Source organism: Zingiber officinale, chromosome 7A (genome assembly GCF_018446385.1).
Source record: "Zingiber officinale cultivar Zhangliang chromosome 7A, Zo_v1.1, whole genome shotgun sequence".
Lineage (NCBI taxonomy): Eukaryota > Viridiplantae > Streptophyta > Magnoliopsida > Zingiberales > Zingiberaceae > Zingiber > Zingiber officinale.
In genome coordinates, this window is record NC_055998.1 from 128,430,535 (window position 1) to 128,501,613 (window position 71,079).

Sequence of the window (71,079 nt, forward strand, 5' to 3'; positions counted from 1 at the left end):
CTTTTTTTCCTTCATAGGGGTTTCTCCAGAAGATTCTTGAAGAACCGCTCTTCGTCCTCCCTATTCAATGGGTGTTCGAAAGTAAGCTTTAGGACGACGAGTGGGAGAAAGAGGAATAGAGGACAAATGAGCCGGATTTCCTCCTTTGATTTCCCTTTCCCGGTTGTGGGAAGTCACTGACATTACCGGAGGTGGCACCACAGGTAGTGTGCCACCAGTATTCCCCTGTTGCTGCTGTTGTTGCAGTATTTTTTGTATCGTGGCATTGATGAGCAACTCCAGATCATCTTATGATATAGTGATGGCGTTAGGTTTACCAACTTCCTCCATCTTCGTAGTCTCAGATCCAAGTGAATAGTTTCCACAGACGACACCAAATTTGATCCTGTCTAAGATCTACAGAGATGAGCGCCGGTTCTGATGGATGGCGATGACCTCCGATGAAGATGAAATTCGATGATCTGAATGAACTCCTCATCGCTCCTGCGCACAATGAGATGAGCCAACAAAGCGTTAGTGACCCAAGACCGGAGTGGAGATTCCTGGCTAGGCCCTCCGATGCTCAAGTCAGTTCCTCTTAAAGATGGAAGAAGAAGAGTAGTGATTGAAATGAAAAACAGAGTTCTAATACTAGAACTTGCGTACCTGACCAACGGAGAAGATCCTCCTTTTTATATCACCTCACGTGACCTCCGTAATAGTGAAGTGGTCTCCGGTTCGATAGAGTTTGTTAAGAGATGAAGTCATCCTCTATACTTCGTGCAATAAACCTTTAAGGAATCTTGTTTGTACCCCAGATGTACCCGTTTTGTCGTTTATAACACGTCATCATGATTAAAGAAGCTTCTAGAAAATATTTTCCACCAAATATTCTGTTAATCATATTTCGGCTGATCATTCGAGCCGACCGTGTATACTATTAGGAATGCCCCTTATTGAATACGTCTTGGTCGATCGTTCGAGCCGGCCGTATATACTGTTCAGAATACCTTTTGTGAAATATGTCTCAGCCGGCCGTTCCAATCGGTCATATATACTGTTAAGAATAACTCATGCAAAATATATCCCGCTGGTCGTTCAAGCTGGTCGTATATACTGTTAAGAATGCTTCTTGCTGAGTATAACTCGGTCGGTCATTCAAGCCGTCCATACATGTTGTTAAGAATAGTTCCTGCTGAATATATCTCGGCCGGTCGTTCAAACCGGTCATATATGATGTTAAGAATGCTTCTTGCTGAATATATCTCGGTCGATCATTCAAACCGGTCGTACATGATATTAAGAATACTTCCTGCTGAATATTTCTCGGTCAGTCATTGAAGTTGATCATATATGTCGTTAAGAATGCTTTCTATTAAATATATCTCGATCGGTCATTCAAGTCTGTCGTATATAATATTAAGAATGCTTCCTGTTTAAATATATCTCGGTCGATCACTCAAGTCGGCCGTATATGTTGTTAAGAATACATTTTGTTGATCCTTTCTTTATACTCGGGCGGGCTTAGCTCGACCGAGCATGTACGAGCGCGTGGTCGCTCACTCGGCCTGCAGTCGGCCGGTACGATACTGAGAGAATATTATATAAGGCTAAAGGATCTTTATGCTCGGGTGCGGGCTTTTCCCGGTCAAGCATGTATGAGCGCGGGGGCGCTCACTCGGCCTGCGGTCGGTCGGTAGGATACAGAGAGAATATTATATAAGTCTAAAGGCCTTTATTCTCGGACGGGCTTTGCCCGGCAGAGCATGTATGAGTGCGGGGGTGCTCCCTCGGCCTGCGGTCAGCCGGTACGATACTGAGAGAATATTATATAAGGCTAAAGGCCTTTATGCTTGGACGGGCTTTGCCCGACCGAGCATGTACGAGCGCGGGGGCGCTCACTCGGCTTGCGGTCGATCGGTACGATACTGAGAGAATATTATATAAGGCTAAAGACCTTTATGCTCGGACGGGATTTGCCCGATCGAGCATGTATGAGCGCGGGGGCGCTCACTTGGCCTTCAGTCGCCCGATACGATACTGAGAGAATATTACTCAGACGGGCTTTGCCCGGCCGAGCATGTACAAGTGCAGGAGCGCTCACTCGACCTGCGGTCGGCCGGTACGATGCTGAGAGAATATTATATAAGACTAAAGGTCTTTATGCTCGAACGGGCTTTGTCCGACCGAGCATGTACGAGCACGGGGGCGCTCACTTGACCTGCGGTCAACCGGTACGATACTGAGAGAATATTATATAAGGTTAAAGGCCTTTATGCTCGGGCGGACTTTGCCCGGTCGAGCATACATAGTGGCGATCACTCAGCTTTTGCTCGACCGATGATTATATCTCTCCTATCTTTCTAGACTTGCATTTCTCCTTCACTTGCTTGACTCATCTAACGTAACCCGTATCATATTGTATGTCAAAAACTTGATTTACCATCTATTCATAAAATGGGTAACAATATCCTATACTAAAGTTAATTAGGAGAACCTCATCAGAATCCCAAATTAGATAATACTGTTTGGAGTGAAATAAAATTAATCCAATTTGCAAGAAATTAGATTACAATATTTAAAATATTTTTAATGAATCACATAGATGGTATTGAAGTGACAAAATATAGAGCATTCCAAAGGAATGATTTTAACTTAATGTGCAACTAGAATTTATGAACTGTATAAACATGAACAAATATTGTTCACCTGCTAGTAAACTTCATGTACTTCGTAATTACAAAGATATTGTTAATTTCAAAAATTAGGGAATGAGCTAGGGTATTGATGTTATATCTTTCATTTTATTTTATTTTTTTTGAAAAAAATAACAAAACTGTTACACCTTACATATATGATATAATTATGATAATTATCACAAGTTTTAGTATAGTTAGAAAAGAAAAAATATTTTTCCAAGCATGTTGAGAAATAGTAAGAAAGCCTAAGTTATTAATAATAAATTAGCGCAAATCAAAAGAAAATGATAATTATCACAAGTTTAACTTCGTGCAAATAAAATCTAGGAATAAAAGTTTTAAGTGTCATTGGCTAAATGACTGATTATTGAAGACATAACTGAAGTTTCAAACCATTGGAATTGCTACCATAGCAAGTAAGAAACTATGCATGATTTGGTATTGTAGAACTTACGTAGTAGTAGTGTAATCGAGAACAACAAAACTCTAACATAGGCATAGAGAACAACAATGATATATCAATGAATATAGATGAAGGAAATTAAATGACACGGCCAGCCAGTCGGCTACAGCCAGTCGGCTACAGCCAGTCAGCCGACTACGACCAGCTAGCCGGCTACGGCCAACCAGCTGACTACAGCTAGCTAGCCGGTCGCGGTTGGCCAAAGACACGGTCCTTGGCCGACCGCGCCTAGAGAAGGGGAGAGAGGGGGAGGAAGAAAGGTACTGAGTTGGAGCTGATGTGGTCTACTTCTAGAGGGAACGGAGCTAGAGCTGCTGTCGATCGTCGACAGAGGGAGGGGATGGAGTTTTCTTGCTGTTGGATGCCGTCGATTTCGTGAGGGAATGGAGCCAGAGCTACCGACGACAGTCGACGGAGAGAGTCGAAGGGTTCATTTCGGAAAGGATTTAGACTACATTTGGTAAGAAGTAATCTGCCTTGTAATCTAATCAAGATTGTATTATAATATCGATTATTTTATTTGGTACAGTTTGAAAGTTGTAATGTAATGTAATCAAAAGGTAATAGAGTTTTGTAATCTGGATTACAAGGTAAATACTATGTAATCCGATTACATTATGAGATCATAGTTTCACTAAAATTTAAATATCAAATATACCCCTAGTCGATTTTCGGCATCAATCGGTCACCGACATCGCTTCCATAGTCACTAGCCTTCGTTGTCGGGCTGCCGTCGACCGCAGCCACCTCCGGGCACCATCGGACACTGCCGTCGACCACCAGCCACCGACGCCAATCGCCGCCTCCGGTAGAGGTGCGATGGTCACCGCCATCGACCGTCATCTTCGATAAAGATCTTAAGATATTTTTATTATTTTATAATAATATAATCGATAATTAAAGATTATATGTTTTGTTGGTGCAGCGGGGACCGACAAGAAGGGGATGAATTGCCTGCAAGTAAAAATAACCCTCCTCAAAGCTTCCCAACTCTTAAAATAAAGCAACACTTAATAACTAAACCAAAAAAACAGAAAGGAAATAAAACTCAGAGTTTTAACCTGGTTACAACCAAGAGGGTTGTTAATCCAGGGCGATGAAAAGCGCAATAAGAAAACTCCTTCCCTAAAAGCAGAGAAGCCTTTTACACTTTTGAAGGCACAGAGGTTGCTTAAACAAGAATTGCAGAGTTGCTTTTTCACATCAATTTGTTGTCTTCTAAAGCTACCCGAGACCCACTTTTATATAGGGGTTCTAGAGCTTATCGGATGACCTGATCTTCGGGATCAGGTTTTGACTCGAGAGGGATCGGTCGACCGATCCCCAGGTTCGGTCGACCGATCCCCAGGTTCGGTCGACCGAACCTGCTGTACCTACCCAGTCTTCCGTCCAGGTGCAGTCTCTGTGGATCGAGCTTGGTTCAGTCGACCGATCCTTGTGTTCGGTCGATCGATCGGCCAACGGTCTCCAGCTGAGTTGGCCCGATCAGAGTGCTCGACTTGGTCTCGGATAACCGTTGGTTTGGTCGACCGATCAAGAGGTTCGGTCGATTGATCAATCCCCCAACGGTTGGCTTGCTGACGTGGCTTCTGACGTGTCACCAGCGGTTGGTCTTCTGAGGATCGAGGTTCGGTCGACCGATCATGGGCTTCGATCGACCGAACCGTTGACAAGTCAACTTTCAGTTGACTTGCTCCCGTTCGGCTCCTTGGGTGATTGCGGCCTACCGGAATAGGGCTCACCCGAACCCAATTCCCGGCCTTCTCCTCGAGCAGTCTTCCGTCCCGGCTTTACGTCCCTCAAACACCGCGCATGCTCTTCACGCCCACTGGGTGTACTCTTCCGCAGCTCTCTCGTCCTTCGGATGCACCGAGCCTGTCGGCTCCCTTCCCGTGCTGTCCTTCTCGTTAGCCGCTTCTTCCGCTCGACTTCCTACACTCCTAAGCTCCTGCACACTCAGACACAGGGTTCAGACAAAACGCAGGACCTAATCAACTTGGTTGATCACATCAAAACTACCACGGGGTCCTACAATCTCCCTCTTTTTGATGTGCATCAACCCAAGTTCAAGTTAGGGTTAAAAATAGACAAACGTAATTTTAAGAAAATTACTAAACTAACAATTATAGCATAAATTTGTAATAAATAAATTGCAACACATTTTGGGAAAAAATATTAAAATTTTAAGTTTTAATTTCCTAACTCCCCCTAAACTTGTACTTTTCTCTCCCCCTTTGATCACAGCAAAAACGGGGAAGCAAGTTCTTAAGATAGGAAAAAATTTCTAAGCAAAATAATTTCTTAGAATTTTCAAAAGGAATTTTTAAGTAAAATGAAGAAACATTATTTGAATAATATTTCAAAGCATTATTCAAGTGTTATGATATTTTTTTTAAGTTAAAATATATTTTCTAAGTTAAAAATTTCCAAAAATCCAAAACTTAGTAAAGTCAATCAAAAAAAATTTTGTACACTTTCAAAGCATTTTAATTCTACTTTTAATGTTTTTTCAGAAAGTTAATTAAACATTTTTATTTCAATATTTCAGCTTCCAGGTCGTGGCGAGACACTAGGCCTTCTTGGTTATTAGAGCAACAACCACTTCCTTAGACAAATCATTCATAAAGAAAATGTTTAATTTTCTCTCTATAAAGCTTTTAATTTTAAGAGATTAGTTTAGCACAGATTTTGGAACCCAATAGAGGTTCCTTCATACTGAATTAATCAGGAATTTAGGTGATACATAGTTTTTTGGTATTTTCCTAATTTGACTCTGATGATGTTTAACATACCAGTTTAATTTTCCATATAACTTTATTTTTTATTTTGAAAAAATATTTACTTTTAAACATGCATCGATTTCAGTTCTAGAATTTCATTTTTTAACTTTGCATTTTCTAATTTCAAATTTTTATTTTCCTTTTCAAATTTATCTAACTCTTTAGAAAGTGCTTTAATAAAACGAAAGGACTGAGTAGGGGTAAGATTGCGTATCTGACTTACCTGATTTGGTGAGGCTCCCCCTTCACTGCAGCTTTCCTCTTCTGATGTTCCTCCCCCTTCATCGATGCTTATCCCTGAGCTTGACTCTTCTTCTGGCTGATGGTTAGCTAGTAGAGCTAATCCTGAGAATACTTCGACTTCTGACTCGGAGGATGAAGAGTCGTCCCATGTCGCCTTCAGGTTTTTGTGCTTTGGTCGAGCTGGCCTCTTGCTTATTTCCTTATCTTTCTGTTTGCTCTTCAATTTTAGGCAATCATCCTTGATGTGCCCTTCTTCATTGCAATTGTAGCACCGGACTGTCCTTTCTTTTTGATGATGTTTACTTGACTGCGATCTAAACTTGTTAGATTTAAAAAACTTATTAAAACGTCTTACCATTAACGCAGCTTCGTTTTCGTCGATTGATGCTTCGGAGTCGGGATCGTCCTTTTCAGCTTGTAGGGCAACGTTGATGTTCGACTTTTCTACTGGTTTTTCTACAAGTCGAGACTCGTGAAGTTCGAAAGTTGAAAACAAGTTTTCTAAACTACTTACCTCAAAGTTCTTATAGATGTAGTAAGCATCTACTAAGGACGCCCATTCTGAAGTCCTCGAGAAGGCATTGAGCGCGTATCGGATGGAATCCCGGTTGGTTACTTCTTCTCCAAGGTTCGTTAGTTGCATTATCAGCTCCTTGATTCTCGCTTGGAGTTGCGCTACCTTCTCGCCGTTGTTCATCCGGAGGTTTGTTAGTTGTGTCCGGAGGATGTCGCGCCGCGCCAGCTTCGCTTCAGAGGTACCTTCGTGAAGCTCCAGGAATTTCTCCCAGAGATCTTTCGCTGAGTTGTAGCTTCCGATCCGACTTACCTCCTGAGGTGGCAGAATGCTGAGGAGGTGGAATTCAGTTTTTCCGTGGGCGACGAAATCGGCTTGCTCCTTCTTGCTCCAGGTGTTTTCTTCTTTGTCTTTAGGAGCTGCAAAACCATATTTCATAGTAATTAAAATATCAAAGTCTGTTTTAAAGAATACCTCCATTTTTCACTTCTATGTAGCGAAATCTCCGTCGAACTTCGGGGGATGAATGTTCGAGCCGACCATTGTCTTGATCTTAGTGCTTTAGACGGCGGTTAGTCCTTCTGAGGTAGTCAGGCTCTGATACCACTTGTTGGTGCAGCGGGGACCGGCAAGAGAGAGGTGAATTGCCTGCAAGTAAAAATAACCCTCCTCATAGCTTTCCAACTCTTAAAATAAAGCAACACTTAATAACTAAAGCAAAAAGACAGAAAGGAAATAAAACTCAGAGTTTTAACCTGGTTACAACCAAGAGGGTTGTTAATCCAGGGCGATGAAAAGCGCAATAAGAAAATTCCTTCTCTGAAGGCGGAGAAGTCTTTTACACTTTTGAAGGCACAGAGGTTGTTTAAACAGGAATTGCAAAGTTACTTTTTCGTATCAATTCGTTGTCTTCTAAAGCTGCCCGAGACCCACCTTTATATAGGGGTTCTAGAGCTTATCGGATGACCTAATCTTCAGGATCAGGTTTTGACTCGAGAGGGATTGGTCGATCGATACCCAGGTTCGGTCGACCGAACCTGCTGTACCTGCCCAGTCTTCCGTCCAGGTGCAGTCTCTGTGGATCGAGCTTGGTTCGGTCGACCGATCCTTGTGTTCGGTCGACCGATCGGCCAACGGTCTCCAGCTGAGTTGGCCCGATCAGAGTGCTCGACTTGGTCTCGGATAACCATTGGTTCGGTCGACCGATCAAGAGGTTCGGTCGACCGATCAGTCCCCCAACGGCTGGCTTGCTGACGTGGCTTCTGACGTGTCACTAGCGGTTGGTCTTCTGAGGATCGGGGTTCAGTCGACCGATCATGGGGTTCGGTCGACTGAACCGTTGACAAGTCAACTTTCAGTTGACTTGCTCCGGTTCGACTCCTTGGGTGATTGCGGCCTACCGGAATAGGGCTCATCCGAACCCAATTCCCGACCTTCTCCTCGAGCAGTCTTCCGTCCTGGCTTTACGTCCCTCGAACACCGGGCATGCTTTTTACGCCCACCGGGTATACTCTTCTGCAGCTCTCTCATCCTTCGGACGCACCGAGCCCGTCGGCTCCCCTCCCGTGCTGTCCTTCTCCTACGTCTTCCGCTCGACTTTCTGCGCTTCTAAGCTCCTGTACACTCAGACACAGGGTTCAGATAAAACGCAAGACCTAACCAACTTGATTGATTACATCAAAATTATCACAGGATCCTACATATTTTACATTATCAAACATAATAATATACATTACATTAAAATTTAATTACATTACGTAGCCTTAAGGCACAGAATTACTACTGTTGATATTTGGGAGAGATATGCACGTATTTTGTATATGTCAAACTGTTCATATCTTTATGATTTTCTGAGTGCGAAGTTTTAGAGAGAGGATCCGAAGCGGTTGAGAAGGTATCTAGAATATTCCCTTCCATTTCATATTTAAAAGGGTCTAATAAATTTCCTTAAATAAAAAAAGACGACAATAATTTCAGTGTATCCGCTTTTCCAGCTTGGTCGCTGTCGAGCTCCACGCCTCCAACCAACGCCAATAATTTGTCGACCGAACCTCCTTCGATCCCCTCCGCCGATCCCACTTCTCGTGTGCCCAACGGTGCTGCTCTCTTTGCTGCTCAGCGTATACCCATGGCGGCGTCGGTGGCGCCGCCACGGCGGACGATCGGGGAGGTGGTGATACAGTCCGTGCTCGCTTACCAGGCCCAGCAACAGCAGAGGCGGAAGCAGAAGAGCCTCTCGTGGGGCGGCAACGAGGGAAGTGGCAGCAGTATCGGGGGCGACGACGGAGACGTCGGTTTCTGGGAGGAGGAGGAAGGCACCATGGAGATGGCCCAGATCGGGGCCGATCGGGCCAAGAACGTGCTCATCCTGATGAGCGACACCGGAGGAGGGCACCGAGCTTCCGCCGAAGCCATCCGCGACGCGTTTCGGATTGAATACGGAGATGAGTACAAGGTAGTGTTTCTCCCTCTTTTCTTGATGTCGCTATTCGAAGAAAGCTGCCCCCTTTCTTCGATCTGCTTCTCGGTTTGGTTTCCCCAAACGCCTTGTAGTCAGATCTAACCTACCTCTGTTCCGATTCATTTGTATGACTTCTTTAGTCAATTTTTTTGTGACAAGAAAACGTAATCAAACAATGCGTGAGTCAGCGAGAAACATGTTGCTTTGAGTGTGCAATTGTTCTTCCTTGTGCAGGTCCTCGTGAAGGATTTGTTTATGGAGCACGCCGGATGGCCTCTTAATGACATGGAGAGGTCCTATAAGTTCTTGGTTAAGCACGCCCAGCTCTGGAAGGTAGCCTTTCACAGTACGTCTCCTCGTTGGGTTCATAATCTCTATCTGGCCGCCATTGGATCCTTCTATGCTAAGTAAGCCACTGTTTTCGTTTTCCCCATGACTTATAAATGATCCTGAGTCAACTTTACAGTTTACATACCTAAATGCAATGCAACTCCCATGACTAGTCGTCTACCACTGGATATTCATTGTCAGCGACTCGGTCAAATTAATTCATTTTCTTTGAAAAAAAAGGAATTCAGTCTAGTTAAGTCAACGATTTGAGTCTGGGAACTTCTTTTACAAACCAAAGTACCCCTTTTCATTAGTTCTCTTCTTTGAAGGTTTAAGTTGTATTCATTGAATTCCAAATTTTTTATGCTTCTCCTAGACTTTGAGACTAATATAATTCATGTCTTTGTTATCCAATTTGCTGTTTAAGGGTTTTGCACTTCTTCTGGGTCTTACTTCATTTGATTGTTATTCACCTCAGATATTAATTTCGAATTTTAAGTTTCTGGAAAAGACTCTATATGTTCATAATAATTTCATTAAACAAATGTATCAAACTAATTCTTTTACACTTTTGAGTGAAGGAAGGTGGAAGCTGGTTTGAAGAAGTATAAGCCTGATATAATTATCAGTGTCCATCCCCTCATGCAGCACATCCCTTTGTGGGTGCTGAAATGGCAGAACCTTCAGAAGAAAGTTGTTTTTATTACCGTAATTACAGACCTCAACACTTGCCACCCCACCTGGTGAGTTTTAAGTATCCATGTCAAGGATTCATTTTTCCATTTAGTTCAAATGTCAAACAACCTCTCATCATTACCCTTATTCAAATTGGAGCACCATTACCCTGTTCAGGTTCCATGTTGGTGTCAATAGATGCTATTGCCCTTCTGAGGAAGTTGCAAAGAGGGCTTCTCTGGATGGCCTAGAACCTTGGCAAATCCGGGTATTTGGTTTGCCAATTCGACCTTCCTTTTGTCATGCAGTTCTAGTCAAGGTTTGTCATCAAATCTCTCTACACCTGCCTATTTCTCTTCCTTGTGGAGATTTAGTTGTCTTTGTTTAACGACAGGGTGAATTGAGACAAGAACTTGAGATGAATCCTGAGCTTCCTGCAGTCCTACTCATGGGAGGGGGTGAGGGAATGGGACCAGTTAAGAAGACAGCAAAGGCCCTTGGTGAATCACTATTCAACAAAGAGCATGGTGAACCGATCGGGCAACTAGTTGTCATTTGTGGCCGAAATCAAACTTTAAGAGATGCACTACAAGATATGCAGTGGAAGATACCTGTGAAGGTACCTAAATAATTGGTTACTGAGAGGGATCGACATTAATCTTCATTTAAATTTCTATTTGTTTGATCTAACTTAGGGCTTGATTGCTGATGACAGGTAAATGGATTTGTAACACAAATGGAGAAATGGATGGGAGCTTGTGATTGCATTATAACAAAAGTATTAGCATGTCATCCTCTATTAGCTACCTTTTTTTCTTCTTAATCACTCTGTTTTCATGCTGATCTTTCCAGTTTCTCCATATTGTTAGGCTGGACCTGGTACAATTGCTGAGGCTTTGATAAGGGGTCTTCCTATTATCCTAAATGATTTTATTCCTGGACAGGTTTGTTTCGAATAAGTTGTTCAAATCTCAATTTTCCTATGTATAGATTGACAAACTTTAACAAATCAACAGCATTACATTTTCATCACAACATAATTCTTTGAATTGAAGCCACAAAATTGATTTATTGTTTTGGCCTTGCTTAACCCGACAACACAAAATATTGACTCTCATCAGACATGCATTTGAACAGATTTTTGCATCCATAAATTTTTATGAATTGGAGTTCTAATTCCCTCATTAAATTCAGATGCTAGGCAGTATGATTGTGGTAGTAAATATTAAATAGAACTCACAGCCAATCTTTAAGAGGAGTATCTTTGTCATAACTATTGCGGAAACCATTCTTCATCTTGTAGGAGGTTGGCAATGTCCCTTACGTTGTCGAGAATGGAGCTGGGGTATTCTCCAAAAGCTCAAAGCAAACAGCTACCCTTGTTGCTCGCTGGTTCAGTTCTGAGTCAGAGGAGCTGAAGAAAATGTCAGAAAATGCCCTGAAACTGGCTCAACCTGATGCTGTTTTCGACATCATAAGGGACATCCATGAACTGGCTCAGCAGCAAGGGCCTTTGTCCCAAATCTCGGAATCCCTGACGTCGTCCTTCATACAGCCAGTGTGATGTTCGTTGATTGATACATGCCGACCAACTTGTGTTCTCCAAATTGCTGCTGCTCGACTCTTGTACAGCAACTGTTCAATTTTTGCCTTCAAAGCAGGTTTACTTGCCCTGTGCTGAATCGGCTTTAAGTTCCCTGATTGTTTATCCTTGAGTTGTTTTAGGACAGACTCTCTTCTTCTGACTAATTTGCATGCTATTTATTTCTTAAATTGCATCAACAAAGATGCTCGTGTAAATGTATCATTGGGTTTTATGCTATTTATTTGATTATTTCATTCATGACATGCTGTTAAGTGTACCAAGTCCCCGGTGTTAACGGATTACGATGTATTAACAACAAATCAGCACTCTGAAAACTGAGGCAATCTGTAGATCTTACACTTCCCTAACATACATGAAATCTCATTGCTATTTTGATCATCACCAACAAACTTTACATTGATTGTGAAGAGAATTCAAAGAAACTTTAAGGTCCCTTTTCTAGCGGTTGTGGCAGCCCTGATCGCACCGCTAACTGTTTGTTGTGCTTGCGATGGCGCCTCTCCCTCGCGTAGATCACCCAGAAAATCAAGGACAGCATCACCGCGCCCGAAACCATCACCAGGCCTATGTACACCAGCTTGCTGTTGCTCTCCAGATCAGGGCAATTGTTTCGGTTTATCGCCGTGAAGGTTTCCCGCACAAAAGTGCAGTCTTCTAGCTGGGTGAGGAACGGCACATTGTAGTATAACCCACCACTGACATTTACGGCAGCAGCCATTTGGCGATATATGCTCGGAGTGATGCGGCCAACCGATGTACAAACCTCGGAACCAGATACAATTGTAGTTTGGCAAATGTAGCCTTTCCACACCTGCACCACAAAGAAGTCACTTCTCGCATCATTTTGATTGAGCCAAACAAAATAGTCATGTGTTCAATCGCTTTACCTGCGTCGCATTGTTAAAGTCCACTTCTCCGGGAAAGCATGAGCGGGCACTTAAGTCGGGCATGTTCGGGTTGCAGAGAAGAGGCATCAATGGACCGGACTGATTATAGTATAGCGGTGTCGCTTGAGGAGGAAAGTTCCTATTAGAAACATTGGCAATCACCTGATTGACGACATCAACTAGCTGGAATGTGACTTCCCTGCTTCGATACAAGGATTCATTGGCAGTGGCAACATCAACACAAGGAAGGATATCGTCGAGAGCTGTATGAGCATGCGGATGCTCGACCCACTCATTCATCGCAACACATGTATCAGCCACCACACTAGTAAAAAATTGGAATAGATCACTCAATTCTATACTAAGAACATGAACTTTACATAGACAACTCTTCATACTTTCTTTTCTAGAGTTAAATTCCCATTTAAGTATCTTTAAACGATACTTGTCATACATTTTCGCCTACTAGATACCGAGAAAAGTAGTTTCAAGCATCGTTGCAATTCCAATTTCTGTTTCAGTGTCATAATCCAGTATCTAAAAGATGAAAACAAGTTGCTTGCATATGTATCAAACAAGTATTGTAATGAACTTACTTGTGTAGTATAAGGAAGACACCACACAGAATGAATGTGCCAGTCACTAGGATCCACCCAACCACCACTAAACTGCAATAAACCAACAAAGTTGCAACTTATGAGCACTGAAATAGTATGAGAAGATTCAAAATGGCAACAAGTAGCTGATGGTGAAGTTGTATCACATACATGGAGACAATGTACTGCAATCCAAGTACAGAGAGCACTGCACAGTAAAGTAGCTCGAAATCAATAAACAAGCTAACAGGAAAACTATAGACCCCCTTGCAAAATAAGATACTAACTGAATCCTACAAATGCCAAGAGAAGCATCACTGCAGCAATTATGATCAAATCCAATCTCCTGCAAGGCATGAGTAGAGCTTATTGTTGCTCCTTCGAAGGAAAAGTTTAGCATATCGAACTTGAAGACGACATTTAAATGACCATACACTCTATCTAGCACGCGCCGGATCTTCCTTGAGTTGTCAAGTGTTCGATTGGCAAGTTGGGTTGCAGACGAGTTAACCCTTGCTTCAATGGCATCAATGTCTCCCCGGACGTTGGAGGGAAGGAGCACCTGAGCCACTGTGATCTTCTTCGCATCTGACAAGCTATCGGAGAAGTTACGAAGGTGTTCTACCGTTAAGTTCGCCTGACCGACTACATAGTCCATGGTGCTATAAGTGCTGCTGTGGAACTTCCCCTGTCCTTTGTACAGAACTACACATCCAATTCTGTGCAGATACACCATAGCTCAGCTTGTGAAGTTCTAAATCAGACGAATCTAAACTGAGATCGATTGTTCTTACATTGCAGCACAGGTGAAGAACACGAGCAGGATAAGGGACAGCGCGTACGCGGTGCGAGAATAGGAGTAACTCCGGCGACGGCAACAGACGAACCAGCAACAGATGAGAAGCAAGACAAGCCCAAAGCCGACGAACCACGCCAAAGCGATCGAGAACAGTGGGGCGGCCGTGTATCCGACAGACTTACGAGCATAAACACGGAGATGCGGTGCAGGAATCGATCAAGAGGCGAAAGAAAGAAAACAGGAGGAAACAGAAGGGGGTGAAAGAGCTCACAGCCCAGTAATGGAGTTCGCTGATATTCCAACCACCAGGGTATCGGCTGAACCCATCCAAAGGATCTTTCCTATGCGTTCTCTGAGCGGCCAAGACGAAGGAGTTATTGTCCAGTGTGAGATTGGTCGCCGCCGGCGCCTCGGTGGCGGACCTCCTCTGTATTTGAAACCCTCCACCTATGCGAATCGTCCATAGTTTTAGCAAAACAAAAGCTTTCAGACCATGGAAATCAAGTACACTACACTCAAAAAATACTTTTTTTTTCCCTTTTCTGCCTCAAAGACGCAGAAAAGAGAAAGATTGATACCTGTTAAGGAAGATTGTCGCTCAAAGTAAGGAGCAGTGAAGCAAGCTGAGAAAGGAAGGAAGAACAGAAGAAGAAGAAGAAGAACTGCCGCCATGCTTAACACATGCAGCTCCGCTGGACGATCCAAGACGTCGCCTTTTTGAGCTCAGAGGCAGAAGAGGAGCTTCTCTCGATCCTACGGGCGCGTTGGAGTCGGAGAGGGCGAAGCACGTGGGTTCCTTCGCTTAATCGCTTGGCTTTTGTTGCTTTCCTCTGTTTCGCTGCTTTTTGAAAAGCGAAGGCAGAAAGAGAGAGGGACAGGGCGAAGGTTCTCCTCAATTACGGAAATACTCTTGTGCTTTTCATTTTATGTTTTCACCAGTCGGCCATTGGCGGCTCGATAAATTACCTTTTTGCCACACGAAGAAGCTGTGGTCGGATAGATTAATTCAAAAAAATTATAAAATTAATCAATCAACTGATGATATTATCTCAACTGATATTTAGCTCCGGAGGCTACGGTAGAATGGAAGGATATTTAATTATTACTTAAATATTTACGTTTGAATTTTTAGTTACAATATATTTATAAGAATTTTTTTTCAATGGGATTTGTAATCAAATAATGTTGAATTTCTATAAGTACTTCTCGATTTATCCTAATGGTCAGTGAAAAATTTTCATAAGGTTTGATCGATCGCATCAGGTTCGACGTTACTTAATTTAGTTAATCATTTTTTTCAATTGATATTAGATAATTAAATTAGTCAATTTTATGAGTAAATAACCCTAAATTCCCTGTATACAAATTCGACTTCTTCCATAGTCATGTGTCAAAAAAATTATTCTATTCTATAAACTTTATTTACTTCAACTTCCTACACTGATTTACCTAATTATCCTTATTTCTTAGATATAAATGTAAAGATTGTGATACAAGAATAATAAACTAAAGGATGTATCTACAACATGATTTATCTATCATCAATCTCTAAAGGAATATTGAAATTGAAATAATAGCAAGCGAAGAGCTGACCTAAATCCATCGCAAAGTTATTGCTTCTTACTTATTACCGGATTTCTTACTAGCGCGGCGGAAGTCTTCCACGTGATTGATCCAACAACCCAAGGTCCTTCTCAATGGGGGAGAAGAAGCAAGAGAAAAAGAACAAAATTCAGTATGCCCTAATTGAATCAATCTCTTCTTTTATATACCTGACCCAACCTATATAGACTATCCATCATAAAGTTCATCCCTCATTAACAGTCCATCAATATTAATGAACTGGGTTATTGGATCTACATATTAAATTCATATTCATTTAATCCAAATCCTCTTTATATGCAATTAAGCATTATCTCACTTAATTGGAGTTTAGTTTTTTTAATGTCAATTAATTGTGTGTGTTAATCAAATGTAAGTTCACTTTATGGAAATTAAGTCCATCCATATGGACTTAATTAGATTTAGTCCATCCATGTAGATTTAATCCTATAATAAAATAAATCTAAAATAAGATATAATTCCTCATAAATTTAACATATTCAAAGTAGAATCTAATATATTTTCTATCATGCCCCCAGGGCGTAGCGCAGACGGTGGGCGCATGATATCTCTGGCGTAATGGTCAGGGGTCGATTCTCAGGAACTGACGACTTGGAGTTTACCCCGCCATGCGCCTATGGCCTGTGTACCTGCATGAACCTCCCTCCATATCCGTGGGGCCGGCACTAGGGGGGCCGCTAAGGTAACGGATCTACCTAATATATTTTCTATCAAATTGAGCATTACTCTTTGTCGGTCTGACCAATCGATTGGGAGCTTATATCGTTGGATTCACTTAGGCTCTCAATCAATTCAGCGTAAGTCAATCGAATGATACGACTCTCACTCTATTAGTAGGTAGAAAAAAAGTCATGTTATAGAAAATATACCTAATTTTAGTTAAATAGTGCTAAATTTAAGAAAAATTATATTTCATTTTAAACTTTTGTTACCAATAAAAAAATAATGAGAGCTTATGTTCCCTTACGACCAATCGATTGATTGTCGATTGATTCCCAATATAAAAAATATACTATATTCATGTTAAATAGTGCTGAATTTAAAAAAAATTATATTTCATTTTAAATTTTTTTACCTGAAAGATAGAAGAGTAATTAGGTATATCGATATCGGTATCTATTAGGGAGTTGAAAGAAATTTGAAATATATGTACATTTTTACCTGAAAGATAGAAGGATAACTAGGTATATCGATGTGTATTAGGGAGTTGAAAGAAATTTGAAATACATGCTGGAAGTGAAAAAAAAATTGTTTTTGATTCAGGGACCGAGGAAAAAATTAAGCCTGAATGCAGGAATTTTATGGTAATTTGCTACTATTTTATCCGTCAAAACTTATTGCGCACCCCAAATTTCTAGTTAATGTGAAGTTTAAGTCATCAGGGGTAGCAATGGAATGTCGCTTTTCTTACGCCTCAAATTAAATCGTTTAGGTTGGTATCTGTTAATTAATTACTTGAAAGCGAAGAAAAATAATTAATTAATTCTCTGTTTTGTTAGTGGTTTTGGATTTGCCAGATAAGGAATTAGATTTTTAATGATTGTCTACAAGTGATGCTTTATGTCGGGCATAAAATATTCTTACTTTTCCAATTTTGTTTTAGAAAAAAAAATTAATCTGCTTTCAAATTGTTTCTCATTTATCGAAGGAGGCTATTAATTTTGTTGGTATCACTTTATTTTGGAATTTATTAAAGGATATACTTCTTTTTACAAATATCTTTTGACACTGTTTGAAATCGGAGAAGATGATGGGTTGATTAGGTGACGTTGAGGTTGATTGTGGGAAGATTCGAGCAAGAAAAACCTGGTGCAGCGATCGAGCTTGTGTGTCAAAGAGAAGAACTAGAAGAAAAAAATATTAGTGACCATACCAAGAAGGTGTCTCGGCACAAGTAGGACTATAAACATATCGAGCTGAATCGAGTTTTGGGGTATTCAAACTTATTTGATAAGGTGACCGAGTCATGCCGAGCCGAGCTTAAAATGAACCAAACTTTTGAAATGATTGTTTAAGCTTGTCTTAGTTTTTTTTTTAATGCATTTGAACTTCTTTGAATTTTGACTTGAGCTTGGTTCATTTAGATATTATCGAACTTTCAACTCAAACTTGACTTGAGCTTGGTTTAAAGTTCGTTCATTTAGATGTTATCAAACTCTTAATTCAAGGTTATTTGATTATTTGAAACTTTTACTTATTTGATTAATTATTGAGTTTGATAATTAAAACTTATTTATTTATTTTATTTTATTTTATTTATTTAACATATTAATAAGAGTTTTATTAATAAACATTATTCATGAATATTGTTGACAAATGTTATTCACAAATATTATTTACGAACATTGTTCATAAACATTAACGAGATGAACACATATGTATTTTAAACTTGTTTGTTTAGTTTAACGAGTTGTTCAAAGTTCTTTACTTAATTGATCTTATATATATTGAACGTACATAAACAATCTATTACCAAGCTTGTTCACGAACGTTTGGTTCATTTATAGCCCTACATAGGCACTCCGACGCTCAAGTTAGACAGAGAGTTGAAGAAAAGAGTGAAGAACAATGGCGACGAAGAGTGAATTCTAATAACGTTGCTTACCTGCATCTTGAGGAGACCCCTTATATAATGCTATTTTTCTTTCTGCACGAATATCAATACATTATTAAAATAGGACTAATCATTTTTAACACTTTACCGTCTTTCCTAAATTGGGCTCACCACGCAGTGTAGAAACTTTCACCGTACAAACTACACATGGAATATTCTCTTGATTCTCTTATGATGATTTCACAAGACGCTAAAGAGGGATATTGGGCTTTTGGGATGATAGACCATACTTTAATGATGAGTTGGCTAAATCCCCTTTGTTGTCTGATCGGGCATAGCTCTTGGACGAGTTAAGTCGGTTGCGGAGGACTGACCATCCAAGGGGCTTGGCATTCGATCGGACAAGGGTCCAGTCAGGCCGTATGCCTAGAAGCTCCGATTAGGTTGAAAAGACTTTGTTCCCCATTAAGCCAGGAGAACTCGAGTTTCAATCGAGCCAGGAGAACTTGGAGTTCGATCGGACAAAAGATTTGATCGGCTGAAGTGCCTGACCGACCATACAGCTATGCTATCCTAGTGATGAGTGTTGACCTCTCTTTGACTTTGACAACCATATCAACTAATCATCTTAACTTCAACCCCAATTTCGAGGGCCCTATTTTATTTGTCAACTAATCTTCTTAATTTCAACCCTAATTTCGAGGGTCCATATTATTCATCGTATCATCCATCTATCCTACTTGCCTAATCCATTATTTGCATCAATAACAATCAATTAAATATTATTTTAGTTAAGTAGTTATCATCAAATGATTTTTGTTAAAAGTATTTGATAAACCTATACAACTTAAAATAAAAAAAATTATAATAATGCTTATTTGATAGAAAATTGAAGCCTACAGGGTCATTAAATACTCCGGTCAGAAATATTTGCTAAGACCCAAAAGCTAGAAGAATAATTTGGAAAATTTTTTAAGGAATAATAAAAGTATAATAATAATACCAATTCACGAAGCTAACACTTCTAAAATTATAAAATATCGAAGTATTTAACAACTAAATTTAATGGTAATATTCTACTTTGTTGCTAATTAAAAAATAAATTTATTATTTAATTATTAAATAAATAGTTAGTGATTATTTAATAATCAATAATCAAAATTATTAATTATTTAAAAATAAATTTGATCACTAATTATGATGTAGCCGTGGATCAAAATTAGTAATTACCATTGATATAATAAAGTTATTCCTCTAATCAACTAGATACCGTGGGGATTTAATTAATTTTGAATGTACATTGTGATTATATCTGGCTATTTGAAACAATTAATCAATTAGTAATTATTTAAATAAATTAATTAAATTCTCGAGGGAGCTAATTTATTAATCTAGTGACTTCAATATCGAAGCATTAAATTACTTTCTTAGTGCGGTAGATAATTTGTTAAATAATATAAATTTAAGTATTTAAGGTAATTAGTAGTTAAATAAATAATTTTATTTTTGTAATTAAGTTTAACTAAATAGTAGGTTTCCAGAAATATTTAATAGCTCTATAAATCTCAAATTAATGTTTCTGAGTTTCTCAATAATATTTTTTTATTTAAAATCCTTTATAAGATAATTAAGTTTTTTTTATCAAATTTAATAACTATCAATCAATTAAAATAGCATTTAGTCGACTTTTGAACATCAAACATTTATCCGTAAATGTTCAATAGACTAGAATCAAATGGAATCACTTCGAGTGGAATATCAATGGGTGATAATAGATTAGTAGATTTAAATTTTGGTGAATTAATAGATATATTTTTAACAACTTTTTATCTAATTGTGTATATAAATTTTAAAATTATCAAATCGCATAAGATAATTTTAAAATGATTAAATAATATATTCATTTTTAGTTTTATCCCTAATCAATCAACTAGTGTTAAAAATCAATCGACTCGATTTTTATTTGAAAATCAATCGACTGATTTTTTTTTTTTACAAGTCAAATTGGTTTCTCTATGTGCTCAATTTTTAAATTTTTTTGTAAAGCAGTTGATTGATTTTTTTATTATTCTACTAATTTTCTTTTATATCAACAATATTATTATATCAAAGTTGATTTGAGACAAAATCGATTGATAGAATCAAACGATTTCGAATTGACACAAAACTAGTTTCTATATGTTTGTCTAGTTCTCTTGATTATATTCATGTTATCAACTCAATATATTAAAACCAATAATTTTTTAAACATAAATGTGTTTTAAAAATTTAATTTGTGTTCAAAAAATCATCACTCTTAATATAATCAAATTAATACTTGAGAGTATAAATATAATCAGAAAAACTATAAGAACATTAATCAATTTGTCAAAATTGACTGATGGACCAAATAATCTTATATTGACATGAAACTAACTTCTATATGTTTGTCTAATTCGTTTGATTATATCTGTACCCTAAAACATCAATTTGACTCAATATATTAAAAATAATAATTTTTTGAACACGAATATATTTAAAAAAATTATATTTAAAAAATTATTATACATAATATATTAAATTAAAATAATATTTAAAAATATAAATATAATCAGAAGAATTAATCGAATAGTCTATCTGTCTAAGGGCATCCACTAAATCTCTTAAAGAGGTTTATGCTCTCCCACATCATTGTCACATCAAAAATTAAAAACCTTACTTCTTTTAAAAATCATTCTTTATTATCATAAAATCTCTCTCTTTTAAAAACTCAACTTCTTTTAAAATTCTCTCTATCCTCTCTCCAATATTTTTTTATAAACCTGATTCATTTATAAACAAAATTATAAACCCCATCTATATAATGAAAGAAAGATTTATATTAAAAAATTTATAACATAAATTACATACTATAAATCTTTCACTGCACATGTCTGAAGGAAATATGATACGGACAGTAACAGAGATGGGAGATCAAATTCTCTGTCCCCAAATTTCTCTGTCCCCGTGTCCCTTTACCGATCGGACGGATCAGATTACATCTCAAGGATGCTTTGCACATCACGAGGATACTGCATACATCTTAAAGATATCATGATGTCTTAAGATGTAATCTGGTCCATCCGATCGGTAAGAGACACGGGGACAGAGAAATTTGGGGACAGAAGATTTGATCTGCAGAAATGGATGCATAAGGACACAGACGGTAAAAGTGGAATGTGAGTTAACAAAAACGAATATATTATCCAACTCTGTACAATTATTCCTGAAGTTTAGAAGTTTATATCTTATTTTCTTGAGTCTGAAAAAACATATCTAATTTCTAAAACAATTTATTTTTTTTTCTAATTCGTACGGGCCGTGCCAAAAGGCCCAAATCCCTTTCTATTTCACTCTCCCTATCCATCCACACGAGGAGAGAGGCCACGAACTGATCGGCCTCTCCAGGCTCCAGCTCCAATGGCGCTCGCCTCTACCTCCATCTCCATCCATCACCACCACCATCCTCATCTCATTCTCCCTTCCAAGCCCTCTCTGCTTCAGTCACAACTCTTCGCGCCCTTTTCTCACAAACCGCCGCCCGTCGCCCGATCCAAGCTCGACGTCTCGCTCTCCGTCGCCTTCAACCCTTCCGGCAACTTCGACCTCACCCTCACCGGCGAGGACCAAGGTTCAGCCTCAACCAATCATTCTTATCCTTATACGTCCGATTAATTTGTGGCTTTGCGTGATGCGATTATCTTAGCACTGCACTGACAACGAACAAATAAATTGCGCGCCCCAATTTCTCAAAGTAAGTTAGATCTCATGATACCACTTCCGATGGTCGAAAAATCGGAAATTTAGATCCATATGGATATGAATGTGCTTTGAGCTTAGTGGGACTGTTAGATGCTGTTGCATATCACTTGCTTGAACATTAGCTTCTTTAGCCGGAGAGGAGAAAATAGGACAAAGGGCTTTGTAATGAGTGATAGGAAACGAAAATTTGCTGAAGCATCAAGTATCTGGCCATTACTCTTCGTTTGGGTTGGCATATGAATGGAACAGCTAATTTGTAAGCAGGGGATGCCTTTTCTTGTTAAAAAAGATGAACGAATTTTGATACTTTATGATAAAGATTGGTGTTGGAGAAGGCATAGGGTTATGGTTTTAAGGTTTCAATGGGCATAGTGTTTAGAATGCCTCGGCTTTGGCTCAAGAACTAAGATGCAACATAATCTTCAGTGAAAAGTCAATCAACAAACACTCCTTTAATTTCAGTTACCTCTTTGTGCTCTCAGTGTGCCATGTGGTGCAGAGGACTCATGGAGTGTTCATGCTCACCTATCAAAAGAAGAAGGGGATGAGGCAGATAGGTTAGTTACCCTTCCTAACACTGCACGAGGGGGAACTAGCCGGTTGCGGTGAATGAGACGGAGAGTTATTCCCTTTCCCAAATCCATGTGAAGCCGAGAGGTTCTCATTCCTCAACAATGAGTCGGAGATAGGTGCCCCTTCCTCCCCTGTCCTACTTCTTAGAAAATCTTCTAGGATTTACTTGGAGCGAAGGAACAAGGTAGAGTGGTATGGGACTACTGCATTCATATATCTAAGTCCTTGTGCTTACAATTCATGTTTGAGAAGAAATTTTAAAGGTTGATTATGCTACAAGGTTACTTCAAAGGTACAAAAAGACAGAATTAATGAAACCCAATTTGGTGTTGCATAGTGACATATTGGTTTTACTTAATTTCATCTTCCCAAAGTTCTATTCTACCAGTGACTCTTAAGTTAGTAGTTTCGGCTTTGTGATAAGAGCATCTCTACTTTGTTAAGGATAAGCATCCACTAAAAATTGGCACAATAAGATGGTGGCACTGTGCTTTGCTTTTCATGACTTTTAGGATGTAGTAGTTTTCAATTCAACTCCTCCAACTTGGATACTTTAGCACCAGAATAATTTAAAAGGCAATGAGTGATTTGCCAAACTCTGGAGATGTTTAATAGCTTTAGATTTAAGTGTTTGGTCCATGTAAAGAAAGCGATTGTTTTCATGTAGTAGTTATTTTAATTCCATGGTTTTATTGCCAGACCAGCAAGTCGCACCTCCTTTACCACCAACTAAAGGACGCTTTGACATAGTTATCAACAATGACCTCATACGTCGCTTGGACCTATCGCCTGTTGAAGCAATTGCAGGATCAAGCTCTCCTACAAATGGTATGATAGTTCATCTCACTAACAACGTTATCATATCATAGATTTAAGCTGATTCAATGCCTCCACTAAATATCCAGTTGAATCAAGAAAGCTTTTGGACCAAACTGTTGGTTTCACAATCAATTATGAAAGGGAAGACCCTCATGATCCACGGGAGTTATCAGAGTTCCCCGATATAAGGCTTTGGTTTGTGAGGCTCGATGCATCTTATCCATGGTTCCCTGTGGTTCTTGATTGGCGAGCTGGGGAGCTTGCGCGATACGCAGCAATGCTAGTTCCTCATCAGGTACTATTGGCATTGTTCGAGTCATTCTTGCATTTGAATATAAAAGAAAGAAAGAAACATATATCACTTGTTTGGGCAGATAAGTACGAGATTGGGCATCGTCTTCAACCCTGAGGCTCTTGAGCTGTTTGTTCTAAACAAGGCTTTCCATGTATATTCTTGGCTAAAACAGCAAGAGTTACCGAAACCCCGATTGAAGACACAAGACATGGCAAGAATGCTTGGATTTGGTCTAGACGAGGCATTATTCGACTTGATCGATCAATGCCCACTTCATCCTTCATGAGCTAAGTATAGAACTATCAAGACACTGTAAGTGATTCAAAATACAAATGGAATGAGAATTTCAGTAGTGGGGCTTCAATGGTGCTTAGGGTTGTGTCTCTTTCTCATGAAACGTTGGAAACTCTGTTGGACGTGAGCAGCCTTTCTCGAACAATGGCCACGAGGAGGTAATCCATGCAGAATGCCTCCTTGACTACCACCTTCATATGTCAATGTATCCTTCTGGTATATCAACATTCGATATGATTGTATCAGCAGCTAGAAGAAAGAAATATGAAAGTATTAATTCTGTGGCACAAATTTCTGTATTTATATTTTATTGACATGTAGGGTACATTAGGACCCTCTTTTTGAACAATAATCTGATGCCTGAGTGAGGGAAACAGATTATTTTGTGCAAATCTTGCCAGCACATTAAATCTTATAGAGAAAAAATAAATTTTTAAGTATCTTAATTTATGGTGTCTCATAAATCTTGCCAGCACATTAAATCAACTTGTGGATTATTTTGTGCAATTATAAGCTGTTTTGTAAATAATATATGCGATTAAAATTAAAAGTTATGCCAAATTAAAGTATAAGACAACCCAACTCGACCAACTTAAATTAGGAGCTAAAATAAATCTGATTTTTGTTTGTAAAATATTCAAGTAACTTTGTCTATGTGTGAGCTGTTTAAGTTGGCGATAAAAATTAAAAATCAAGAACAATCTTTGACTTCGTTTGAAGAAAGTGCACGTAAGAAGCGTAACTTCCTATTTAATATTAACTGAAATCTAAATTTTAAAGTACCATAATATAATTTAAATATTATAAATAAATAATAAAATAATGTAGGTAATTTAGATAATTTTAATGTTACAACGCTGAACTTAGCACCCAATCTGGTGTTCATCCAGCCGAATCTAATAGTTTTTATCTTACATTATCTAATCCTCGATCATTAAGAATTAATTTTAAATTACCTTAAACAATCCGCCAGAAACTGTCACTTCTCCTTTTATAGATATATATACCAAAGTCAAATCCCATTTGAATCAATTGACTTTGTCAGCTCTATCTTTATCTCAGACAAGGGGGGAGATAGTGAAACCCTAAATCAAATAGAAAAATAAGAAAATAAACTAACTTATCCAGATAAAAATCAACAAATACAAACTAAATCTAAATCAATAAAACTTAGTTCAGACCACCTAATTAAACAAATAATAAATGATCTAGATTTGAGAGTTCAAACCAGAATAGTTTTTTTTTGTAGGAAGCGTAACTTCCTATTTAATATTAACTGAAATCTAAATTTTAAAGTACCATAATATAATTTAAATATTATAAACAAACAATAAAATAATGTAGGTAATTTAGATAATTTTTATGTTATAACACTGTACTTAGCACCCAACCTGGTGCTCATCCAGTCGAATCTAATAGTTTTTATCTTACATTACCGAATCCTCGATCATTTAGAATTAATTTTAAATTACCTTAAACAATCTGCTATTTCTCCTTATATATATATATATATATATATATATATATATATATATATATATATATATATATATAATCTATTTTTTATTTATATTTTTTTATTGTTTTTTACATTTGTTATTTAAAACTAAGAGAGAGAGTGTCTTTGGTGTTATTTTCATGTTTTGAAAAACATATATTTTTTCTTTTCTTACAACATGACTTTTAGATATTCTTTATTTTCCCATATCTCTTTTTATAAAAAAATAAATATGAAAATTATCAATCAAACAATATTTTCCCTTTTCTAAAAAAAAATTAAAAAAATAATAATAACCAAACCAAATGCTGCCTTAAGTTTCTCTTTTTTTCCTTCCAAAAAAAATAGAGAAAACTCTCCTTTCCTTTCCTATAAGAAAATCAAAACTAAGGAAATTTTCTCTAGCTGTTTCCTTCTGTCCATTTAGATATTGTAAATAGAAGAAGGAAATTGAATCAATCTCATTCTATTCCATCCTACTAAACATGATCAAGTTTCATGGCCTAACAAATGGGGATGTTCTTCCTGACTACTACAAATGTTTCGAGTGTTGAGTACTTCTAACATTGTACATAACTCCCAAGTTTTCATGCACAATGCATATGTTGACCGGAGGATTCATCCTCTCGGAGAGTTTAATGATATCAAACCAATAGATACGTTTAGTTAGATGCATAACATGTATCGAACAAACAATTTTCTACTGATCAAGTAATCATTAATGATTGAATACTATTTTGTTTATTTGACACAAAGAAGCCTACATCATCTCATGGCAGGTAAGCATGCTCAGCAGCTCTATATGAACTAAAACTACGCTATCTATGTTTATATCCACAGTTAGAGTGGGGCATTTAGAACCAAAACAGATAAGGGAATGAAAAATGAAGAGAGAGGAAAAACTAGGACTTACAAGAATGCGAGGGAAGTTGTTGCAGTGGGTCGAACTCATATGTCAAGCAGTGCCGGTTATCAATCGCTCTTGTTGGTCCAATTTTTTTATTTTGAAGATGCCTAAAAGGACTTGCAATCCAAAGAAGGCGAACAGCATGTATGCTATCATAGCCGGCACCTGTACTCAGAACATCTCTCTTTAGAATGATGGATGAAAGAAACAACAAAGCAAAACTTGTAGAGCTGACTGGTTGTTTTCTAGGAGAAAAAAATGATCGATTGAGGTGGTTACCCGGACGGAATTGAAATGCAAAATTGTTGCAAGGTTTACTAGACTTCCCATGGCGATACCCTGTCAATAGTACAATGGGATTCAGCTATTTTGAAAACCGGAGCACAACAAAACAGAAAAGAGTGGAAATGGAACAATACTAATCAAAATAAAATTAAGAGGAGCCATAATCTCCAATGAACATACTATTTAACCTTGTAATCTTGTATATAGCATTATTCTGACAACTACACAAAACCAGATCCAATTTAGGAAATTGAATTGAACAAGAAAACTTACATTTCCAATAGTTTTCTGCACAACAGCAACTCTCTGAAATGCTCTCTCAGATTCAAGAGTTCTCACACGAAGCTTGAGGTCACCTTGCTCCTGTTAGATGTTGGAATGACATAAAACTTTTAGATAGAGAATTAACCTAAAACAACAAGAGAGAGAACATTGCACGGTTGAACATCATTGTTACCAATCTTTGAACTATTTGAGCCAATTTCTCTACTCTATCAGCTTGTCTAAACAAGTTGTAGAATGCTTTTGATTGTCTGTCCCATCTTTTCTTGATGTCCTATAAAAATAAATAAAATAAAATAAAATAAAAAGGGAATTTGCTCAACTGTGAAGTGCATTCCAATGTTTCTGAAGAACCAATATACAACACAGAATTGTACGTATATACTGGAAACACTTGCCTTGAGAATTACTTCAAAGCCAACGTCTTGGAACCTAAGTAATTCCATGGCATATCTAATAATAAAAATGGAAAAATCAGATCAAGATGATGCCAAACTCAATGGACCACATCTAGTAAGGAAGACGAAGATGTCTGGGGAAAAAAACACTACAATCACACTCACGGTTTGGCAATCTCAGTAATGTCAAATCTGGGGTCAAGGCCCTTTCCTATCCCATCAAGTACTGCAGAAATGAGTCACAGTTAAATGAAAGTTTCGCATGCAAGCAACACCATATAAAATCATATTCCATGAATACAACACCTGAAAATGCTCTAACAACGAAAGTGAAAGTGGCTGGAAAACGGAAAGGTTGATCAGCAGCAATCGCTAAAAGATCCTCACCTGATAATTTAAAGTAAATTAATGCTTAAAAATGTTTGTGCACAAGGAAGTATGTAAGAACCCAAACAAATTTTCATTATCGAACAATGTACTCCCTACTATTGGTTACATGGATGCTATCCCTCCATAGAATTCTCGAAAAGGCTATATCGCTATTACTAGTAATATTCAAATCTCTCAAATCTTTAATTAAGTTGACTAGATTTTCTTTGATCTCCACCCATCCTTTACACCTTCAATTAAAATTAATTCTAAGAAGTCAATCATAAATGAAGATTCACATTTTATGGAATATAGATTAAAATAGAAAAAACCAACATTAATGTTACATAAATTGAAAGATCTATTGGGTCACCTATTGCTGCTAGCCTCTGTTTCTTCTTCTCAAATCTTTCTTCTTTGGTCAATTGTTTTTTGAACCCAAGTTCAGTGATGGCCATCTCCCGCTCTTTCCTTTGTGCTGCAAGGCGCTCCTCAAAACTACAGCACCGAAAATATAAAAAGGATGAGCTACATTAGGTTAGAAAGTTTAACTTGCATGATATTTTCTCTTGACTTACCTATTAAGAAAGAACTGAGCTGTTCTCCTGACAGCTGTCATGTCACCTGTGGGAACAAGAACACCCATTTGAATCATTGCTTGAAGCACCTGCTTGCACCACGTTTATATAGTCAGGATAAAGCTACTATTTAATTGGACAATAAATACTGGAAAGAGAGGAGATGGGACTAAAAATTCACACTATCATATAACACAAGCTAATTCACTCTGGTACTTCCATTTCTTACAAAATGAAAAACAAAGGAAGCCATTATGCAGAGATGGAAATCATTTTTTTCAATATGTTCCAAGAAAGGAGAAAAGAAAAACAAAACAACATCGAATCATGATCTGCAAACAGAAATTTTCCATGTCACGAACAAGGATTGATTTCTCAAAATCATTGGAATTCAAGCTGAGAATTGATATCGTACATATGTACTTGTACAATATATTTATAAGAAACTTGTATCCTAAGGAAAATTCTTCTTTCTCTTTAGCATCACTTCTAAGTTCAAGAAATGTTGTGAAAATACTCAATATAGAAGCAAATCCAACTGGATAAATATTGATACATTATCCATAAGAAAACTTGCAATGTTCTTCTTCAAGAGATCTTCATACATCTTCTTAGTTGAGTTAGAAGAAGCCAAAGTCATTTTAAGTATAAATACAAATTACTTTTGGGTTTTAAGATTCAGAAATAGATTAGCAGTAGATGCATAAATAAGATAGAAGTTCATAAATATACTAACCCGGTCTGGATCTTTCTCATAAACTCCATAGAATGTTTCAAGTAGCCCTTCCCTAATATTAGGACTAATGCTGCAATATTTTCAGATTAAGAATATTATTAATTAGATGCAAAAAAAAAAAAGTCATGTGGCGTTTTAAACAAGGAAACAGGACTTAGGCACAACCTTCCCATCATTCCAAAGTCATAAAATATGAGCCTCCCACCATTCACATCATCCACAGCGATATTCCCAGGATGCTGTAATTTGAAAAAAAAAATTGCATAGGCCAACCATAATGGAAATTTGCTAAAATAATACAAAAGTTAAACAGATTCTAGTCGCCGTTAGACTCTTTGGTTATCCCCTGCTCATGTCAACTGGACTCTCATTTTCAAGAGTAAAAAATACAGCAGGTGTACTAAAAGACAAATATCTCATATTTCTAACAATTCCATTTATCATGATTTCCTGCATAAGGCTTTCTCAGATTAGTGCAATAACGAGATATACGAGATTAGTGCAACACTGAGATATTGGAGACATTTAGGATTAACTGCTCTACTAGAAAGAATCACCTAGGTTAATCTGCCCATCCTTCCCTTAAAAATACCATACTGCATACACTTCTAACTAATTCCCTAGTCAATCACTAATATGTGATATTAAACAAAGGACTTGATGTAATTACTCTATCTGGACTAAGTCAGGTTGACTTGATTTAGTTACACTGAGGTAGTGTCGAAGGACTGAGTAGTACCAGTTGGCTCAGAAGAAGGGGAGAATAAGGCAGTGAATAAAGAAGAAAAAAAATTGTTTATAGTGTAGAATTTTGTTTGAACCCTTTTAACTGCAACGAAGAGGTATTGACCTGTTTCAAACATCAAATTGGTGTTCTGCCTGGTAGATGACATCTAAACATATTATCCATAATCTGAAGTAACAAACACTTTATGTGGAAAATGGTGATTTCAGCAAAGCCTACCGGATCAGCATGAAAAAAACCATGGGACAAAATCTGTTCAAGATAAGACTCAACAGCATATCGGCCCAACCTGTAAAAGTAACCAATTTTAAGCAATTGAAAATCATCTCAAAAATACAAGGGTAGGTGTTCTATGCCTCTTTTTAGAAACAAAACTTCAGATTGCAATACCTTTTCCGGTCAACACCCAACTGATCTAATTGCTTTATTCTATTTATCTTTATTCCAGGAACAAATTCCATTGTGAGTACCTGCAACAAATTTTATGTAATTTGATTGACAAAAACCAAGTATAAATATTTCTGACATTTCCAATGGCAACTACAAACAAGTGTATCTAATAACCTGTGGCGTGGTGTACTCCCAGTATATTTTGGGAACTTTAATATAATCCATATCCTTGAAGTTTTCAGAGAACTGTTCAGCATTCTCTGCTTCTTTAGTGTAATCTATTTCCTACAAAAAACACAAGGCTATATTAATGAGCTAGTTGCTAGTTTTATAGAAAGTATGATATAGCACAAGATGCACAATTACAATTAAAAGTAAAGAGTAACTCTTATTTTATAAACGATTCATCATGATTTGCATATCAACTACTCATCAGATGCATCCAAACCCAAGTGCCAGTTTCTTTCTTTTTGCAATTTTTTATTTGTATTATCTGAAAAGAATATGGGCCAAAGGTTGGTTGAGAGTTAGTGCAGGATACACTAATATCATGCTGGTTCATCTTAGATCATGTGGTTCTTATCCAGTTGAACCAATTGGTATAAGTTTGTGTCAAGCATATCTTTCCAAAAATAAATAATGGTGATCTCAGTGCACACAAGGCTACCACAAACCAAGGACTGGAATGAGCCTGGTCATTTGTACATGGAATGACAAGTATAAATAGATCTTTCACTTTACATAGCCTGACCATTTATAGGAAAGAGACTGCTCTTGTTCTTTGTTAACGTATAGTAGATAGAAATCATTATCTAATCGGTCTTGCACAGAATGGAGTCATGTCAGGCAAACCCTAACTTTAGGCCAACCACACTTTAAACTGAAGTGTACCTATGCACACTTCACAACAAAACAAAATGGAAGCTAATTGACAGCCAAATATCAGCAAGGAATAGGTGACAAATATGAACAAAATGATCATAGCAAAGCACATTGAAGGAAAAGAACTGCAATAGAGCTAAAATAATGCTAAGTGCAGTTCATACCACAGTTTATTACTTTTGTGTGTGTAAAATGGCCTCTGAAAATTCAGAATTATCACTTTTTCCTCCCAAAATTTCTAAAATCTTTTCAGTTTTTCTCCCATGTTAGGCTCCATTTGACCAACTATCAAACCCACATAGAAGCCAAGTGGTGGTGAAGTCAAGGCATAGTAGGCAAACTGAATTTTTTGGAGAATATGTTGAAAAGGTAACAGTTTAAAAGTATGAGAGCATTTTAGTATAATTTCGCTTATAATAACTGACAATAATATAAATTTCACAAGAATGAAAATCTATTTTTATACCTTATGTTTGATAATAAATTATAATTTTAAGGTTCTCTCCAATACTTTAACCATTTTTGTATAATTCCGTGTGTGCTTCCGATAAATTTAATAGTGTCCTCAAAGATCTTATGGTGATCACATGATGTTAGTTGAGTGATGATTTGTAGGGCTTTAAGCTAAATCAAAATAGAAACTACTCCAGCATTCTACCTCTCCATGGAACACTGCATTTCTGTTCAGAGTAGAAGAGAGTACATTTTATATTGATTTAAAAGATTCTGCTCATTCATCCTAAAATTGAAAGTGAGAAAGTTCAGGTAAAGAAATTTAGCATTGGCCAACCATTAAAAGAAAATAACACAAGAGTAACCTGGTAAAGGACACTGGCACATTCATCATAGATAGCAACCCAGTCTCTCTTGGCACCATCTGATGCCGGGTCCAACTTCTGAAGATATTCAGCTATGACCTAACAATTGAATTTGCATGTTAACATGAAAAAACAGGGGACATCCATGAACTGACAATCAATGTTAGAAGAAAAGCCTAACAGATACCTAGAGTTGTATGTAACAAGGAGGTAATGGAGAGAAAACAACAAAACCTTTGCGGGGACAAGAAATATGAAATCATATTTGCTAAATCACCACTAGCAAACTTGCAATTTATGGAATAGCATAATCGATAGATGTAAGAGCATATACAAATACAAGAAAACCCATTTCACTATTGGATGTCAGAATCAAGATTCTAAATTGAAATTCATGCTGTCCAACTTGAACAAAGAACCACTTCGAGAGGACAAAAAAGAAGGTTATTGATAACAAGGCCAGAGCCTCATTGAAACTTTTGATTTTGATAAGAACCCCATAAACTAAGTCAACAAAATGAGGCTAAGAGAGTATGGTTAATAACAAGGGATCGAACTATCTAAGTAGGAACATGAGACCATTGGATCTAAGGGGTGTCTGACAGGTGTGTATGTTCACACACATGGATGCACAAACAGAGCATGGCCTTAAAAGAACCAAGAAAAGCAGTACGCCATGATAAATGTAGGTCTACCAGATGCACTGTTGTAAATTGCAACTACATTCTATTTTTTATCTGTGTAGTTCTGAAGCCAGACCAATTAGAAGCCACTTAGAAAAATATACAGTAATGTAGTGAATATATTGACATGTGTAGCTTGGATCTAGGATATTTTACACATCGAAGGGAAAAAAATATAATTCATACAGTTATGAATCAGAAGCAAAGTTGTTTGCAGCTCCACCTACTTCTGGCCACTTAAAATTCAGGGATCCTACCATGGAAGAGGTTGAAAGCACATTTCTAACTAAATTAACCAAATAGTTACTTAAAAATTGTTCATAAAGTAGGAAAAAGCACTTTCAAACTTGAAAACTTAGAAATTACTAACCCTCAGATTCTTCAGATCAATATCAAATAGATCCTTGAGACCTGGCCTTTGTACTTTAATCGCAACTTCTTGGCCCTTCAATTTTGCTCGGTGCACTTGACCTACCAATGCAAATGGAAGAATAGTCAGACCATATTTTTTCAAACTATCTATAAGTATATATATTAAATAGAAACTGATACCAAGACTTGCAGCGGCTATTGGCTCATACTCAAATTGGTCAAATACATCATCCAGAGGAGCTCCAAGTTCCTCTTCAATAATTGAGACAGCAATGTCTGTAGGGAATGGAGGAACTTGGTCCTGTTAAAATGCGTACATGGTATTAAGAATTGAGATTTCTTTAACTTTAACATAGTTTAGTATCTGTTTAAATAATAAAAATATCCAAATTCCTCAGTTGAAGTCACAAAGAAAGCAGTTTAGATATTTTTTCTGAAATCCTTAATTAGGTTCATCTTTCAAGAAGTGTTAGGCTGGTGTATCAAAAAGATACACAATGGCCACAAAACAAAAGCAAATCTATGAAAAGTAAGAAGGCCAGCAGTTGCTGTTCTAGACAACTGAGATATTGCATAATATTGTAAGAAAAATAGAGGGGGGAAAAATTCTATGCTAAGAAATTCACAATTCATCCTTCTTAGATTGTTGTATTAGAGACAAGCTTTAGGTATGTCAAAAGAAAACGTGCATTAAAAACTTCATTGAACAGAAAATCAGAAATATTACCTGAAGTTCAGACAATTGATCAACATACTCTTGTGGAAGAATATCTACCCGTGTAGAAAATTGCTGCCCTATTTTGATGAATGTGGGACCTAATCTCAAAAGACCTTCCTTCAGCCACTTAGCAAGGGCTTTTTGCCTTAGAACCTTTTTTGCCTCTGTCATTCCCCCTGCATATCGTCAACAACTATTTTAACACAAAAATTGATGGCCAAACTAAACAACCTATACGCTGTTGAAATCATATGCTCTCACAATTTTAGGATAATGTTCCATGTTTTTCTGCCTATTTTTCGTAACTACATGGAAGAGTCACTTGCATATTATCTTAACTGGCCTTTAGTTAATCAGGAAAACTGATGTTGTATATCAAAAGTCCATTCCAGAAGATTCATAAACATGATTAAATAAATATATATATATATATATATATATATATATATTGCACATATGGATCACATACAAGCCGTTCTTAATAGTTTAAACTTAGTAAAACTGGAATACAGCCTAAAACTCCAACCTGCATACACATCAACCTTGTTTGGAAAAACCAAGCCCACATATCTATCTGTCTTGTGCATGACTTGAATTTTAAGCAGTTCCACATATAACTAAAATAAAGTCTAACACTCCAAGCTTCAAATACGTCAACATGGTTTAAAAAGAACCAAGCACACAAAAGCATTAAGTGAGACAGGACCATATCACCCTAGGTAGTACCACTTTTAGCAAAAACTTCAAGCCATAATTTATAAGATAATCATAGAATAAGAGGTATCAATTCTACTAGGGATCAAAATATTACATGCAAGTTGCATCAGTAGAGTAATAAGATAAATGAAATCAGCCTCAAATATTTGGAATTGGGACTACCATGGCTTAGTGAAGCTGGTAATCATCTTTTAAATTATTTTCTATAAAAGTTCTGAAGAAGCACACCTCGATAAGAGAATTTCTGGTTGTTAAGCCAATATTTAAAGATAAATGCAAAAACAAAACTCCATATCTCCAAAGTTCTTTGTACTGTAGAATAAGTTTTAAATCTGTTCCAACGGCCTCCAGGAGTGACAGAGACCTACAAGAATGAGAAACTCATCAACAGAGCAGCAAGAATTTTAAAACAATGAAAACTAAAAGATTGATAATGTAGAATATAGTTAAGCACATTTTTTTCTTGGAAGTTAAAAACCAAATAGTACCAAATACGAGAAGCTACAAGCTTGATTTAAGACTTTATAAGGTTCCTGCCAATGCATGAGATTTGTGACTATTCCAATGGAGATAAGAATATACACACAAAACAATTACCATCAGCATGTTAACCTAATTTATAGTGCCACTAGGTCATGATCATTTCAACTCTAGCAATTTCTTTATAAGAATTTCTATGATAAGTCGTCCTATATTCACTTTTATTAATTCAGTTGTAGGCAAATTTTTTGTAAAAAGAAGTTCGCTAACTAACAACAATTGATCATCAAAATTACTTCCCTGATCTAAATTTGATACATTGCTAGATATTTGGCAAATGAGTTAGCATGTTTAGTGTATTTTTCATAGAGTAGTAATTAGACTTTCTCTATAAGACATCCTGCAAATGGGCCATTGGCAACCCAATGATAACATATTGCAGACTGAAAGGAAACACAAGTATCGAATTGGAGAAATGGTAATGAACATTTGCAGAAATACTAAGAGAAGAACTTAAGTAGTGGGTACGGATGAAACTCAAACACAAATAGAGCTGAAAGGCAATGTTTCTATAGAACAACCAACGAACCGGGAAGGCGAGACTTGATCTAGAAGAGCAAAGTGATTCGTACCTGGGGCTTCTCCCCTCCCTTCTTGAACCAAGCATCCTCCTTCCCTATCTCCTCGACTCTCTTTTTCCTCTCCGTCTCCGCAGAACCCTCGTCCACTTCCACCGCCACCGCTCCGTTACCACCACTGTACCTCACCAAATTCCCATTTTTCGCATCATTCACATTCAACATCACCTCAACGCTCCCATTCGTGACCTCCGTGTACTCTAGTCCACCGCCGCGGCCGTTCCCATTTCCCACGTACCGATCCAACTCACCAGAGACGTCAGTGACCGAAACTCTATCTTTATAAGCCGAACTCGGAACGAGGTGAAGACGAGTCCTCCGGAAGCGGAGGCGATGCGATGGGCGGTGGTGCCTGAGGCAGCCGGCGGCAGCGGGCCGGGGGAAGAGGATTTCCGTCTGAAGAAGAGATGAGAAGAAAACGGAGGACATGGTTAGGGCTTGGAGATCGTCAGATCGATCGATGAGTCGTTTGCTAGGGTTTCGGTGGATATCCGCCGGCGGCGATGGAAGATTGGAGGAGTGAAGCAGCGGGGGAGGGGAGATAGAGCGAGGAGAGAGAAGTGGTCGACAGATGGCTACGTAGCAGAACGTGTGACGGTAAAAGTTTCCTGGAGCGTGACGTCGCTGTTTCTTCCGACGGCCACAACATTGTTTCGGGATAACAAAGACTCGATTCCGTTACACAATACCATACCGTCCTAAAGCCTAACTGGCCGAGCATATGGATGGTATCAGACTAAGATTTGGGGCCACAGTATGGATTATTCAGACTAAGCCTAACTGGTATAGCGTTAGCCTGCTTAAGCTTTAATCGTCGATGTGGATGATCGTGTTGGCAGGTGACGTGGCATAAAAAGTTTAAAAGCAGATGCGGAGGACCACCTCACCGCTGAGTTGGCAAAATCAGGTCGGGAGAAACTCTATATCACTTCATCCATTTTGTTTTACTTGAGATATCCTATAGTTAGAAGGCTAAATGAACTTTGTTTATAATTTCTAATATAACACATCATAAGTGATACGGCGAATGGTATGGAACCCCCAACCCCCCGACGTAGGTATCAGAGTCTCGAAAGATGTTGTGGTCAAGGTCTTGAAGAATACAACGGTCAAGGTCTCGAAGAATATGATGGTCAGACTCCTTGAGGACGTGGCAGTTGGAGTCACAGGGCGGTCAACTTGAGCGACCTGATGTGGTCCTCAGAGGCTTGATCGAATCGGATATCTCTGGTTGGCTCTCCTAGGAGGCTTTGAGTGGACACTTCCCCCCAACGATGAGTTTAGATAAACTAGCTCTATAGGCCGACCCTTGAGTCCAATACACTCGAAGTTCATCCGAGCGCCATGACCATAAAGATGGGTTGAATCGACAAGGATCGACTCAACGACACCAATATTCAACGCCTCTCATAAGCATCTGATCAAACCTGCTTGACTCGGTGGTTTGGTCTGTGGGAACTAGAGCACTAAACACGTAGAAAGCGCAGCGAAAAAACTAGTTCCTTTTCAAAAGATCCATGTGAAGGAAAACTGCATACTAAGTTTCATGCAGGAATTATAACTTTGGTACATGAACACTCCTTGTTGGTGCGGTTAGCACTAACGATGTAACCCAGGTTTTGATGAATGACAAATATGTTAAGTTAGTTATGTTGTTGTCTGACACTTTGATCAAGTGTGCAGGAAAAAAGTCCAGACAGGTCGACGGGCTGACCGGATGTCTGGCACGAAGTCCAGCTAGGTCGACGGGCTGACCGGATAGCTGGCGAGAAGTCCAAGCGGGTCGACGGGCTGACCGGACGCTTGGCGAGAAGTCCAGCTAGGTCGACGGGCTGACCGGATAGCTGGCGAGAAGTCCAAGCGGGTCGACGGGCTGACCGGACGCTTGGCAAGAAGTCCAGACGGCCCACGGGCCCGGACGTCTGGCGGTAAGTGAGGTAAGTCACCGGAGGAGAGTGATCCAGTGAGACGCGGGAAGGGAACATTAGGCGTCGATCCCGCTTAGATCCATTTTGGATATCTAAGTCGAGATCGTGACTAGATTCCGGCCTCGAAAGACTGAATCTAAGTCATACTTTTTAATTATCTGCTGAACCTTAACTGTGCTGACAACTGTTATTCGATATACATTTGCCTCGGACTAACTTTGTTTTGCAGAAAAGGGAGGTTTCTGGAACAAGGTGGTCCGGGCTCCCGGAGGCAATTCTATCCAGCCAAGTCGTCGCCACGTGAAGCATCATGGTTTGTGCAACACACATTCCGTGCGCCGAAGGGATCCAGCACCGAACAAGATATAAAAGAAGCCCTGCATGGAGCTTGGATCAATCAATTGTCGAGAACTCTTCTCACCGGGTCTTCCGCCGACGCTCAGGCGACGCCAACAAAGCTCCGACACTACGCTCCGTTCTTTTCCCTTTTGTCGGTATTTGTTTTTAGTTTTCATTAGCATTCACTGTACGATTCTTTTGTAATCATTATTTCGAATTGCTAGTGATTGCCCAACGAAAGTGGTCAAGGACCACGGGCCTTCGAGTAGGAGTCGTCACAGGCTCCGAACGAAGTAAAACAACTGTGTCTATTTTACTTTTCCGCTGCGCTTATACTCTTGGTTTTTCGAATCGATATTCACCCCCTCCCCCTCTATCGAATCTAACGGTCCTACAAGTGGTATCAGAGCAGGTACCGCTCTGATTTGGTGCAACCACCAATCAGGCAAAGGGGGGACTTTTTGAAAGAAAAATTAGATATCGTTTGTCTTTAAAATAAAACCTTACGCCTTTCGTTTTTTCCCTCCAAAACTATTTTTGAAAAATACATCGTCATCTCTTCACCATTGCTTAGTATTGACAAAATATTACATTTTCAAAAATTTGAAATAATATTTTTTTATTAATATTTTAATAATATTTTATTACTTTTTTCGAAAATAGTGAAGTATTATTTTTTTCCAGCACTGCTAATCCAAGATCAAGTCTTGGGATATTTTTTGTTTGTTTCTCTGTGTGCAAGAAATTATGACTCTTCTAGAAGGACGGAACCCCTGCGAACCGCCACCATACGATCATGAAGACTTCAACTACTGGAAGCGATTAATGGAATGCTTCTTAGGAAGCGTAGACATCGATTATATGCTAATTTTGAGGAAACCTTCTCAAAACTCGGAACTGAACAAAAAGGTAAGTAACATTATTTGTAATGTTTTACCTAACAATATTTTATGCAGATTAGAAAAGTACAAGAATGCATATGAGCTGTGGACCCAGTTGATCAAGCTTCACGAGACGCCGATGGAGCTAGAAAATCAAGTTAAAGTCAAATATGGACTCGAATCAAATCCAACGGAGAAGCCTACTGAATTAGGGGTTGCGCTCAAGGTTAGTAATATTTATCAAAATACCCCTGCTAATAGTAGCTTAAATAATCAGCATGATGATAAGTATGAAATTAGTCCAAGTATGATGCATGATAATCTAGATTTAAATGATTTAAATTCAAAATCACAGAATAATCTAGACTCTGATCAAGTCAATCAAGACTCTGATCAATTTGGCATCAACCTTGACTTGGTCAAACAGAACAATGACCAAATCAATTCAAATAATTTAATTAATTCAGAAAATTTAAAATTAGGTGAGCATTTAGACATAAATAAGTCAAACATTAAAATAAACTTGAATTTAAATGCTAAAAATGAGAAAATGGATAAAATCAATAAATACCCTAATAAAATATTTAATAATCAAGATAAAATCAGTCTAGAAAATGCTATCCAAAACCAAGATAATTTAATTAATAAAAATTTAAACTTTAAAGATAAAACTAATCTAACTAATTCAATTAACCATATCAATTTAAAAGGCAAAGAAAATATAATGATAAAATCAAACCCTTTGATAAAATCAAAACAGAATTTAACAAACTTAAAATTAAATGTTAAAGATAACAAATTAAACAAAAATAATCTAGAAATTTCAAAATTAACAATTAATAAAAAGCTAAAAGATAAACCGTTAAGAAAATATAATTCAAACAGTTTAGTTAATTCAAATTTAAAAATAAATAAAAACTTAAACTTTAAAAATAAGCTATTGAAGAAAGATAATTCAATTAACCCAATAAAATTGAAATTAAAAGAACATTCAAATATTAAATACACTCTCTTAAAGAAAGATAATTTGACCAATTTAATTAATTCAAAATTAAAAACTTAAATTTAAATTACAAATTAAACATTACAACTTAACTAAAACCAACTCTAATTATACAAAAATCTTAAATTAAAGACCAATGATTTAGGGGGAGGCTCCAGAATAGCTGGCACCTCCAAAACTAACTTACCCGACAGGGTAACCCAAACAAACTAACCCGACAGGGTAATTAGGATTAGTTAAAAAGAGACCAAGTTTAACTTGAATCATGGTACTGGTGAAATTTTTGGATGATAGTACGTTAGGGAAGCTTGGGCATCGCATGTCTAGAAAGATATGGCTTCGATCTGATGCATTTGGCCAAGTGGAACTGACCGAAGCTACCCTTAAATGGATCCTAACTAGTTAGACCAAGGTTTAATACTAAGCTCCGTGGATAGGACTATTCGGAAAACCTCGAAAGGTTGGCTACTTCTAATGACGTCTAAGTGACTCACCAAGCTTAGAAGTTTATCCGAAGAATGCCTATTTGTTGAGACCAAAGCTAAACCTGAATCTAACAAAAGTTAAACCAAACTCTGTAATTAAATCTAATTCATCTCACAAAATTATAGGATTCCCTGATTGATAATCTAGATCGGGTGAGATGAATAAGGATCAAATTAATTTTCAAATTAAATTAAAATTAATTAAAATTAAATTTCAAATTTTAAATTGAATTTCAAATTAAAATTAAATTTCAAATTGAATTTCAAATTAAATTAAATTTCAAATTAAAACTAAATTAATTTTAAAAAAAAATATTAAATTAACTTTAAAAATTATTTTAAAACAAAAATTAACTTTAAAAAATAATTTTAAATTTAACTTTAAAAATTTTATATTTAACTTAAAAATTTTATTCTAAACTTAAAAATTATTTTGAAATTATTTCCAAATTTTTTAAAAATTATTTTAAAAATTATTTTTAAAAACTATTTTAAAAATCATTTTAAAAACTTTAAAAAATTCTTTTAAAACATTTTAAAAATTATTGTTAAAAAAAATTCTTTTAAAAATTCTTTTAAAACTTTTTAAAAATTATTTTAAAAACTATTTTAAATCATTTTAAAAACTTTAAAAAATTCTTTTAAAAAATTATTTTAAAAACTATTTTAAATCATTTTAAAAACTTTAAAAAATTCTTTTAAAACATTTTAAAAATTTCTTTTTTAAAAAAAAAACTCTTTTAAAAATCATTTTCAAAAACTTTAAATTTTTTTTTAAAAATTCTTTTAAAACCTTTTAAAAATTATTGTTATTTTAAAAATTATTTTAACATAAAAATTATTTTAACTTAAAAATTATTTTAACTTAAAATTATTTTAATATAAAAATTATATTTTTAAATTATTTTAACTTAAAAATTATTTCAAAAATTATTTTAAAAACTTTTAAATCATTTAAAAACTATTTTAAAAATTATGTATCATTTTGAAAAATTCTTCTTATTTTTTCACTATAATAAAATTCTTTTAACTTAAAAAAAATAGTAATAATAATAAATTATTTCTATAGACTATTTTCACTTTAAAAATTATTATTTTAACTTTAAACTCATTTTCAATCTTAAACATCATTTTAACCTTAAAATTATTTTTTAATTTAACTTAATTGGAAATTAGATCTTAAATTAAAACTCATTAAAACTTAATTTAAACATTACTTTTCAACTTAATTTAACCTAACTGAAAATTAGAACTTAAAAATTTAACTTAAACTTAAAACTTAAAGCTAAATTAATCACTGACATTAATTTTAATCTAAAATCAAAACTGAATTGAACGTATATTAATTGTCATTAAATTCCTGTTAGAAATCCCTTAAAAATAATAATTATTATAATTATTTTAAATTCATTTAAAACTTAGACACCTAACTTAAAAACTTAAATTCCGTTAACTTCAACTTTAAACTTAATTATGTAATTAATAAGTAGAACTTAACTATTTAAGTTTAACTTTATTTGAGAACTAAGCTTGCTTTGATCAGAACCTAGGTAAAAATATTAAAATTACTCTAAGTCATTTTTCTTAATCAACCTTTAAAATATTAATTATTTTTATTAAAACATAATTAAAGTTTGACTTAAATTGGACCTTACTTAACCTTGTTTAATAACGAGTTTAACTTCAAATTACCACCAACTTTAAACTAAGTCAATCCAACTTAAAAGGAAGTAAATGAAAAGTTAAATTATAACTAACACCTTCATCAATTAATACAAAATTTAGATTATAGCAAAATTTAATCAATAAATTATTAATAATGATCAATTATTGAATTAATAACAACTTATCTTACTTAACATTACACTAAAGGTTAATTTATTTCAACTTAATCTAACATTAATTACGGTTAGTCAAATTTAAATGAACAATTTTATAAAGATAATTTTACAATCGTCTAAAACACCTAGGTACAAAAATATGTTACGGTTGTAAAATTTTATAAATTAAAGGAGTATCAAATTAAGGGGGAGGTTTATTTTTTAATTATCTCCTGAAGTGTTATTTTTTAATCTTCTCTTTAAAATCTCTCTAGAAAATTCTACCTCAATTTAAAAAATAAATATATATCTACTTTGAATATTTTTAGCAAATATTTTCAAATTGTATGTCAGGTTCAGGGGGAGGAATTAATTAAAAATTTCCCTTTATATAAAATATTTTAAATTTTGTTTGAAAAATGTTTTCTTAAAAATTTCTTAAACCTACTTTTGAAAACTAACTCTTATAAAACTAAGTTGTTTTTAAGAATTGGGTTTAACTTTTTATTGAAAATTGATTTTGAAATTTAGATTTAACTTAATTTTGAAAATTGTGGAAATTAGATTTTTCAAAACTTAAGTTTACAAACTAAGCTTCTCAAAATCATTTTCCTTAATTTTGAAAATCAAAGTTTAAAAATCAATTTTCAAAATCAACTTGCTTAAAATTGTGAAAATTTTTTAAATCAACTCAAAATTGTTTCTTTTAAATCACAAACTTTTTATCCTTTTTACTTAGTTTTTGAAAACTCAACTTTTCAAGTATTTTAAACCATGGTTTTGAAACTAGTACTTTTGAACTTTAAAATTTTGATTTTTGAAAATTAGATTTAATTATTTTACTTTATCAAAATTAGTTCTACCAAACTCCTTTGAAAACTAAAAGTAAAGTTCAAAATCAATATTTGCAAACTGAAATTTGATTTGCAAAAACTCAGTGTTGAAAATTATGAAAGTTAGATTTTTCAAACTTAAATCATTGTCAAAACTTAAGTTTTAAATTAAATCGTTTACAAACTTAGTGTTGAAAAATAAATCAGTTTTTGGAAAAATAAAATTTTCAAACTTAGTTTTGGAATTTTGATTTTTGAAAACTTATGTTTGAAAATGAAACTATCTAAACTTAGCTAGCTTTCTAAAAGCTAAAAGCTAATGCTTTAAACAAATTTTCAAAAGCTTAAACTCCCCCAGATTAACTTGACATTTTTTTGTCTGAAGTCTATAATTACTTAATTCATGCTTATTTTTGATGAATGCCAAAGGGGGAGGGTTAGGTGGTTAAGTTAGGTTAAGTTAACTTAACTGAAAATTCAAACTAACTTAAAACCAAATAAATGCATGGTTCTTGCATATGCTTCTTAACCAAGTTGTCATTCCATCAAAAGGGAGATTGTTGGTGCGGTTAGCACTAACGATGTAACCCAGGTTTTGATGAATGACAAATAGGTTAAGTTAGTTATGTTGTTGTCCGACACTTTGATCAAGTGTGCAGAAAAGTCCAGCAGTCGACAGGCCGACCGGATGTCCGCACGAAGTCCAACTAGGTCGACGGTGACCGGATAGGTGGCGAGAAGTCCAAGCGGTCGACGGGCTGACCGGACGCAGAAGTCAACCAGGTCGACGGGCTGACCGGATAGTTGGCGAGAAGTCCAAGCGGTCGACGGGCTGACCGGACGCTTGGAGAAGTCCGGGTCCGACCGGCCGACCGGACGTCCGGCGGTGTAAGGTAAGTCACCGGAAGGGAGTGATCGTGAGGACGCGTTCGGGAAGGAACATTAGGCGTCGATCCGCTTAGATCCATTTCGGATATCTAAGTCGAGATCGTGACTAGATTCCTGTCAAGACGTAATCTAAGTCATACTCTTTTAATTATCTGTTGAACTTACTGTGCGACAACTGCTTTACAGGATATACATTTGCCTGACTAACTTTGTTTTGCAGAAAAGGGAGTTTTCTGGAACAGTGGTCCGGCGCCGGATGGATCCGGAGGTCCGGCGCCGGAAGGGATCCGCGCCAAGGTGAATTCTATCCAGCCGAGTCGTCGCCACGTGAAGCATCATGGTTTGTGCAACACATTCCAAGCGCTTAAGGGATCCAGCGCTCGAACAAGATATAAAAGAAGCCCCGCAGGAGCTTCGGATCAATCAATTGCGAGAACTCTTCTCACCGGGTCTTGCTGCTCGACGTTCAGTGCGACGCCAACAAAGCTCCGACACTACGCTCCGTTCTTTTCCCTTTTGTCGGTATTTGTTTTTAGTTTTCATTAGCATTCACTGTACGATTCTTTTGTAATCATTATTTCGAATTGCTAGTGATTGCCCAACGAAAGTGGTCAAGGACCACGGGCCTTCGAGTAGGAGTCGTCACAGGCTCCGAACGAAGTAAAACAACTGTGTCTATTTTACTTTTCCGCTGCGCTTATACTCTTGGTTTTTCGAATCGATATTCACCCCCCCCTCTATCGAATCTAACGGTCCTACACTCCTGACAGCTAGGATTTCAACATGATCACATGTCCGTACCTCTTTCAGTATCCACATGAACAAGTCTTCCGTTTGTCACATGAACTCATGAAGTGGAGAAAAAATCAACCAAAGGTTGTGCTAGCAACCACTAGGAAGATTTCGGCCAAGAGTGGAAGAAGAAGAAGAAGAAGAGCATGAACACATTACACTTCATGAAATGAAGCAAAACCCCTTTTATACTCATTCATGAAATTGCCTTAATGTCAATTGCCTTAATTGGTATTAATATTTGTTTTCATCCAATGCATGATCAATTCAAAATTGATCGTTTGCTCTTTATCCAATACATGATCAATTCTAAATTGAACACTCCTCTTCTTTGATGAATTCAAATTCATCAAGCCACTCAATGTATCTAACTCATTAATCATCATAAATCCGAATTGACTCAATAAGTCCAATTCAAACTAGACTCAATCCAATAGTTAGATCTAATTAAGTCTAACTCAATTAATTTAATTTTGATTAGACTTAATCCAATGATTCATCATATGAACTCATCTCCAAATCAACTTGTTCTTTGTGTATAACCCAATAGGTTCTCATAACATTGGCAATGTCACTAAAACTATTTTAGATACATAAACAATGAGTGACATCTAACAAGGCATCATTGCTACCCAAGTGGTGAAAATATCGAGATCCGACTTAACCTTTCCATGTCTATTATCTTGTATGATTCAATCCTTCTATTCTTGATATCTAGATCGATCAATGAGACAGTGACCGTGTCATCATCTTATCAATCTTTGTGTTTATTGATCTCTAAGTAGACACACTTAATTAAATAAGTTCAATATCACATATTGACTCATTTAAACATGGTCATACATTCTTGTGTCCTACTAATCAAGAGGCCATAGATATCGCTTCCGTCATATGGAAGGGATAGATCTCATCTACATTACTCACATCCCTCTACATAACTTATTGCATACCCAGTGATTAACTTTATAGTCTACCTTGTTACAGGTAACGTTTACCGATACCAAAGTACATAACTCCTTATGTAGGGAATCGTAGTGACTTCAGATCTAAGGACTATTCATACTAATAGTTATTATGAGAATGTTTATGACACTCATATAATGATCCATTAAATATCTCATGGTCGATCATTCAGTACATATTCTCTAATATATACTCATGTGTAAACTTGATATCTCATATCCATGACTTGTGAGATTAAGTGATCTGTTGACCTACGTACTAGTCTCAACGCATTAATATTGTCCTTGTGTATTAATTCTTGACTAGGAATAGTTAAGAGTGACGTTCTATATATCAACAATATCTCACTATCAATTCAACTAATTGATATATTATAGACTAGAACCTTCTACTTGAGGGCATTATTATACTTATTCATTCGGCACTGAATTGAAGTAATGCAATAACCAACTTTGTCTTTTATTAATAAATAAAATATGATACAAAAAGTACTCTTGTCAATCATCCCATAATTAATATTAGGGTTAATACTAACATAGTCGAACGTCATTAAATAACAAGGTTGTTGTAGAAACATCAGTGAGGCCCACCAGGGCCTGGAATTTATGAAAGACCCATCATTATAGAATAATCATCGACAACCCCAGCCTAATGACTCTTTTAATAAAAGGTAGATCCGCTACCTTAGCGGCTCCCCTAGTGCCGGCCCCACGGATATGGAGGGAGGTTCATGCAGGTACACAGGCCATAGGCGCATGGCGGGGTAAACCCCAGGTTGTCAGTTCCTGAGACTAATGACTCTTTTAATGTCACATGTAACCATTGTAAGGGAATCATCAAAAGATGCTCTGTGCAACCTATACAATAGAGGCTTCCATCCTCCATATGCAGAGGTGATGGTACAATTTAGGAAAGGTGGCGGTGTGTGTGGGTTTTATTTTAGTAACATACCTCATTATTCGTACAAGGAAAAATAATCTTATAAATAAGGGGTTCCTTCTTCTCACGCAGGTAAGCGTTCTGATCACTCTCCACTACTTTTCGTCACTGTCTTTTGACTAGTACCACTTAGTTCTCACACTAACTCAAGTGTCGGAGTGACTGCGTTAGGGACCCCGCCCTAGCCCGTTTACTGACGTCACCTTCCTTGGTCTTCTTTGACGTGACTGTTAGGGTTGATTTGTAGCTAGGGGGGTGGATAGCTCGTCGCGCTTCATTGCTTGCTCTTTGATGATGATATGCAGTGGAATGTAACTGAAGCAATGCTAACACTAGGATTTACTTGGTATCTACCTTAAGATGAGATGACTAATCCAAGGATCTACATACACGAGCACTCTTCACTAAGAAAACACTCATTCTCGGTAACTACCAGAGGTGGAGAAACCTCATACAAGACTCACACAACAAGATACACTCAAACAAGAAGAAAATACACAAGTGTGTAAATAAAAACCTTCTCTTGCTTAATCTTGTTGATGTAGATCACCTCTGGACCCTTTAGAAAGTACAACAGCACTTCTCTTCCAAGCTCGAAGTTCGACAGTGAGTGTCGGAGAGAATCGCAGTAAGATCGGGAAGAAGAGTTACGGAGAAGAAGCTCGCCAACGGCTATATACTTAATGCTTCTAAGGCTCCCAATCGATTGGGCATGCTTCCAATCGATTGTCACGTCAGATCCGTGTCATCCCAGCCGTCCATCGCTTGCTACCTGTGCAATGGTCACATCCCAATCGATCGGCTAATCGATTGGGGCGGCTAAATCGATCGACTGATCAATTCAGCCTTCTTCTGTGCTCTCGCGTATGCATGAGAAAACTTGCCCTAATCGATCGGTCGATCAATTGGGGAGCATTCTGTGCTTACGATTTCACTTCCCAATCGATCGATCGATCGATTGGGCTAGCCTTCTTTAGAACACACCTTCAATCGATCAGCTGGTCGATTGAACCATAGTTCAATCGATCGGTTGATCGATTGACTTCCCTTTGACTTGCTTAACTCAAGTCTAGGTCCCTAATTCCAACATCCGGTCAACTGTGACTTGTTGGAATTCCTCATGCCTAACATCTGGTCAACCTTGATTTGTCAAGACTTCTTCGCCAAGTATCCAATCAACCCTTTGACCCACTTGGACTTTTCTCCTAGTGCCAAATGTTTGGTCAACCCTTTGACCCACTTGGACTTTTCTCCTCATACCAAGTATCCGGTCAACCTTGACCCACTTGAACTTACCATCCTGTGCCAAGTGTCCGGTCCTCCATGACCCACTTGGACTTCCACCAGATGTCTGATCAACCTTGACTCATATGGATTTCCTTATGCCAGTATCCGGTCAATCTTTTGACCTACTTGGGGTTCCCAACACCAGGTGTCCGGTCAACCTTGACCCACCTGGATCTCCACGTGTCTGGCTTCACTCAACAAGTCTTTCCTTCTGCATAGCTTCACTCACTAGAGCTTTCCATATGCCTGGCTTCACTCACCAGAACTTTCACCTAGCTTCACTCACTAGATCTTTCTTTCTGCCTAGCTTCATTCACTAGGGCTTTCTATCTGTCTGGCTTCACTCACTAGGACTTTCACCTAGCTTCACTCACTAGGGTTTTCACCTGACTTCACTCATTAGGATTTTTCCACTGCCCCACTTCACTCACCGGGACTTTCTCACTGTCTGACTTCACTCACCGAGACTTTTATCTGCCTAGCTTCACTCATTAGGTCTTTCACCTAGCTTCACTCATCATGATTTTCCAACTGCCTAGCTTCACTCACTAGGTCTTTTACCTGACTTCATTCATCAGGATTTTTCCTTTCCTAACCTCTAGCTAGGACTTTTTCAGTCAAGTATTCGGTCAACTCTTTTACCTACTTGACTCTTCTTCACATCTAACTGGTTAGTTCTTGACCAGAGGAGAATTGTATCAATAATTTCCCCAATCGGACAATTGCATCTGCAATCTCTATGTATTGTCAAACATCAAAACTCAAATATCAAGACTCAAACTTGAACCAACTCAAGCTTAGTCAACCTGATCAACCTAACCCAGGAGATATTGCACCAATATTGACAGGTTAACTCATGGCTTCAAACTCCCTCTCGAGGTCACTTCATCAGCTGCCCATTTTCACCAATCACAAATAGGAACAATAGGCATAAAAATTTATTATTCTCTTCATAATTTGATTATGCTCATTTCAAGTATCCCTTGTAGTCTATCTTCAAGTTATGTGAAAAAAGATAAATCAAGAGGTAGGACCACTAAGTTGATTAAAGGGTAGAAAGAGTTTTTTTCGATGGTCCATCTTCAGGTTGAAAGGAAGTAAATCATATGATTACCTTATAGTCAATCGTCAAGTTAATTAAGAAATGAGAAAGATTTTCCCCTAAAATTTATCCGGTCAAAAATTAATCTCTTACTCTACTTAGCAAGTCTACAAATTAATCCATAACTCTAGTATAGCAAGTCTCAGAAAAGGGAACTCTCTATCACTATAAAATTAGGTCGTTCAGTTTGACACAAAGTTCCTATCATGAATAAGTTTTTTTATCATTAACACCAACTTTAACATTGGAGTAATCTTATTAACTTTTAGCTTATGAGTAACGTTGACTTGTTGAGTTTATTTGAAATAACTGATCCGGTGGTAAGAGCCCGGGACCCCCTAACGAGGGGTCAATGCCACGTGGAGGTCAGAGGGCCAGGTGGTCCGTCGAAGAAGGGTGAGCCGACCGGACGCATGAAAAAAGGGCAGGCCGATCGGCCTGCCCGTACACGTCTGATAGTGAAAGACGCCCTGACAGGGGTCGGGGTTCCGACGCTCAATGAAGTAGTAAATGACCGAGCGGAAGGCCTAAGAGAAGGCAGGACATAATGGGCGCGCCGGCCGGCTGGCGCCGGGAATTAAGGCCGTCTGGACGACGCTCTTCGCGCCGGCCGGCCGGACTGACGTCCCGGCCGGGCGGTGGGTGAAGGATAGGAACATCTTCTGACAGCCGTCAAGTCCTATGGCTAGGCCATACTCTAAGTCTGACAACAAGGTGTTCTGTTGTCCCATCGAAGACGTGATTGAACTGCAGCAGTATGGTGTCAAGTAAGCTCTCTGACAGGTACATACCGAGGTATGGGCTGCGGACACGTATGCGCCTCGGTGGACGTGCATTAATTCTTTCACCGCTCTATATAAAGAGCCTCTTCCTTCGCCGGAGGTACGCGTTCTTGGATATTCGGAGCCACCTTTTACTATCCGCTTACCTGACTTGAGCGTCGGAGGGTCGCCGCCGGGAACCCCTTCCCGGCCCGACTTCTGTGCAGGTTCGCCGGAGATTCGTGCGACCAGACGGAGGCCTACACCATCGACTAGGACTGCGCCACGTGCCTAGCGTCCTTTGGTTCGGCGATTCGGACAGGATCAATTTGGCGCCGTCTGTGGGAACGCTCCTGCATCCGATCGGCAGCCATGGACGAGGCTGGACGACAACACGTGGTGACGCTCTCGAACGAGGAACTTGACGCTCTGATTGAGATAAGGGCCGCCAAGCTCATGGAGCAAAAACAAAAAGCCACAGCCGAACGGCCTGAGCAGCAAGCAACATCGGCGTCTGGTGGTCGAGCGGAAGCACCACCGACCACCGTTGCATTTCATCGAGCCCTATTCCGCACCCCTGAAGCCATACCAGCTCATAGGGATAGGGGATCTTCTTCGGAGGAAATGCCTAGGCGAGATGACAGAAAGGGGAAAGCCCCCCGAGCGGACGCATCTCCCGAGCGGATCAATCGCCAATTTTCAGAGGCTATTCTACGAGACCCTCTGCCAAAGCACTACGCGCCTCCGACGATCGGCGAGTACAATGGGACAACCGACCCAGATAATCATCTGGGTAAGTTCGATAACACAGCTACTCTCCATCAATACACAGATGGAGTAAAGTGTCGAGTTTTTCTTACCACTCTCTCGAGATCGGCTCAACGGTGGTTTCGGAGATTGCCGGACGGATCCATCACGAACTTCAAAGATTTCCGAACGACCTTCCTCCATCATTTTGCGAGCAGTCGACGCTACCAAAAAACGAGCGTGAGCCTGTTCGCCATCAAGCAAGAAGCCCGTGAATCGCTTCGAGCTTATATCCAGCGGTTCAACCAAGTGGCGATGGACATTCCAACGGCCACCTCGGAAACCATGATGAATGCCTTCACACAAGGCCTGGTGGATGGGGATTTCTTCCGATCGCTCATCCGAAAGCCGCCCCGAGACTATGATCACATGCTACACCGGGCGAACGAATACATCAACGTGGAAGAGGCACAGGCGGCTAGGAAAAAAGAAACTCCAACCGAGCGAGCTCCTCCAGCCGAGCGGAAACAGCATGCCGTTCATCAGCCACCCAGAAGACCAAGGGCCGAAGTAATCCGATCCCCCCATGCCAGGTCCCACGTGCAAGAGGTAGCCACCGCCCGGCCCAAGCCAAAAAAGAAATGGACCCCGATGTTTTGCTCCTTCCACCGGACGGATACGCACAACACAAGGGATTGTCGAAGTCTTCCCTTCGTGGCTCATCCTGCGCCTCGGAATGCCGGACGACGGTCTCCCTCAGTCGACAGGCAACGGAGAACTCATGACGCCGATCGGACGCGAGCTGATAGGCCACAGCAACAGACTCCCGATCGGCATCGTTCCCCAAGGAAGGAGAATCGCCGAGCGTCCAGAGAACGGTCTCGACCATCCGCTCGGGAAGAGGAAAATAGAAGCAATACTTCCCGAGGCGAGATCAACGTTATTGCTGGCGGACCGACCGGAGGAGACTCCAACCGAGCTAGAAAGGCGAGCGTCCGGCAGCTCCAGATTCATGCGGTCGGCTGTAGCCAAGAACGAGCGGAAGGACCCGAAATTAGTTTCGGGCCCGGGGACTTGGAAGGAGTTGAAGTACCCCATGACGATGCTCTGCTCATCAAAGCGGTAATAGCCAATTACACTATTCACCGCGTATTTGTTGACACAGGGAGCTCAGTCAACATCATATTCAAGAAGGCGTTCGATCAGTTGCAAATTGATCGAGCCGAGCTGTTACCCATGACAACTCCGCTCTATGGGTTCACTGGTAACGAAGTTCAGCCGGTCGGACAGATCTGGCTGGCTACCTCGCTGGGAGAAGAGCCGCTCAGGAGGACAAGAACAACAAACTTCGTGGTAGTCGACTCTCCCTCTTCCTACAATGTCATTCTGGGACGACCGGTGCTCAGCGAATTCCGAGCGGTCGTCTCAACCTTCCATCAGAAGATCAAGTTCCCCGTGGAGGACAAAGTGGGAGAGGTATGGGGAGATCAGCTAGCAGCTTGGCGATGCTACATCGAGATGGTCCGAGCAGAAGCCAATTCCGCTCGGAAGGCGCCCCGGATTGAGGTAAACGCCATCACCGAAAAGCCACCCTCTTTAATTTATGAAGAAAAAGAGGAAGTGCATATTCACCCAACCCGATCGGATGCCACGACTTTTATTGCATCCGATCTGGAGGAGAAACAGAAAGAGGAGCTGATCCAATGCCTCTGAAGAAATCATGATGTCTTCATCTGGTCGACACATGAGCTGCCCGGAATTTCGCCGAGCATAGCGCAGCACGAGTTGCATGTCCGACCGGACGCTCGGCCAGTGAAGCAAAGAAAAAGGGACTTCAGCGCGGAATGCCATCATCCGGCGGAGGTGGAAAAGCTTTTGAAAGCCGGCCATATACGCGAGGTGCCCGAGCTGGCTGGCTATCGTATTAGTCTCCAAGCCGTGCAACAAGTGGAGAGTGTGCATTGATTTTCGTGATCTCAACAAAGCTTGCCCGAAAGATTTTTATCCTCCGCCTTGATAGATCACCGGTGGACTCTACTATAATTAATCAGATGCTCGATGCCTACTGGATATCACCAAGTGTCGCCGCCTGAAGATCAAGAAAAGGTTAGCTTCGTGACGACGCACTTATTGCTATAATGTAATGTCGTTCGGATTGAAGAATGCGGGGCCACATATCGCTTGATGAATAAAGTATTCAGAGAGCAGATCGGAATCTAGAAGTTTATGTGGACGACATTCTCATTAAGTCCTTCGAGCGCGATCTCGTCAAAGACATGGAGGAAACCTTCCAACACGCAAATATGGAGTCAAGTCAATCCCTAAATGCCTGCTCGAGCAAAAGGAGGGTGCTCAGGGTACATAGTGACCGAAGCGGGAATCAAGCAAATCCCAGAAGGTGAAAGCTCTACAAGATATGCCGCCTCAAGAAATACAAGGAAGTGCGTTTGACCGATTGGATCACCGCCTGTCTGTGTTTATCTCCAAACCGCCAATCAAGCCTTCCTTTTTCAAGATCTTACGCAGTTACAAAATTTTACTTGACGAAGAATGCGACTGCTCAAGATTTGAAGGCATTTGAACTCTCTCCCGTAGTAGCCAAGCCGATCATGGGTGAGCCACTTCATATGTACTTGTCTTCAACCGAGCATGCAATCGACTCACTTTAGTGAGGTCGAGCGGAGAAGAGCTCATATATTTCCTTAGTCACATTTTAAAGATGTGAATCTCGCTACACCGGGCTCGAGAAGTCGGCTTTCGCTCTGGTTCTCGCCGCCTCCGTCCATACTTCCTGCGCATACGATCATTGTTAAAACCAATAGCCCGCTCGGACGTGTCCTACTAAATCCGAAGCATCCGGACGGCTCATCAAATGGACGACGGAATTAAGTGAGTTCGACATCCAATACCAGCCCCGCCGACGATCAAAGTGCAACCTTGGGCGATTTCGTGATCGAGGTGCAAAGGCCGAGTGGAAGCTATGTGGAGAATATATGTGGATGGGTCGTCCACTCCTAAGCTGGATTGGAATATTGTTGCTCTCCTCAAGAAGAAAAGATGCACTTATCCGTCCTATTTGGATTATAAAGCTACCAACAATGAAGCGTAATATGAGGCCCTCATAGTCGGTTTGCAGGCAGCTCGGGATCGGGTAACGCTTCATTCGGATTCGCAGTTGGTCGCTCAGCAGCTCTCTGGTACCTTCGAAATTAATAATGCTCGCCTCAAGCTCTACGCTGAAGCCTTCGAAAAGCTCAAAGCCGATTTTAGAGAAGTTATTGTTCAGAAGATACCCAGAGCAGAAAATCAAGCGGCCGATGAGTTAGCCAGGCTCGCGAGCTCAATAACGCTGATCGCCATTCAGCAGCCAATTGAAAAAGTATTGTTGGTGGCGCATGTCGACCGGATGGCAGGCCTCACGATTCCGAGCGACTGGAGAACACCCATCATTGAGTTCCTCCGCTCAGGCGCTACACCATCCAATGAGTATGAAGCTCAGCTGCTAAGAAGAAGAGCCGGTCGGTTCACACTCATCGATGATCAGCTTTACAAAAAGGCTTTCTCACGCCCGTTGTTGAAATGCGTGAGCTCGGAGGACTCGGCTTACATCCTCCAAGAAGTACATCAAGGATCGTGCGGAGGGCATCCGGGCGGACGATCGTTGGCCAAGAAGATCCTCCTGGCCGGGTACTTTTGGCCGACGCTACAAGCAGACGCCGCTCGGACCGTGTCGACGTGCCTTTCATGCCAGAAGTACCATAACTTCTACCACCGACCGGCAGAGGAAATGAAGGCATCTACAGTCTCGTGTCCGTTCGACCAGTGGGGAATGGATATCGTTGGTCCATTTCCTATGGCGACCGGACAGCGAAAATTTCTACTAGTGGCGGTAGATTATTTTTCCAAGTGGGTGGAGGCCGAGCCGCTAGCCAGGATCACCGAACAAATGGTCAAAAAGTTCATATGGCAACACATCATTTGTCGGTTCGGCATCCCTCGCCGACTGATTTCCGACAACGGACGGCAATTCACAGGGAAGGTGCTGGAGGATTGGTGCAAGAGCTACGACATCGAGCAACACTTCACGTCCGTGGCTTATCCCCAAAGCAACGGTCAAGCCGAAGTAGCCAATCGGGAAATTCTTCGTATTCTGCGCGCTCGGCTCGACCATTTGGGAGGAAGTTGGCCGGATGAAGTGCCGGGCGTCTTGTGGGCCATCCGGACGACTCCGAAGGAAGGGACGGGCGTCACACCATTCCATTTGGTGTATGGTGCCGAGGCAGTTATTCCGGTCGAAGTCGGCGTCGAGTCCGTCCGGATTCAGAGTTATGATGATGGCAACGCCGAACGGAGGAACATGGAGCTGGATTTGGTCGACGAGGAGCGAGCCAAGGCGTCCGTTCGGCTGATGGCGTACCGACAGAGGATGAAGCAAAATGACAACCGCCGTGTAATCCCCAGATCATTCTAGGTCGGCGATCTTGTCTGGAAGAAAGTCAAGTCGGTCGGTGATGTCGGCAAGTTAGAAGCTCCCTGGGTGGGCCCCTTCAAGGTTATTGAGAAGCTTCGCTCTGGCGCTTACTATTTGGAGGATGAGGACGAGCGGTAGCTGGATCGACCGTGGAGTGCGAATCATCTCTAGCCTTATCGAGCGGGGTGAAAGGTGCACGAATGTAAATCATTTTTGTATATGTTAGTCGCCCGTGTCCCTGTAATGCAGGAAGCAAAATTAATTCAAAGGATTGCCAAGGGTTCTGCCGATCGGCAGTTTCGAAGTGAGCCTTACAAAGGCCGTCGAGCTCCGACGTTAAATATCGAGAGACGAGCCGGCGTCTATAAACGTCCGAGCGGAAGACCGTCGAGCTCCGACGTTAAATATCGAGAACGTCCGAGCGGAAGACCGTCGAGCTCCGACGTTAAATATCGAGAGACGAGCCGGCGTCTATAAACGTCCGAGCGGAAGACCGTCGAGCTCCGACGTTAAATATCGAGAGACGAGCCGGCGTCTATAAACGTCCGAGCGGAAGACCGTCGAGCTCCGACGTTAAATATCGAGAGACGAGCCGGCGTCTATAAACGTCCGAGCGGAAGGCCGTCGAGCTCCGCCGTTAAATATCGAGAGACGAGCCGGCGTCTATAAAAGAGCCGTAAGGCCGCCGAGCCGACGTTAAATATCGAGAGACGAGCCGGCGTCTATAAACGTCCGAGCGGAAGATCGTCGAGCTCCAACGTTAAATATCGAGAGACGAGCCGGCGTCTATAAACGTCCGAGCGGAAGACCGTCGAGCTCCGACGTTAAATATCGAGAGACGAGCCGGCGTCTATAAACGTCCGAGCGGAAGACCGTCGAGCTCCGACGTTAAATATCGAGAGACGAGCCGGCGTCTATAAACGTCCGAGCGGATAGCCATTCACATGATACGATCAACGACAGCCTGGTCGTCAAGACCAACATACGGCTGAGCGGCTCGCTTATCAAATGCGTACGGAAAACCTCTTTGGGGGTAAGGCACAGAGCAAAAGTTGGTCAGTAGAAGTTAAAAGATATTAGCGTGTAAACGCCGAGCGGCTTCGTTAGAACGCCGAGCGGCTGCTCAGTCGCATGATAAAAGACATTAAAAACAATCGACTTGTCTGGTAGAGCGTGATGCCGAGCGTGGTGCCGAGCGGAAGAGTTTTAAAGAACACTTCAGTCGTGACGAGAGAAAAATTTCTTGCCAAAACAGAAGTTGAAGGAACAGAAAGGATTATCTATTATACACTGGGTGAACCAAAAAAGTTAGGCCGAAAGGCTGGAATACAAAAAAGTTCATACACAGAAAAAACGCTTATCACGCGTCAAAGTCAAAAAGAGTGTCGGGGATGGCGCCCATCACGGTCGCGAGGTCCTCGGGGGGGATGGCCAGCTCGGCGGACAGGTGGCCCTTGGTCTTCAGGTAATCCACCGCCGCCTTGATCGCTTCTTCGAAAGTGAGGGATATCTTGTCAGTAAACTTCTCTTCGAAATCTTCCGAGCGGAGATACGCCTTCCTCACTTCGTCAGAATGGGCCGACTCCCCCTCTTGATATTCTTTGAGCGCGGCGTGGGCAGCGTCGCTGGCGGCTTGGAGATCCTTCAAGTCTCCATCAAATCTTTGGAGATCGGCCGAGCGGCTCTCCTTCTCGGTAGCCAGCAGAGCATCCAGATCCTTGATGCGTTGCTCCAGCCCTCGGATCTCCACCTTCATCCGGTCCATATCCTCGATGGCCTGGAGCTTCCGGGTGGTCGCCGTCTTGATCTCCTTATCTCGTTGCTTGATCATCGCCTCAAGCCGAACGACCTTGCTCGCCAGATCGGAAGCCCTTTTCCGTTCAGCTTCCAATATTTTTTTAGCGACCGTCGATTGTTGGTTGTCCCCGGCGGCTTTAAGTTTTCTCAGTTCGTCCTCCAGCTCGGCCAACCGATTGCTAATGGCAATCTGCTCCACCCAGTTCTACGAGCAAAGGTGAATAGGTTAAAAACTTAATTCAACTACACGAATAAAGAAGAAGAGCATACCCCGGTGGCCTGTTGGAGGTTGCTGTCGCCGAGCTGCCCAGGAGTCATCGCTTTTATGCGACGCCGAGCGTCCTCCCAAGCTTTTGCAAGGGGGCCCGTCAAGGTGACCTGCTGCTCGGGGACCACTGGCCGATCAACAGTAGCCATGTATTTCTCTGAAGGGAGGCGCAGAACGGTCTTAATTAAATTCGAGCCGCTCGGCTCGCTCTGAGAGGCATCGGCCTTACCGGTGGACGAGGAGGGAAGCTCGCCCAAACGCCTGATACGGCGCAGAGTTCTAGAAGGGCTGGATGGCGGCACCTCAGAGATGGCCCTCGGAGAGCCATGTGGGGTCGGAGTACTCTCGAGGGAAACCGTCCCGGACAACATCGGAGCATCCGCGCCCCGCTCGGGCGGTGGCTCATCAAGTGGAGTGGAGGCAGACGCAGATTCCGGTCGGCGGCGCTTCCGAGTGACTAGCGGAACATCGTCGGCCGAACGACCCTCCACCTCGGCTTGGGTAGGAGGTTCGGTGTCGCCCGCTGCCTCCTCGTGGGAGGTAGTAGCTGCTACGGCTTCAGGGGCATTCTAAGTCCCCTCACTTGCTTCGCCGGTCGGATCAGCTAGACCAAGGCCCCGCTCGGCGACCTCTTTGTTCGTCACCGCCTCAATCTGAGCGGCTTTCAACTTGAGCTTCTCAGTCGCCTTGGCGCGCCACATGACTTCAGCTGCAATAAATCAGTTAGAACAAAACAAACGGGAAGATAAGGAACTTACTCATACTGCAGGGCGATCGGCGTGGTAGAGGACAAGCCAAATATGTGCATTACTCCCAAGGAGCAATTGTCAATATGATAACGACCAACCGCTCGTTCGCATGAAGGTAGGCCGTCGCTCTAAATTTGCCGAGCTCAAGGCATCGCCGTCTGCCACTTGGTATGAAAAGTTGGCCGCTCGGGAAAACGTATATAGAAAAAGTGCTCCTTCCAATGTTTGTTGGAGCTCGGCATGCCGTCGAAGAGGACGAAACCTATCCTAGATTGAAAAACAAAAGTTCCCCACTCGGCCTGTTTGGGATAGTAGAAGTAGTGGAAAATTTTTGGGTCTAAGGGGATGCCGTTCAGTTTGAACAAAACTATTACTCCGCTCAGCAGCCTGATAGAATTGGGAACTACCTGGCCGAGCGGAATGCGAAAGTAATTGCAGACTTGCAGGAAAAATTCATGAGGTGGGAAGCGTAGTCCGGCCAGAAATTGGTCTCGGAAAAAAAGAACTGTGCCGATCGTCGGTTCATGAGGTCAATCGGCCGGTGTGGCTAATACTATTTGGTGGTCGGAAGGAATGTCGTAAGTCCGAGCGAGACGCAACGCGTCCTCCTCGTCAAAAAGACTTTCCATGGTCGAGTACCATAGACCCGGAGCACCGCCGGTCGACTGCGAGGTGCTAGTCATGGTCGAAAGACAAGAATGCGGGACAAAAGGGGAAGGTTCAAGCAAGGAATGGGTGGAAACCGACTGAAGGAAACGATTAACAGAAAGAAGAAAACGTTGGGAGCAAGAAAAAGGGTCTTACAAGCAAGGAATGGGTGGAAACCGACTGAAGGAAACGATTAACAGAAAGAAGAAAACGTTGGGAGCGAGAAAAAGGGTCTTACGAGCAAGGAAGATGGTCTGAAGAAGCTGTAGGGTCGCCGGAAAGCCGAAATGCAGGGTCGCCGGCGAAAGGAGGAGCAGCGGGATGTCTGGAAACGAGGAGGTCGAAATGCGGCGAAGAGCAGGGGTCGGGAGCTTTATATGGGCGGCCGCCAGCAATTTCCACCGTCCGATTCAGGTCACCGATATCAAGGTCGTCATCCAGCCGTTCATTTCAAACGGCGGCTGTCCCATCGGAAGTGACGCCATCGCCATACGCTGACAAACGCACGATCGCCACGTGTCAGCAGGATACTGGCCGCATTTAATGAACTCCCCTTACCGTGCGCAGCGCACGTGATGGATAATAGAGGAGAGCATCGGACATGGATGCCAAGAAAACACAAGGCATGGACAAGATACCGCCGAACGGATGAGCATCCTTACGCCTGGCCGAGCGGCCCAATGCAGCAATCATTGCTCAGTCAGATCGGCAGTCCAGTCAGTCAGACTTCGCCTCCTTCGACTAGACTCGAGGGGGAGGCAAGTGATCCGGTGGTAAGAGCCTGGGACCCCCTAACGAGGGGTCAATGCCACGTGGAGGTCAGAGGGCCAGGTGGTCCGTCGAAGAAGGGTGAGCCGACCGGACGCATGAAAAAAGGGCAGGCCGATCGGCCTGCCCGTACACGTCTGATAGTGAAAGACGCCCTGACAGGGGTCGGGGTTCCGACGCTCAATGAAGTAGTAAATGACCGAGCGAAAGGCCTAAGAGAAGGCAGGACATAATGGGCGCGCCGGCCGGCTGGCGCCGGGAATTAAGGCCGTCCGGACGACGCTCTTCGCGCCGGCCGGCCGGCCGGACGTCCCGGCCGGGCGGTGGGTGAAGGATAGGAACATCTTCTGGCAGTCGTCAAGTCCTATGGCTAGGCCATACTCTAAGTCTGACAACAAGGTGTTCTGTTGTCCCATCGAAGACGTGATTGAACTGTAGCAGTATGGTGTCAGGTAAGCTCTCTGACAGGTACATACCGAGGTATGGGCTGCGGACACGTATGCGCCTCGGTGGACGTGCATTAATTCTTTCACCGCTCTATATAAAGAGTCTCTTCCTTCGCCGGAGGTACGCGTTCTTGGATATTCGGAGCCACCTTTTGCTGTCCGCTTACCTGACTTGAGCGTCGGAGGGTCGCCGCCGGGAACCCCTTCCCGGCCCGACTTCTGTGCAGGTTTGCCGGAGATTCGTGCGACCAGACGGAGGCCTACACCATCGACTAGGACTGCGCCACGTGCCCAGCGTCCTTTGGTTCGGCGATTCGGACAGGATCAATAACCATGTACAAAATTTTCCTACTAACCTTATATTTGGATGGACGAGGGGAGGCTCTTTAAAGACTTGAAAGGTAAACAGAAGGGGAAGAAAAAAAAACATAAAGTATTTAGTTTTTCCTTATTTAGAAGGGAGTGAAAATTAATTAACATGTTATTTTATTTAAAAGGAAAGGTAAAGAAGGAAGGTTAAACATATAAAATATAAAATTATCTAACAAATAAATCATCTAGATATAATTTAGAATAAATTAAATCAAATTAATATAAATAATATTAATGATAATAATATAAAAATATATATAATCAATAAATATTTTTTATATAATTTTATAATTTTAAAATAAATATATATATCTCATTTAAATTATAAATTAATTGAAATAATTAATTAAAGTTTTAATTAAAAATCTACCTTTGCCTTGCTCTCCTCTCTCCGCGCACCCAACGTACTCCTCTCGCTTGGCCAACCCACTCACCACCTGCTCTCCTCTTCTCCATCAAGCAGAGCACATGCGGCCCCTTGCCATCGGCGCCACCTCCTCGAGTACGCTCGCGCTGCCATGCAACTACTCCAATGTTGCTGCCCCCTCTTCTCCATCAAGCATTCGGAGAACAGTAGGTGGCGGCGTCTCTTCACCACCAATGTCGCCTCCTCGAGCATCACTATAAACAATCCTGCAAATAACGACAGGATCCCCGATTGAATATTATTCAGTCGGTATTTACTAACGGGTTTTAATTCAGTCGGTAATCACCGACTGAAACAACTTCAGTCGTTGATCCCTGACTGAATATTATTCAATCGGTATTTACTAACGGGTTTTAATTCAGTCGGTAATCACCGACCGAAACAACTTCAGTCGTTGATTACCGACTGAATAACTATTTCCATCGGTAAACACTGACAGATTTAAAATATCAGTTGGAAAGAACCGACAGAATTTGTTTCAGTCGGAAAATCGGCCTTTGGTCAACAGGTTTAGAAGTTTTGAGTTAATGGATTTAGTGCATTATCGACGGAATGAATTTTTCGTCGGAAATTACCAACAGAATATTGATTCCGTCGGAAAATCCCGACGGAAAAATTGATTCTGTCGAAACTCCCGACGGAAAATTGATTCCGTCGGTAATTTCCTTAGGTTAACGATTTTTTGAGTAAACGGGTTTGGGTCAATAGGTTCCAGACGAAATTTTCGTCGGTAAATCCCGATGGAAACTTTATTCCGTCGGTAGATCCCGACGGAATATTTATTCCATCGGTAATTACCTTTGGTTAACGGGTTTTGGAGTTAACGGGTTTGGGTGAGATAGGTTATCGACGGAATATGAATTCCGTCGGTAATCCCGATTAGAATTAGGGGGCCTCCCTTTCCTCTCGGCGCGAACTTTGTTCTCTCGGTGATTTTCTCGGCTTTCTCTCTTGGCGATCTCCTCTCTGCGTCCAACAGCCTCGTGTCCTCTCCCGTTCTCCGCGATCGGCAACCGAAGACTCAAGTATGCTCCTCTCCTCCCTCATCTCTTCTGTTTCACGCACACGGCAACCACCGCGGCCTGCTCGCGATCGACGACCCTCCCTAGACGGCTTCTCGCGGTAGACCAGCCGCCGCAGGCGCCTACTCGTGACAGGCCAACCTCTGCAGATGCTTGCTTGTGACAGGCCGACCATGGCAGGTTGACCGCTGTAGGGGCCTGCTTGCGGCCTACTTGCGGCTAGCCGTAGGGGCTTGCTCACGATCGACCGACTGCCCCCAGGCGCCTGCTCACGGCTGGCCACGACCGACCATCGCAGGGGTTGCTCGTGGTCAGTTGTAGGTGCTTGCTCAGCCGTAGAATTTCTTGATTGTTTCATTGTATATTTGTGACTAATATCTATTTGTTTGAACCTATTTAAACTCATGCAGAGGATCTCAAATATCTGAGACAAACAAAACTTAGATGTGATGTTCAGGTGGATTTGATAGTTTGCATGTCCATTGTTCTATACATTAGATTTGTTTTACTTGCATTATCTTTTGTTTATTATAGTTAGTTTCATTATATGTATTGTTATTTCATTTAATGATATTCTAAGCAACAACATGTGTTTATTAGAAAGTCTAAGTTTATAATGATTCCCTAAACAATATCATTATATTCTAAGTTTATAATTATACCATGATATTCTAAGTTTATCATTCATTTTCTTTAGTGTAGATGAGATTTTCAGTAATATGATACGAAGATCGTGAGATGAGTTTGTTGCTCATAATGCTTTATTTAAACTTATTTCAAGTGATACAAGTTTAATAATGTTTCAAATTATATTCTCATTAGGTAACAATGTATATGAACAAAGCTTGGATGTACAATCGATTAGAAAATGGATTTATCAGAGATGATTTTATTGTTGAAGTTGAACAGTTTGTGAACTTTGCTAAAAGTCATCTAGAATGTATGAATGGTGTTGAGTTACGGTGTTCGTGCAATCATAAAAAAATGTCAAAATAGAGATTTCCGTGATGAGGATACTGTAAAAATGTATATATATAGAAATGATTTTGTGTCAAATTACTACAATTGGTACTGTCACGGATATCCTTATTTATATAAATCAATTGGGTCTTCTGCTGGTTCGTCTTCTGGGACTACTGTTACCGCTCTTGAAGCATCAAATAATATTGATATTTCAATGCAATCAATGGTTCATGATGCGATGAATGTAGTTGATTATTCGAATATAAATGAAATACCAACACCTCAATATCAACAACTATATGAAATATTAAAGGTTAGTGAAAGAGAAGTGTGGGAAGACATTCCTTCTGGTCATTCTCAACTATCAGCTACTGCAAGGTTATTGAATATGAAAGCAGAACATCATTTTTCTAAAAGACGTTACGATGGCATCTGTCAATTGATGTCAGAGTTGCTCCCTACTGATAACATAATGACTGATAGCTTCTATGAAACAAAGAAATTGATCAGAAGTTTAGGTTTGCCTGTAGAGAATATTGATTATTGTATAAATAATTACATGATATTTTGGAATGAAGATAATGCTCTGAATGAATGTAAAATCTGTACTCACCCTCGTTTTAAGCATCATACTCACATATCAGGGAAGAAGAGGATAAATATTGCTTGAAAAGTGATGTATTATTTTTCGTTAACTGCTAGACTTCAATGCTTGTATGCATCTGCAGCTACAGCTTCCCACATGATGTGGCATCATGAGCATGAGCACGAAGGAGGTTGGGACTTTCTCATGTATGGAAACATCTTGATACTGTGTTTCCCTCCTTTGCAATGGAACCACGTAATGTGAGATTGAGATTTTCTGCAGATGGATTTTAACCATTTGGCCAGTCGTGACAACAATATTCATCTTGGTCAGTTATATTAACACCGTACGACTTACTGCCATGGATGTGCATGAAAGATGAATTTATATTCCTTACCGTGCTTATTCATGGTCCAACTAATTCCAAAGATAAGATAGATGTTTTCTTGCAACCTTTAATTGCCGAGCTGAATAAATTATGGAATGTAGGGTCAGTGACTTATGATGTTGCAAGTAAAACTAATTTTACATTGCATGCTGCCTTATTATGGACGATAAATGATTTTCCAGCATACTCAATGTTGTCGTGATAGAGCACAGCTTGTAAATTAGCATGCCCACATTGCATGACAGAGTCCGATGCATTTTCATTACCTTGTAGTGGGAAGGTATCTTGGTTTGATAATCATCATAAATTTTGTATGCAGCTTTACTCCTGATGGTCATCGAGTAGCGACATATATTAGCAGGAAATTTAAATAAAGAGTCTGCATTTCTGGTACTACATGGAGACATGTAGACTAGGAGACAAAAGATTTTTATTATAATAAATTTGTGGTAAGTAAATTGAATATGTACAATATATTTAGCCTTTATTATACTAAATTTTCAATTTTTAATTGTAGAAAAAATATACGTAGGAGGATGGACACGAGGTAAAATTTACAGCGACGTGGAATATTTATTGTGCCAAATTATACAAAGACCTCTTATATTATATGAGAAAGGATGGCACAAGGCCAGCTTATGTATCTGAGGAGATCTGAGGTGAATGGACGGCCACTTGGTCTGCAGATAGATGATAGGCAAAGGCTCTAAAAGTTTAAGAAAATAGGAATACAGAGCCAGGTGGCCCGAGTGTCGGATCCGCTCGGCATACATCAAGATCCCGATCCATTATTAAGTACGCTATGGATCTAGTGAGTGAAATTTAAAGTTATATAAATCAAATTTTTATTTATTAACAAACTTGCATAATTTTGGCACAACTTATTTGTGTATATAGGAGCGTTCTTTAGAAAGACAACACACTTGCCTGGATATCTTTGTCAAGACTCGCCAGAAAAAGGATGGCACATATGTTGATGTTCGATCCAAGAACATTGGGGTTTGAATTATTAACTTTATTATATTTAATTATTAATAATGATTAATTATCTTTAGTAATTGTGTACAACATATAAATCGTATATTTTTTTTCTACACAGGAGGAAATGACAAGTAGGGTGGCTTAGGCATCTCAGCCACCAATAGAGGGAGGAGAGTCACAAGATTTATCCACCTAGCAAATAAATGATATTTATTATGATGTTGTGGGTGGAAGGACAAAGAACTCCTCCCTCTACGACCTTGACTCTCAGGCTAAGGTGGTATTTGATCGCTTGAGGACTCCTAGGGGTCGTGCTAGTTCCTCTTCTTCTTCTTCTGAGGTAGAGTCATTAAGAAAAGAAAATCAAGAATTGAAGACTCAAATGACTATGATGGATCAGAGGTGGGAGGAGAGGTGGGCTGCTCAGGAGCAGGCATTGGCTCAGATGCGAGCAGTCATTGCTAGATGGGACCAGTCACAGCAGCCCCAGTCATAGCATGATATTGAGTCACAGGAGACTCAAGACCCATCAGACCTTGTTGATGATTAGATTTTCTGAGGTATGTTCAACTATAACTTGATTTTTTTTAAATTTATCATATATTAAATAAAATATATTTGTTCTATTTGGATATTATTAGATATTTATCTTAAATTATATTATATTTTTTCAGAAGTCCATATTGATACATTCACCATCACTATCATTGCATATCCAAAATATAATTCAGGTATTTTTTTTTACATGTAAAATTAGTTATATATTATAATTTTTGAGTTATATATTACATTTGTATCGATTCGTTCTAATCAGGACCCTTGTATTTGACTTTCACATGATTATATTTGGATATATGTAGGAGATATATCATGGTAAGTATTTTAGATATGTTGTATTTGCCTTTTACTTGTCATTCACTTTGGATAGTATGATTGTGAGTATGTTGTGTATTTGGATACTTATGCTTGTGTTTTGTACTGAATTTTAGACATTTAGACAATTATGATTGTGTTTCATATTGAATTTTGGATATTTTGATTGTTTATATGTTGTGAGTATGTTATAGGAATTGTGATTTATGTGTGGTTTGTGTTTGTGTTGCCATCGTTTGTGATGATTTTTATTGATATGAAAATTGTATATAGGATAAGATCTAAACAAGAGAGGTGCTATTGAAATTTTAGCAGGCATTATTGACGGAATCATGATTTCCGTTGGTAATTTTCAACGGAAAGCATGATTCCGTCGGTAATTTTCGACGGAAAGCATGATTTCGTCGGTAAAATATCAAATCTGTACAGTCGTGTATCGATAAATTACCGATGAAATATTATTTTCCGTCAGTAATTACCAACGGAAATCATGATTCCGTCGATAATTTACCGACGGAAAACAGGATTCCATCGAAAATTACTGACTAAATCTTTTTTCCCGTCGGTAATTACCGACAAAAAACAATATTCCGTCGATAATTTCCAACGGAATCGTGTTTTCCATCGGTAATATACCGATGGAAAAAAAGATTCAGTCGGTAAATTCTGTTAACTTCTGTCTTTTATCTGCCGACCGGGCAGTTTTCTGTCGTTAAACATTACTGACGGAAATTTATATTTCGTCGGCGAATACTGACTGAATATCATTTTCGTCGGTAAATTTCGTTCCCGACGCAATAACTTCCGATGTCACAAATTCTGTCGTTATTCCGTCGGTAATCCAAATTATCAATGGAATTATGATAAAAAATTCTGTAGGTATTTGCTGTAATTTTTGTAGTGCATGCTCTCGCCGTCACCCATCACCTCTGTGATTGCTACCCATCCAGAGAGCCTCAATCATCTCCTCGTCAAGCTCTAGCAAAGGATTATATTGGAAGAAATTTTATTTGTGTTCCCCATCCCCTTCCTTACACTTCGATTTGGAGTGTAAAAAATTCAGCCTCTGTTTTTTCCTCACAAGGTTACGACTTACTCATCCTTCCCCTTCATCTCCTTAATTCACTCCTTCCCAAACAAGATTAAAAGTTCTCCTTCTTTGGTCCTATTCAAAAGCGGTGAAGGCGATGAACTAGAAATGTGGCTCCGCTGTTGACGGGACAAAGATTCTGAGTTGTCCTATAACATAAGGAGCCTTATTGTCGGGCCAGGGAATTGGTTCTCGTCTGCTCTCCGACGCTCAAGTCAGTGATTGGTTGGTGGAGAGAAGTAGTAAACAGTAGTGAAGAACTTGTGAGAATATGAAGTATCACATACCTCTGCATTATGCGATTTATAGTGTTGCTATTACGTTACGCACACATCTCAAAGTACGAACACAGTTTTTTAAAGTATTCTTCCTTAAGCAAACATGCAAGTCTATGTGGTTCAACAAATTGGAAGTTTCTAAAACATGATTTGCCTGCGGGATGTTCTCTGTCCTTTATAACACAAACTTTCAAGAAAGTACGATATGATAGATGTATGAGTTCTGTTGTAGGCCGGTCAGCCTCCACTCAGCCAGGGGACCGCCAGTTTTGCCTCACGGATTGCAGTCAACCTCGCTCTTCACTTGGCTCTTTATTTGATCGAGAAGTAATATGTCCAATCAACCCTTATGTCTGATTGGATATGATGCTGAGCTAGATAAATTAGTACTTAGCTTCAAACTTTATCTGTAAGTTGCGAAGGACGTCTGCTTGGGAGATCCAATCGGCCCTTAACGTCTGACCGATGATGCGAGGTCCACTTGGCCAATCTAGCAGGGTCGATCGTTCTAGCTCTGACCAACCATATGACTTTAACTACTTGACTTCAACCTTTACATTAACTGATCATCTTTACTTTCATCCTCGTTTTTATAGGATTATCTTTATCACCGTATCATTCTCTTTTCTCCCGTCTCTCATCTCCTCCTAAACATAAGGGAAAGAAATTCCTCCTCCTAAACAAAAGGTAAAGAAGATTCATACTGACACATGATTAAAGGTAACTCGTTCAACCTCGTGAAATGGAGAAAGTAAATTATATTGATCGAGTGGTCTTTTTAGAGAAGAGTAATTTTATTTTTCAAGACATTGTTCTATAAAAATTCGATCTTTATTCACATGGGACCTGCTAAAAGATGCTGTGTGCAACCTGTACGATAGAGGCTTCCATCCTCTATATGCATAGGTGGTCAGTACAATTTGGGAAAGGCAGCAGTGTGTCAGTACGATGGGTTTTATTTTAGTAACATACCTCATTATTCGTGCAAGGAAAACTAATCTTATAAATAAAGGGTTCCTTCTTCTCACGTAGGTAAACGTTCCCATTGCTCTCCACTACTTCTCATCATTGTCTTTTGACTAGTACCACTTAGTCATCTCACTAATTCGAGCGTTGGAGTGATTGCACTGGACCCCGCCCTAGCTCGTTTACTCACGTCTCCTTCTTCCTTTGTCTTCTTTAACGTGACAAGTAAACTCACGACTTCAAACTCCCTCTCAAGATCTTCTTGTAGTCAGCAAACAAGTCACTTCACCAGCTGCCCATTTTCACCAACTACAGACAGGAACAATATGCATAAAAATTTATTATTCTCACTATAATTTGATTATGCTCATTTTAAGCATCTTTCATAGTCTATTTTCAAATTATGTGAAAGGAGATAAATTAAGAGGTAACTGACCACTAAGTTGACTAGGGGTAGAAAGAGTTTTTTTCGATGATTCATCTTTAGATTATGTAAAAGAAAATAAATCATAAAATTATTATAGTCGATCGTCAAGTTAACTAGGAGTTGAGAGGGATTTTTTCCCTAAAATTTACCAGTCAAAATTAATCCCTTACTCTACTTACTAAGTCTACAAATTAATCCATAACTCTAGTGCAGCAAGTCTCACTAAAAGGAACTCTCTATCGCTATAAAATTAAGTCGTTCAATTTGACACAGAGTTCCAATCATGAATGCTCTATGAAGTTTTTTTTTTTTATTAACACCTAACTTTAACGTTGGAGTAATCTTATGAACTTTTAGCTTTTGAGTAACGTTGACTCGTTGAGTTTTTTTTTTTTTTAAATAACCATGTACAAAAATTTCCTATTAACAGGCCTGAAAGGTAGGGAAAGAAAAAAATAATAATAAAATATTTAGTTTCTCAAATAAGTAAGTGAAAATTAATTAACTAACATATCTTATCGTATTTGAAAGGAAGGAAAAATAAGAAGGTTAAACATATAAAATTAACTTAAAATAAATCATCGTAAATATATTTTAGAATAAATTAAATCAAATTAATATAAATAATATTAATGATAATAATATAAAAATATATATAATCAATAATTTTTTTATAATTTTAAAATAAATTTATATATCTCATTTAAATTAAAAATTAATTGAAATAATTAATTAAAGTTTTAATTAAAAATTTAACTTTGCCTTGCTCTCCTCTCTCTCCTCGCACACTACGTACTCCTCTTGTCTGGTCAACTCGCTCACCGCCTGCTCTCCTCTTCCCCATTGAGCAGAGAGCAGTCGTCGTCTCCTCGCCACCGGCGTCGCCTCCTCGAGTACGCTCGTGTTGTCATGCATCTACTCCAATGTTGATGCCCCTTCTTCTCCATCAAGCAATCGAAGAACAGTAGGTGTCAGCGTCTCTTCACCACCGGTGCTATCTCCTCGAGCATGCTCTCATCATCATGCGTCACCTCCGCGATTGCTGCCCATCCAAAGAGCCTCGGTCATCTCCTACTCCTCAAACTCTAGCAGAGGATTATATTGGAAGAAATTTTATTTGTGTTCTCCATCCCCTTCCTTATACTCTGATTTGGGGTGTAAGGAATTCAACCTCTTTTTTTTCCTCACAAGGTTAAGATTTACCCATCCTTCCCCTTCATCTCCTTAATTCACTCCTTCCCAAACGAGATTAAAAGTTCTCTTTCTATGATTTTGTCCAAAAGTGCTGAAGGCGGTGAACTAGAAATGTGGCTCCGCTGTTGACTAGACGAATACTCCAAGTTGTCCTGCAACATAAGGAGCCTTATATAGTGCTAGGCCAGGGACAAGTCCCCGCCTACTCTCCGACGTTGAAGTCAGTAATTGATTGATGGAGAGAAGTGGTAAACAGTAGTGAAGAACTTGTGAGAATATGAAACATCGCATATCTCTGTCTGTATATGGAAATCCCTTTTATAGTGTTACTATTGCGTTATGTACACGTCTCAAAGTACAAGCACATGTTTCAAAACATTCCTAAGGAAAAACAAATTATAAAGTGCTTCTTACACATTTCTTTCAACGAATGTGCAAGTCTCTATGATTCAACAGATTGAAAGCTTCTGAAACACAATTTGCCTACAAGACACTCTCTATCCTTTATAACACAAACTTCCAAGAAAGTACGATATGACAAATGTACGAGTTCTGTTATAGGTTGGTCTGCCTCCACTCGGCCAGGGGGCCGCCAGTTTGGCCCCACAGATTGCAGTCAACCTTATTTTTCACTTGACCCTTTATTTGACCGAGAGGTAATATGTTCAATTGACTCTTATGTCGGATCGGATATGGCGATGAGCCAGATAAATTAGTACTTAACTTCAAATCTATTTGTAAGTTGCTTAGGACGACTGCTCAGGAGGTCCGATCAGCTCTTAACGTCCGACCGACGATGTGAGACCCACTCGGCCAACTTAACAGGGTCACCATTTTAGCTCTAGCCAACCATACGACTTTAACTACTTGACTTCGACCTCTATATTAACTGATTCTCCTTACTTTAACCCTCATTTTAGAGGATTATCTTTATCACCGTATCATTCTCCTTTCTACCCATCTCCCATCTCCTCCTAAACATAAGGGAAAGAAGGTCCTCCTCCTAAACAGAAGGTAAAGAAAATAACTCGTTCAATCTCGTGAAATGGAGAAAGTAAATTATATTGATCGAGTGGTTTTTTAGAAAAAAGTAATTTTATTTTTCAACAGATTATTCCATAAAAATGATCTTAATTCACATGGGACCTACCATCTAAGTATCAACTGACTATGCCCGCGGGGCTATAACGAAGGTTTATGAATCAGTTTCTTCGAGTTGTCAACATTATTTGGTGACAATATTTGTCAATTTTGAAGACTAACAATCACTCAATTATATATATTATTAAATCTTAGCACAGGAGGAGTTATCGAATAAGTCCCTGGAACTAACCATAATTAACTATTAACGGTTACAAGAGATCTCTGTCATCGGAGAATCGACCTGCTCCTCATCTTCCTCGTCGTCGCCGGTGATCTGGTCGAGGACGATGACGAGACCCATCGCGAACGCGGAATCGCAGTGCGGCTGAAGGTACAGCGAGAACACGTCCCTCCCCAACACCACGTGCGACAAAGCGTCCACCTTGCGCTTGATCTCAGCCACCACCACCGCTCTTCCTCCTCCGCTGCCCTCGTAGAGAAGCCGGCAGCAGCGCTGCGAGAAGGACCCCTCGATCCGGTACTCGTCCGATTCCACCTCCACCGCGAAGCCGCCCCTATCACCGCCGAAGATGGAGGAACGCCGCACCGCAAAAAGGGGCCGCTGTCCCTCTTTCCTCTCCCCGAGGAAAGCCTCCCACCGCTGATGCAAGCTCGGCAACTGCAGGAGGAGGAACGACAGTAGGGAAACAATTAAGGATCGATTTGAATCTCAAATCTAAACCAATCGATATCGGACCTTGCGGCGGAGGGTGACGATGGGCTCGCCGGAAGGATCCATGAGCAGAATCTGGCGGTCGGCGAAAGCAGGGGAGCCACTGCGGTCATAGGTGTCGACTCGGAAGACCATATCTCCGGTTTCGTGGTCGTAGGCTGCAAAACCGTCGCCGGGGAAGAAGAGGGACGTCTTTCGGATCGTCAGCTCCCGCTCCGCCTGGCTACAAAATCTCTCTCCGACGACCGCCACCACCTCAGACGCTCCCAAATCGGCCTCCATTCCGAAGATCGGGTGATCACAGAAAGAGAAAGA

General features: G+C 39.8%; 5 protein-coding genes across 8 annotated transcripts in view; 2 read left to right on the top strand and 3 right to left on the bottom strand.

The window, feature by feature from the left end:
* The first annotated feature begins 8,639 nt into the window (after positions 1–8,639).
* Positions 8,640–11,992, top strand: LOC122002492 (probable monogalactosyldiacylglycerol synthase 3, chloroplastic). The gene is made up of 8 exons (XM_042557682.1): positions 8,640–9,133; positions 9,374–9,546; positions 10,051–10,212; positions 10,322–10,463; positions 10,539–10,763; positions 10,860–10,922; positions 11,014–11,088; positions 11,448–11,992. Exons 1-8 carry the CDS (start codon positions 8,807–8,809, stop codon positions 11,706–11,708), a joined length of 1,428 nt encoding a protein of 475 aa, XP_042413616.1. The 5' UTR covers positions 8,640–8,806; the 3' UTR covers positions 11,709–11,992.
* Positions 11,993–12,002: 10 nt separating this feature from the next.
* LOC122002491 lies at positions 12,003–14,894 on the bottom strand. The gene is made up of 9 exons (XM_042557681.1): positions 14,611–14,894; positions 14,304–14,479; positions 14,028–14,209; positions 13,668–13,952; positions 13,521–13,579; positions 13,405–13,441; positions 13,234–13,305; positions 12,638–12,962; positions 12,003–12,561 (listed from the first exon to the last, which is right to left on the bottom strand). Exons 1-9 carry the CDS (start codon positions 14,702–14,704, stop codon positions 12,175–12,177), a joined length of 1,617 nt encoding a protein of 538 aa, XP_042413615.1. The 5' UTR covers positions 14,705–14,894; the 3' UTR covers positions 12,003–12,174.
* Positions 14,895–21,593: 6,699 nt separating this feature from the next.
* Positions 21,594–24,049, top strand: LOC122002494 (protein CHLORORESPIRATORY REDUCTION 6, chloroplastic-like). Its single transcript, XM_042557686.1, has 4 exons — positions 21,594–21,858; positions 23,262–23,390; positions 23,468–23,676; positions 23,756–24,049. Exons 1-4 carry the CDS (start codon positions 21,648–21,650, stop codon positions 23,960–23,962), a joined length of 756 nt encoding a protein of 251 aa, XP_042413620.1. The 5' UTR covers positions 21,594–21,647; the 3' UTR covers positions 23,963–24,049.
* LOC122002493 (protein ACTIVITY OF BC1 COMPLEX KINASE 8, chloroplastic-like) lies at positions 23,886–36,091 on the bottom strand. 4 transcript variants are annotated; one of them, XR_006117662.1, is made up of 22 exons: positions 35,461–36,091; positions 34,577–34,712; positions 33,641–33,807; positions 33,094–33,214; positions 32,912–33,012; positions 31,859–31,957; positions 30,333–30,443; positions 30,159–30,238; positions 29,988–30,057; positions 29,189–29,262; positions 29,024–29,093; positions 28,288–28,376; positions 28,083–28,207; positions 27,647–27,727; positions 27,506–27,566; positions 27,341–27,395; positions 27,118–27,216; positions 26,934–27,023; positions 26,655–26,714; positions 26,382–26,540; positions 24,927–25,055; positions 23,886–24,183 (listed from the first exon to the last, which is right to left on the bottom strand). XR_006117662.1 is itself a non-coding variant. In XM_042557685.1 (21 exons), exons 1-20 carry the CDS (start codon positions 35,893–35,895, stop codon positions 26,424–26,426), a joined length of 2,241 nt encoding a protein of 746 aa, XP_042413619.1. In that variant the 5' UTR covers positions 35,896–36,091; the 3' UTR covers positions 23,886–24,183; positions 26,382–26,423. The 4 variants fall into 4 exon arrangements, 2 of the variants coding, with proteins under 2 accessions (XP_042413619.1, XP_042413618.1); XR_006117661.1 differs by having other exon boundaries at positions 23,886–24,219; XM_042557685.1 differs by lacking the exon at positions 24,927–25,055.
* A 34,106-nt stretch (positions 36,092–70,197) lies between these two features.
* Positions 70,198–71,079, bottom strand: part of LOC122000490 (protein LURP-one-related 5-like) — a 992-nt gene continuing 110 nt past the window's right edge. The window contains exons 1-2 of the mRNA XM_042554879.1: positions 70,789–71,079; positions 70,198–70,710 (exon numbers count right to left, since the gene is read on the bottom strand). The exon at positions 70,789–71,079 is cut by the window's right edge and continues 110 nt beyond it. Coding sequence (XP_042410813.1) covers positions 70,294–70,710; positions 70,789–71,079 — 708 coding nt within the window. The 3' untranslated portion in view covers positions 70,198–70,293. The remainder of the gene's footprint in view (positions 70,711–70,788) is intronic.

Excerpts from the sequence above, each read along its gene's own strand:
- LOC122002493 (XM_042557685.1), bottom strand. The coding sequence starts at position 35,895 with ATGTCCTCCGTTTTCTTCTCATCTCTTCTTCAGACGGAAATCCTCTTC. Across the intron at positions 28,208-28,287 it reads GCTCAGTTCTTTCTTAATAG|TTTTGAGGAGCGCCTTGCAG; the intron begins GTAAGTCAAGAG and ends TCGGTGCTGTAG. Across the intron at positions 26,541-26,654 it reads TGCATTTCAATTCCGTCCGG|GTGCCGGCTATGATAGCATA; the intron begins GTAACCACCTCA and ends TTCTGAGTACAG.
- LOC122002491 (XM_042557681.1), bottom strand. The coding sequence starts at position 14,704 with ATGGCGGCAGTTCTTCTTCTTCTTCTTCTGTTCTTCCTTCCTTTCTCA. Across the intron at positions 13,953-14,027 it reads TTCTTCACCTGTGCTGCAAT|AATTGGATGTGTAGTTCTGT; the intron begins GTAAGAACAATC and ends GTATCTGCACAG. Across the intron at positions 12,562-12,637 it reads ACTTTAACAATGCGACGCAG|GTGTGGAAAGGCTACATTTG; the intron begins GTAAAGCGATTG and ends TTTGTGGTGCAG.
- LOC122002494 (XM_042557686.1), top strand. The coding sequence starts at position 21,648 with ATGGCGCTCGCCTCTACCTCCATCTCCATCCATCACCACCACCATCCT. Across the intron at positions 21,859-23,261 it reads CCTCACCGGCGAGGACCAAG|ACCAGCAAGTCGCACCTCCT; the intron begins GTTCAGCCTCAA and ends TTTTATTGCCAG. Across the intron at positions 23,677-23,755 it reads CAATGCTAGTTCCTCATCAG|ATAAGTACGAGATTGGGCAT; the intron begins GTACTATTGGCA and ends TTGTTTGGGCAG.
- LOC122002492 (XM_042557682.1), top strand. The coding sequence starts at position 8,807 with ATGGCGGCGTCGGTGGCGCCGCCACGGCGGACGATCGGGGAGGTGGTG. Across the intron at positions 10,213-10,321 it reads AACACTTGCCACCCCACCTG|GTTCCATGTTGGTGTCAATA; the intron begins GTGAGTTTTAAG and ends TACCCTGTTCAG. Across the intron at positions 10,764-10,859 it reads AGTGGAAGATACCTGTGAAG|GTAAATGGATTTGTAACACA; the intron begins GTACCTAAATAA and ends TGCTGATGACAG.